At 41.2% G+C, this 72089-nt stretch overlaps 2 protein-coding genes and 2 long non-coding RNA genes across 5 annotated transcripts; 2 read left to right on the forward strand and 2 right to left on the reverse strand.

Moving 5' to 3' along the window:
• Positions 1–5283: 5283 nt before the first annotated feature.
• LOC147799720 (uncharacterized) lies at positions 5284–6781 on the forward strand. The gene is made up of 2 exons (XR_015424772.1): positions 5284–5753; positions 6019–6781. It is a non-coding gene; the product is annotated as an uncharacterized LOC147799720 (long non-coding RNA).
• Positions 6782–7201: 420 nt separating this feature from the next.
• Positions 7202–25523, reverse strand: LOC110973074 (bombyxin C-1-like). 2 transcript variants are annotated; one of them, XM_087134568.1, is made up of 3 exons: positions 25231–25523; positions 10666–10873; positions 7202–8630 (listed from the first exon to the last, which is right to left on the reverse strand). In XM_087134568.1, the coding sequence occupies exons 2-3, from the start codon at positions 10871–10873 to the stop codon at positions 8446–8448; spliced, it is 393 nt and encodes a 130-aa protein (XP_086990694.1). In that variant the 5' UTR covers positions 25231–25523; the 3' UTR covers positions 7202–8445. The 2 variants fall into 2 exon arrangements, with proteins under 2 accessions (XP_086990694.1, XP_022079235.1); XM_022223543.2 differs by having other exon boundaries at positions 7202–8633; positions 25231–25507.
• LOC147799721 (uncharacterized) lies at positions 17972–23386 on the forward strand. Its single transcript, XR_015424773.1, has 2 exons — positions 17972–18977; positions 19843–23386. It is a non-coding gene; the product is annotated as an uncharacterized LOC147799721 (long non-coding RNA).
• Positions 25524–34143: 8620 nt separating the features above from the next.
• Positions 34144–53472, reverse strand: LOC110973078 (uncharacterized). The gene is made up of 11 exons (XM_022223550.2): positions 52800–53472; positions 50745–50885; positions 47582–47801; positions 46656–46747; positions 46336–46428; positions 45484–45642; positions 41474–44611; positions 40904–41054; positions 39660–39768; positions 39117–39301; positions 34144–36318 (listed from the first exon to the last, which is right to left on the reverse strand). Exons 1-10 carry the CDS (start codon positions 52861–52863, stop codon positions 39119–39121), a joined length of 4350 nt encoding a protein of 1449 aa, XP_022079242.2. The 5' UTR covers positions 52864–53472; the 3' UTR covers positions 34144–36318; positions 39117–39118.
• Between the last annotated feature and the right edge of the window lie 18617 nt (positions 53473–72089).

The following is a 72089-nucleotide window of genomic DNA, read 5'->3' on the forward strand; positions in this document are numbered from 1 at the left end:
TTGATGTCTAAATGATGTCAAGTTGTGACATGGTGAAGAGCTGGAGACGCCGGAAACGTATTCTTCCGACTGTAAAATGTACAGAATATTCTCTTAGCGTAGAGGCCAACGCTTCAGAGACGGTACATTTGAAATTACGCAAAATGGCTCGTTGCACTGAAATAATAAAACATCAATTATTTCTACCCGAACACACGCTCAAACAAGCTCAGCGAGGGAAGAAGGTCTGAAACCGTTGAGACATAAAAGCTGCACTGGCTTTATGGAAAGTTCAATACCCCCCCCGAACTCTTATAAAAATACACGTTGTTGAACAACAAGCATTTAAAGCTGGCATTCTCTAGTGTTCACTAGAGTGTGGTGCCTTGTTATTTTCCTCTCTAGGCATTATATGCATGCAGCCAGAGCTGGTTAGTTTCAACATATGACGCCACACTAAATGTGAAGCATTTCGCACTATCCTCGTCTGTTTTGATTGTTTGCCTGTTATTTTTGTCGTGAACAAGTTTTGTTTTTACCGTCATAAGGATGATATTGACATTTTTCCCGAGCACCATTATAGCCTGTAATGGTTTCTGCGGGAAAAACTTGATCACAATTGAGTATTGGTCAATCTGCAAACGCATCCAGTCAGAAAGAGAAAAAAATCTAGCAATATTTACTGTCAACAAATCCAAAACCTTCGCACCTTTCTCCGTCACAGCTCTATTTTGAAAATTTCAGGGAAACTTCGAATTCTTTGTAAAGGCCTTCAAAAATCGTGCTACTCTTCACGAAAAGAGCTTTGAACAAAATCACTAGTTTTTCGCACTCTGTTAATACTGTTTGTTGATTTTATTTTCCAAAAATACTTGAAGAATGGGCCGTTATCCTGCCATGTAAATATTTTTCTCTGGTATTGTTATTTCCAAAGAGTGAAAAAAGACTTATTATTCAAGAAATGAAATGACTTGCACAAATCTGCACTATAGCCATCATTAAGCATGCAAATTACCCTCAGAATAGTCATGCACAGTTCATAATTTTCCGCTGAAACAAACGTGAACTGCTCGACGCGGACAGTCGGCAAACTTCAACACGGTTCAATTTTGCCGACTGTCATTGTCCATATTTAAGTCAGTTGCGGTAAAAGCGTTGCTGTTTGACTGCGTATCGTCGGAGATAGTTCGTTGGTGGTCTCTGCATCTATTAATAAAATGTATATACGTCGACTTGGAAACAAGGAAACAAGGAAAATAGGTTTCAATAATTAAAAACTTGGTAGGCTATGATACTAACCGCGAGCAGTGTATCCAATCAGCTGATAGTACTTGTTCGGTTGCCCACATAGGAAAGGCATTTCATCTTAAGTCCGGTTTCTATTAGAGGCGAATTTGAAAGTGAAGCGAATTTGACGCCACGAAAGATTTGCAGTACAATTTTGCTGGAGCAGAAATGTGCTCAACTTTTGCGAATTCGCAGCGCAAATATCCGATCTGACGTCACAAATTCGTGCTTGTGTTCGCTTTCGTGCAAAATGAGTTTCTGTTTATTCGTTTATCTTTTCTTATTTTTGATTAACTTTTAACTAACTTTTATAGATGTTTAATTTTGGTTTTCTGTTTTATATTCCTGTATATAATAATTTATTCTTTAAGTTCAGGGCCTCATTAATAGCAGTAAGACTTACTGACGAGGCTACCCTGATTAAAAAAAACCCAGTAAATAATTAAATAATAGGTATGAACCGGCCTTCATCCCGGTAGACCTCTCGAATAGCGAAGTTTTTTAGTAAATGAAGTTCTTGTAACACAGTACTTTATTTATGACATCGCTATTGAGAGGCTTTATCACTGAATATATATGTATTTATATCATGCTGCGTGGGCACAATGAAAGCTAGATGAGGCCGAATAACCCTCAGTTTAAATGCTTCAGCTTTGTAAAGGTAGAATTCGGAATCGAAAAGTGATTTGTGCTATTTTATATGACACTTACTGGATAGAAAAGGGCATTAAATTTGTGTTTGATCATGTAATCTTTGTAATGTTACCTTTTATTAGCACAAAAAATATTATGCACAAGTATTTTAAGATGTATAAGACTCTGAAAGATTTAGTATGGTTTGTGTAAAAAATGTGTGACTCTGAATTTTCACGGTGGTTGTCGCACTACAACTGTGTGATTAAAACTTCCATTGTGTTATACTGTTGGGTGTACACCAACTACTTTCATTTGTCAAATTATTCATTTTTGTTAATAATGTTTTTGTGTATACATTCACTGAATGCAAGTGCGTCCAAATGGCATGTATTGGTAGTTTTCTTTTGCAGTATCGTTTTGGATAATAACGGAAAGCATGTCTAATTGTTGAAAAGTCTGCATTGAATGCACTTTAGTCCATCACTTACGGGCTTTTCGTAGTCTACAGTTGCATAACAGTAAGTTCTACTTCTTTTGCCCCAATTATCGATCATAATATTAATTGTGTAAAGACAGATTACTAATTCTGCAATCGAGTGAAAAAGAGAACCCCATAACAGCAGTCGATGTTCAGATTTCTGATAATGTTTCCTGGCATTAAACTCATTTTTCATTTGAAATAAATAATTCGGTTTATTTTTTCTGTAAGGCACGTTCCTAAAAATCTATAAAAAGAAAGCAAACTGTCCGTCTGACTTCAGTAAACTTAATTTATCGGATGTTAAACTCAAAAGTATCGAATCCGACCCAATAAAAACTCATCCTTTAGATTTTGTACGCAGGTTTTCTTACTGCATGCTGCATTTAAGCAGTATTGGTAGTGTTTGTTTTTCTGTAGAGAAAGACGCCTTTGTGTAAGAATTTCCAAAGAGGTTTAGGAATCATTGAATGAATATTCCCTGAAATATGTCCATCCAATTGCTTTATGATTAGTTACCTCGATTTCACGGGGGATAATCGGCTTACAAGCATGTATGCCTTATTTGCCTTATCATAGATTAACGAGAATGTGTTGAAACCACTCAAAGGAATATGTCTGTGAAACACTGTGGCAGGGTGGGCTTCAGTATGGGTAATCTACAATACAGTGCGCCACCAAGAGGTTGCCACGGAAAGGCTACTTTGCAGTGCTTTGTTGAAAATGGTCGACAATTTCTATCCGTCGGGGAACGTCGGGTATATGTAACGAATTTATGTATGGTCTTTGCCTACACATGCAAGAACCCGCTTGGAAAACTTATTACTACACCTCATAAATATTCATTTGAAAATCGGAGCCCGTCATTGGCCGATTTCACCTCGCGTCTGGGAAGTAGAAATGATACGCGACCAGGTGACGTCATAGCGGTGAGTATCCACCTCGCTGCCGAGCGGTAGTTTTTTCTGGTAGCATCAAAAAATCCCTCTGGAACCCGCCGCGTAAATATGTAGTCTGTGTCATGTAATCTTTACGGAACGTGTGTCAGCACCAGACATTTCGCAGCCCTGTTTCTATGCACATCTGCACTCCACTGTCATTACATGGAAATTTAGCAGCTGAGAAACAACAATGGCGTCTGTGAGAAAAAAGTAACGTGAGATTTCTGTTTGAATATGAAGTGTAGTAAAACAAATACAGCATGGTTTATTTCGGGAAAATAGTAGGAATTACTCAATATTATGCAGACTCCATAAAGACTAATGAAAGCCATGTTTGATTCAATATATATGGAAATACGCCTTTCACGTTTACTCTGCTTGTATCTGTGTGGCCTGTTGAATGTAAGTTTCGTATGAAGAGATTCTTATCAAGGACTTGCATTTAACAAAGTTTAACTAAGAAATTAAAATCCTGGCAAGGGTACACTGTTGTGCCAGGACGGTTACACGCCATTCTATAGTCACTCGGTTTTTTTTTTTAAATATTAACACTTTATTTTTTTAATTGTTACACTCAGGGATTTCAATTCCTCACTCCTGTCTAGATTGGGACAACTCATCTGGGCCTCAAATCCCCTAAACCATTTTTGCGTGTTAAGCCAAGTTGACGGTCGCGTAATAAAAAAGTCCCCCCCCCGTTGTGCCAGGACGGTTACACGCCATTCTATAGTCACTCGGTTTTTTTTTTTAAATATTAACACTTTATTTTTTTAATTGTTACACTCAGGGATTTCAATTCCTCACTCCTGTCTAGATTGGGACAACTCATCTGGGCCTCAAATCCCCTAAACCATTTTTGCGTGTTAAGCCAAGTTGACGGTCGCGTAATAAAAAAGTCCCCCCCCCCGTAAATGGTCGAACCGATATACGGCAGTTGGCAATTAACCCGACGCATGCGTGGTGAAATGCATGCAAACTGAATGCCCGTTGTGCTGGGATCATCGTCTTAAGGAGGATAGGGTGGGGAGAAAAAAGCTCTGATTTGTAAAGGAAATGGTCGGTCACATGGTCAAAACACAAAGTCAAAAGTGTTGGAAAGATTTGATTCGGCTTGGACAGCTTGGAGGGGGGGGCAAGATTTAATTCAATTTAATTTTGATTGCACCCTGATTGATCTGATCCGACTTGGCTGCATTTAAAACTAAATAAGCCCGGTCTGGACCAAGAGAGGGCGTAATTTTCCCAGCGCTTGAGGCTCCTTTGGTGTAACTGCACTTCGCTGGTTCACAAACGACTACAACATGCACGCGTCACTACCAACACAATGTACACTCCACGCCAACATGGCTCATTTCAACCGATGAGGGGGCGCTTTTGCTCAAGGCGGATAGCGTTATGAATTTTTAAGAAGTAGTGAGGCTGGAGGGCACATTTCTGGAAGTAGGCTGCCACCAAGTGCCTCGACCCTCGAAAGTCCACTTACCATGTTAATAAAAACCCTCTGCTGCACAGGGCCGATTTTTTCCTGTTAAGACCAGTACATGTAAAGAGCGCCCTCTCTTGAAAGGCAGAAAGTGATACTTGAATATTCAACACAAATATGCTCGTTTAAGTAGGAACACTTCTAAACCAAAAATGTAACCACTTTTTCCTATTCTTATAGGTTTATTGTAATTAAACAGCTGTGTGAAATTGTCGTCGGAACTGTATTTGTCGGAACTCTCCCATTAAAGCCCTCCGTTATTCGGAGCATTCCACGAGAGAGAAGATGGTGGATGAAGGAACAGTGTTAATCAACATTTACAACCATTGTGCCAAATGTTAAGTATCTTTACTGTCAGAATTCTCCATTAATTAATTCTATATTTTATTCCTATTTTTCTATCAGGTCACAATTAATGTCAGATATTTTCTATTTCAGTGTCAGCTCCTGTGCCCAAATTTATTTGAATTAAACTTTGGCATGTATTATTCACTAGATTTTCTCTTCATGTTTAATTCATCACTTTACTTCTTCAGGTTACACATCAATGAACAGGGCCATGGCTTTCTGTACTTAGGAATTTGGATGTACTACCTTGTCCTTTTGTATTGCAGTGGAGCTTTCTTTTGTAAAGACTTGTCACAGGTTGTGTAGATAAAGAAAATAAGGCTGGAGTTCTGTGGGCGATTTGAATGTGAACAGAGCACAACTGAGTATAAATGTGATGAACAGTGATAGACATGAGAGAACTGAGAGATGCATCATGATGATGAGGTGTGTGGGCTGAGTTGATAGTCCCTATCCCAGTGCCGCGCGAGTTTTGTACTTTGGTTGCGCCATTTGCCACAGCCAGTAGCAGATTTGTCAGGCTGCTTATGAGGCAAAATTGGTTGTCAGGATCATCGTAGCGGCTGATTGACATTCCAAGATTAGAAAACTGAAGAAAACCGTAAGTTTAAATTCAAGTTATTTTGTCATTTATCAGTGCTTTTCGTTGTGACTCTCAAGAAACTGGATGGAGTGGTATTTTGAACTTTAACAGCATTAACTAATTTGTTAAAGAGGTGTTCGAAATCAACTTGACGCTAAATTACTGATCTTAGTTGTTTGAGTTCTGACAAGTTTTCTTTGAAATGACTGTTCGAGATTGAGATACAAATTTTTGTTGTTGTACTATACTATTTGGCATTTTGGTGAATTATTGATTCCATTAGATGGCCTTGAAGATCTGAGCTTGGCTCAAAGACTGGTTGAGTTCCGTTCCTCCTCATGCTCGATGGCTAGTTCTTGAATTCCGATGTAACCGTGGTCACAGCACACTGCAGTGAGGGTTCACATCTAAGTTGCGGAAGTGGTCCCGCAGATGTACCAGAGTCGATGATCAAGCTAGCAAGGGCAGATTCTTATCAAGGAGAGACGAACTGATATTACGTCGAACTGTATGTCAGATATTTTAAATTTGAGAGCAGACGTACACTTGCGAATTTTGACTGAAAGATCTACTATTACATGTATATGCCTTGAACCTTTCAGGTTATTTGACCAACCTTGTTTTTTTTCTGGAGTTTATACTGACATTTGTTTAGAAGTTTTCTTGCGAATACTTATTTTCCTGGGAGGAACTTTGATTGCTAATTCTTTTATTTTGAGGTAGTTTTCAGAGCTAAAGATTTACAGCATTGTATTAAAGAAATTGTAAACTATCAAGTGTATCTCTTTGATGCACTAGTTTGTGAATTGACTGTGAATTCAAAGTTTTAATTCACTCATACCTATACTTAACTGTACATACTTGAATTGCAAATACTGTTTTTCATGCGGGAGTAAATAGACATTCATTTGATTAATGTAATTTAATTCTGAGTTGTAGCTACATTCACTTGGGAGACATCTGATTGTAAATACGGAGGTGTATATTTTGTATTATAGAATCGAGAAATTTTGTAAATAAATTCATATCAAATATTGTAAATAGTACAGATTGGGCTTTTGTTACAATCATTTTTCTGGCCTGCATCCAGTCCTTCTGTTGCAGTGTCCGTAAAGTGACCACACTGTGACATTTACAAATGGATCATAGGGTATTCCGAAATCTGTCTCCATGCACGTTTTGAAGATTATTCTGGCGATTTTAACTTCATGTCGTGACACATGTCTGCTGGTAATTTCAGAGGCATACAAAACTTAAAAATTTGCCCTTACCGATTACGGAAGGCTTTGATAAAAAGAAGCTGACCCTGTACATGAAGGGAGTTCCACTGCCTTATCTATTCAGGTATTACCAACGCGACTATATAGAGTCGCTAATTGAAGAAACAAATTCCACACAATACACCCACTCTCTGATTGGCATACAAGTTTACAAGCTACAATTACAAAGAGACCCCCAAACACCTGTTAAAGCCTGCACATTTTTTTTTATTTCCGACAGAATTCAACAAGTACTCATTATATACACTTCGCAAAGACAAGCAATGACAAGTATGCAAAATGATGGCAAAGCGGCACTTACTTTTGAATGAAAATTTTCACCAGTAGAATTAACACGATTTGAAGGAAACACATTTACAACCACACGCCTAAAAGCAAGCCATTGCCTTGTAGAATTTCATTGGTAGCATTAATCGTCTTCGAAAGTAAATTCCACACATAAAGACAAAACCGAAGTTTTAATAAAAACGGTGCGGCGGTTAGTTTTAAAGCAACCAAATATATCCAGCTTGAGCTTTGTATGAAGTAGTATTTTACATGAATAATTACCTAACTTGTGTCTGTAACTCCGACCAATACAGGATTAATTAGATCGTGCAACAGTCTCACTGATAAAAAAATCACAAAGTTTGAAACGATGAACAAAAATCACTTTTAAGATGAATTGGACGAAGTTCGTCTCAATCTACCCAATATTTAAATTACTGAGAGAAAATGAGCTAAAGACCTTGACACTGTCTGGAAGAAAGGGCCAGTTCACTGTAGGGCCAGTAATACAGTGCGCCATCAACAGAGTGCCAGGGATTACGAGTTCAATGACACAGACACAAACGGCAGCAGATGTTAATATCCAGTTTTGCCAGATGCAGTAGTCAATGAGTGTGTGCACTGGTGCATGTAAGGGTCTGAGCCCGAGAGAACATCAGTAACCACGTTGCAAGTAGCACACAACCTGCATGTTTGCTTGCGACTTTGACATGGTTATGGATAGAAGGCGTCATTAATGAACGTTAGCATGCGAGCAATTGTGGCGTTGTAAATGTGTCGTCATAAGCTCATGTCTTCAGTTTGAAAACATATAAATCCGACGCAAGAAATATAAGGTGTGGAGTTGAATCCCCGACCACACTAACTACGGGTTACATTTTGTGTTCTGTCCCTGTTTGGAGAGCTTCCGGAAACCCCTTTTACAGGCACACTTCCCAACGGTTAAAATGGCTGTCTACGTACCGTTTGGGTTCCAATGTAAATACAGAATTTAAACATCTGTAAAGGCGCGCATATGTCCAACAACGTAACCATAAGAAACACGTCCTCTTGCAGAAGGCAGTCAGTAATTGCATTTCCGTACATTACGTGAAAGAGAAAAATAAAATCAACTATCGTATAGGTCTAGTTCTTTCTTTGTTGTTCTGTCTTAGTTGCTCCTCTTATCTCCGCTTCAGCCAACCGACGAATGTGTAGTATTCCCGTTGTTTCTGTTCACAGCAATATAGCATCATCTCGCTCACGGCGCATTGCCTATGGCAGCATTCGTCGACTATGCCCCGGCGGGTCCCCCTTGCTGTCCCGCGCTTGAAGAAATCCACGGCGTTCTTACGTTCCACAAAGGGCTCTTCTGTTCGTACAGAGGGGGAAAGATAACCATTACCAAGATCACGTGTCAGTTGTTAAGTGTAACCTTTCGTTTACCGTCACGTTAGTTCCTTTATCTATTTTGTTTTGTGTCCCAATTACAGACGGTACATTTCATTTAAATTTGATCCACTTTCGGAGTTCCTTTATTGATTCTGTCCCCATGATGATTATCTTTGTTCTCTGCTAAAACGCAATAAGTATCAGTTAAACGTTGATTGCATGTCCGAAAATACCCAATGCGAAGCATATCGCGTTTAGGAAGACCCGCCTGCACTCATTCATCTCGCCGTACAAATGAGGGTAATCAAAACGCCAATTTATTATTTTATAATCCATACTTATCGGATCTAGGAGATATCCCTTAAGCCGATTTGGCTCTTCTGATAAGCTTTGGGATAAGAACGAACTTTGGTTTAAGCAGTAATTTCTCCCGTGTTTTAATTAAAATAAGTACCCCTCCATCTGAAATTGTTCCCAAAAATCCGCAAAATTGCCAATAAGATTCTTTGTTGGTCGCATTGGACAACCAAAGTAACAGCACTTTTCTTTCCCAACCCTAACTTCTTGCTTCAAGCCCTTATTTTTTTGTTTACAAACACCACTTATGCTTTGCACAAAGTCTAAGAATGATTTCCAATTTGTTCACTGCCGTAGACGACCCTCCCTTAACTGGCAAATGCCAACACGAAGGCTCAAGCAAACGCGAACAAACATTTAATGTTGTCTTTGGCATGGTAAAGCTTTTACCGGCGATGAATTCAGAGACGGTTCATACCACTGAACCATAACTTTGAGCGGTCTGCATATATCCGACTTGCCCTTCTCCCACTTTGAGAGACTACAGTCGTTGGATGTCCACAGTATGATTCATAAGCCCATTCAAATGGTCAGGTTGCCGACGTGAGCTACAAGGAGACTGTTTTTCAGACAGAATACTTATCCAAAGGTGTGACGACCTATCGAAGGAGGGGTACGTACGGTATTGCATTTGGGCAGGTAGGTCTGCTGTCCCAACCATCCAATTCTTCTCTGTTAAATTTGGGTCGATTTCAGAGAACGCTGAAAGTGCACACTTTCCTACGATCCCCGGGCTCACAACCCGTGTGCGCAGATTTGACCACATTACGGCAATGTAATTCATACAGAACGTGCTAATTATAATGCAGATGCGTTACAATGAAAAATTGTCCGTTCTGACTGTCTCGAGTGTTTTTCTTTCTTTACACGTATCGCCACAACTCAAACATATTTAACTGAAAACGTCTGGGTCCAAACTGACCCAGAATCTTCGTGTGAACGTGCCCAAACCTTTTCAATTACGGTGAAGTGTGTGTTTGAAGGTGGTAGACTTATTTCTATAAGCAGTAAATATCTGAAACCTTTAAAGTTTATCATTTAATCCAGGGTGCAGTACACCTAGAACACACATTCCTCCAGTGTGAAGTTACAAATCTGTATTTCGGCACATAATGCTTCGTACCGGTAAAACATGGGCAGTAGACTTCTCGTACGTTCATGTCTTACAAATACATTCAAATTGGTGCAGATTTTTCAATTCTATTCACTGTGGGTTTCTTTTTCTCTTACTTTCACATCCAATTTGCCATTTGGGCTCGTTTTAGTCATTGAATTTAGTTTGTGGGTATTTCTTGACTTTTTTCTTTTTTTATCGAAGCGTGCAGAATCTTTCATCTTCACGTCCTTTTCTTTTTCGTTCAAGGTAAATCTATTTTCGCTCTTTCTGAGGCCTTTCACGAATTTGAATGAACATATTTAGAATGTTCAAAATAACAAAAACGAATGACATCTCTCGATATTTGATGGCTCACATAAAGAAGCATTCATTTTAAAACATATTAACTGGGTCTCGTGTAAAATTAGACGACATTCTGCTGAAATTGGCCGAGAAAACTTATACGTAACATGAAGTACATAATACACTATCCTATGTACATATAAGAAACATTTTAATCAGAGCTCTCAGACGTAGTGTGAATAATCGGAAAACCTACCTATCGGTCTGGTTATACTGTTGGTTCTCTTGTCGAATCCGGCATAACAGCTGTCGCAGAGCGACTGTACGGTGCTGTAGACATCTGAGCAGTACCAGCTATCGGCACTTACGTAGACGAAGCACGCAAGGGCGACCAGGGACATGACGGTGACCTGCCGGGCCTGCGGTAAAGGCAGGCGGAGGGTGCCCCGTAAGGAGTGCGTCATCTGAAGACAGAAAGTGATGGTGAAGATGTCAAAGACGAAAGGTCTAAATATTGAACACTTGACAGTTACCAGAAGACACCACAGGGGTGGTAGGGAGAGAGACAGGTGATATGACAATAGTCTTGGCGTCTATCGGACTCACACTTGTTTGGGTTTCCTTTTAAACGGCTATCCTTTCCGTCAAGTCTTAAAAAGACATAAATTGAGCTGTTCCTTCTGATGCTTACGCCCACGTATAATTCATAAATCATGAAAATGCCTTTGCAATCGATTGAGCATCAATCAATGGGTTCACTGCACTTACTTATAACATCCACCTTATGTGGAAATCTATATTTTGAATCTGCTGCGTAAAGGTTGGGTTAATTATGGTGGAAGGGTAACTTTGGATCAAAGAAATAAGATACAGGTACGGACATGCTTGGCGTACAACAAGGCTTATACAAAAATGACAAAATGGTTTGCATCACTGTCTCATTCAGCTGTAATCTCTTGCCAATTCAACCTCGTCCCCGTTGAGTCCTGCAGTGCGGTTCTCCTGGCTGCTCTCTCGTTAGGGGATTGAATTGTTTGTGAATCAGGAATACGTAATACCATCAAGTCTAGGCCCAATAAAAGCCCACTTCCACATTTAGTGGCGATGTGGTGTGTTAGGAACTAGACTGAAGGGATTCCATGTGACGTCAGAAAAGATAAGAAAATGATTTGAGGGAGATTCGCTGTAATAATTACCCATGCAATTTGCAATGGAAATCGATGATAAGAACGAAAAGGGTGATTTTTCCCAGGAGAATTGGGCGTATAATTATTCGTCTTTAAAAACCCACAAACATAAAAGCGTTTAACATGGAATTCGCAATACAAATCAGTTGCATGTTGTTAGAATGAAAAATTGAAAAATATCGGAGTGCAATAGCCACTTAATCATTAAGCCTCAAATGACACGGCCTGGGAACGGGCCGTCACTACCAGATCTTGATGAAGTCATCCATAGGCTCTGGTCTGCCTCAGGAATAGCACCAATGTTCTACAGCACCGGTTAACTCTGGGTCTTAGCGTGTCGTGCTGATGCTAAGCTGAAGTAAGCTATGAACGAGCGACTTTTGAAGCGCTCCCAAAATCGAACATAGAGAGTGATACCAAAGTATTTTACATTTGTGTGCGTGTATGTCGATGTCTTAATGTGCTTTATGAGACGCCCGCATGTATAATGTTGTATACCCCTTAACTTTTTGTTGATCCACGAATGTTTCGTAGGCCGTTTGGTACAATGCTTACCTTGCCTAACGGACAACACAGCCCTGGCTGCTTCCCAAATAATTGTGAGTTCTCACGCAAAAAGGTTTAGGTTTCAGGCACTGAAGAACCACGCGGCTTACACAACACAGGCGAGACTTCATGGTTCAGTTTCGTGCACAAACGGGCCTAGTAACCAACAATTGACGCGTTGTAGACCATACTAACTACATTACGTTAACTTCATTTGAACAGCAACACTAATTTCTTGGTCTATTTTTGCATCATAGAATAAAACAAGACCCCTGACATTTTTCTGGAGGCAACTTTAACTTGGACTATTCAGGAAACTTCATTATTCAAGCGAGTGGAAGGCTGACTCCAGGATGGGCAACGGTGCGTCTCCCGTGATTGGCATAATTAACTCAATGGCTGAGATGAATCGTTTGTATCGCACGCTTCCTGCATCAGTGTGACAAAGGAGCCGTGGTATTATTGACCACAAACTCGTTATGTTCATGTGCGTCTGATGCATTAGGTCTGTCCGATACATGTCCACAGTAAAACGAATAAGGTGATATCTGGCATAATACAAGTCGTTGCTATCAAGATTCTTCTTTTTATAGTAATACATCGATTAGACTTTCTCCATGAACATCCCCAACTATGATGAATGGTACAAACATACTGGACTGTACAAATAGCTATGACAATTATCACTGTGAACGTGTATACAGAACACCTACACTGACATCTTTTAAAATCTTTTTTACATAGACAGGAATGGCCCGAATTCAATCTGTACCCTTTGCTGGCTGAGTAACCTGTTCAATGGTTATAGTTTTATTCCAAGATGCCTCCGGATATTTTCAGGATAATCTGTAACAAGGCAGAAGTCAAGACAATAATTGTCTGGAGCTTCCCAAAACTTTCAGATTTTAGCCATTCAACTGATTTTCCGGATTTTTTATCAGGCCCCAAATTTTTACCTTTTAAATCCTTTTCGGCCCAAGAACGTGTGTTTCCGTAAGGTTTTCATCCTCAGACGAGGTCTCGAACTTTTTAAGAAAAACAACAAGATTTGTATAGTTATCTTGTTTGCTGTTACGAATCTACCAATAATCTGGTAAGCATGATAAACCCAAACTCGTTATTCTCCAATGACAAGAGCAAATCTTGCATATCATTATGGCCAGAGTTCATGCACCAAATCTGAACAGCACATTATTGGGGCTATGTGACAATAGGCTATCGAAACTTTTTCCGAAAACTGCATGACTCAGTTACCAACATCAGTCGTCTGACGTCACAACATAGACTGAAAAAAATCCGAACACACGTAGGAAAAAAACCTGTGTACAAGGTTGGAATCAGTGAATATCTAGTATTAGTGTCTCCCTGACCGTGTGATTTATGAAACTCTGGCTTTTTCATCATGACTGTTTACAAACGTGATTTTACGAGTTTGTTGAAGACTTCATGAGTGCCGTTTGAGCCTTGACGGAACGCCAGTTATGAGACAACTGCTTTTTGCCAAGGAAACGATGGATGACTTGTAATAAAAACTTGGACTCCTGAACGCATTCAGTTGCGATATGTGGTTTATTTTGCTACTGTCGAGGAGAATATGCACCTCTCATTTTGCCTGTGTATTTTCCATATGGGTGGACCTATAAGTTAAGTACATCACCCATGGTTAGTTACAAAAGGTTTCCTTAAAGTGTTGAAAATGTTCTGTTGCATCATTACGTTTTTAGAAGAGCGCAGTTTCATGTAGTATTTTGAAGCAATATTAATCAATAAATATTTAGCTACATAAGATTTTCTCGAACTAATGATTGATTTTCTGCTTCTGTAATGAGCTAGCCATAGTTTTCCAGCCCAATGGTATAGGCAAACAATACGATTGTGATGTGTATAGGGAGAGAGGGCTCCAACCAACTGACTCTATGGCTCCGCAATGAATTGGAGACGTTTGGCGTACAGTCTGCAGGCTAACTCGACAAAACGGGCTAGCTACAAGTGGCATATAAGTTATGATATTACTTAGGCTCAGGGTGAAGCACTTGGTGCTTTAGCCGATGCGAGTGGAGATCAGTGACAAAAAATATTCTCGAAGCAAGGTTATCATCAACTTCAGAACAGGTTGGAGTATCAATATCTTAATTTCCCCAGGAATACGTCCCGGACTTAATTTCGCTCCTGTTATCTGTATGCAAAATTGAGCCAGTTCAAAGATCCACGATTTCACACCAAGCAGCCCTGGAGGCGTGCCGAGAGCTGTAGCCTTGGGGTGTCGCGTCAGCTAAACTGTGGTATACGGTATCCGGCAGGTGCTTCCGTGGTGTTGTCATTTGGCACTTCACTTTAACCCCCCGCCCACTTCGCTTTCTACTTAGAGGCTATTAGATTTGGAGTGTGCTCCGAGCAAAAAGAATAGGAACAAGGACAATAGTTGGATGTGCATCCAATCTGTCCATGTCTTGGAGTAACAGTCCTTTTAAATTACGAGTTACGCGCTTAATTGCTATGTTAGTTGCGGATCAGAAGTTGTCCTTTTAGGTTTCCATTGTAAAGAATTTTTTGTTTGATAGATTAAAATTTCATTCAGTCATCAACCGAATTTAGCGGTTAAGACTGTCAATAGATGAATTCTGTCAGTATGGAAGTTCTTTTTCTATTAGTCTTGTGCATGGGAGCACGGTTCCAATATATAGACTTGGGTTACTTTCTCCAGACATTTGGTAATCGTACAGTTATATTAGCCGAAGTCCCTTTTGGTCCAAAATACTGTTGACGGATATATTTCACTTTTTTTTTATAATTTGTTGGTTGTGTTAGTATGTTGCAGCTTCACGGTTCATTTCATAGATTTGTTAAATTTCATGGCAAGGGGCAACAGGGTTAATATGGCCTGGAACCTTTGAGTCTTATATGGCCTGGAATGTGAACGCCTACCCAAAACCAGCGAAAACAATGATTCCGCTTCTGCATCCATCGTGGAAGTAATCATTGTGGTTTGTGTTACAACTATTCCCTGCCACTGCGGAAGGGTTTGAACCTACAGTGGCTTGGTGCGTGCTCCGTGCGCGTGCATAAATGGCTACTCATTGCCGCCGCGATGTTGAAAGTGACGCGATAACTCATACAGATGGCGACTTCCTTAGGGATCAGTCCTGCTAGGTGAAATTACACAAACCGCGGCGCGAACACCAATATCAATCAATAGCCGGCGGCTCATCTTTTGCCGCTAATATATCTGTAATTGTCCCCTCGTGTTGCGTTACCACCCACACGATTTATAGATGGACTGGCAGGCGGGTCGATTAAATGCAGCCCGTATTTCTCGTACGGGAGGCTGGGGCGAACGGAGCGCTGGTGCAACCGTGGTCGTCCTCTACGAATGCATATTGTAGTCGATTCAGCGCGGTTGTTTTCGTGTTCCCGTGATGAAATATGGACCCTGGTCTGTTTGTTATTTTGCTTAAGCACTGGTTGCATCATCATCGTCCTGCAATGAAATCAGAGTCGTGTAATTGCGTCTCAGGAGGCAACCACCTTATTTTCACTTCCAAGGGTTTCTTTATTTTCTTTCTGTGCGATAAAATGACTTTAATTGTATCCTTTGAGACATAATTTCAATTGATTAGATCCCCAAAATGGAGTCTCTTTTACAGTACCGTGACAGATGCAATCGCAGTATGGTCGATCGTCGTTGTTATTGTCATTATCGTCGTTCTTTTTTTAATACGCGTATTAGAAAATGCAAATCGTTGTCCCAGACTTGAAGAAGAGGTCCAGTGGAACTTTACTCAAAGGCCAATGAGGGGAAAAGGGGCCGCTAAATGGGTCAGAATTCACTTTGTCTTCTCCACCCGGCCCACAGATCGTGTGTTTTTCCGGCTACGCCCGAGCAACCACCAACGGATAACAAATCCCAAGCGAATGGCGTGTCGATTACGTTATTATGACGTCACCAATCGATTCAACACGTTAATGGTCGTTCACTTTTCATCGATTTTAGTTGGCTTGCCGGCTAGGCCGTATCACTTACCACCGGGCCCTCATGAGGCAAAAATGTAAAGGGATCAAATCTCAGATCCTGGTTCGGATCCAAACGTGGGGGGAATTCATAACCAGCCACTTGATGCTTAGTGTTTGTTTACAGCCTGTCGTAAGTGGATCGTGATATTTGCCGAGAAAATGTCATAGATTTTCATAATGCCATCTGAACTTTGCATCCGATGTACATCCAAACTTGACTCACGGATGGCAGTGCAAGCGAAACCTTTGAAGGCATGCAGTTCCTTTTTGAGGGCGCTAAGTTTCAAAATGTCAGGTTCGTGTTTGCGCTTCAGTCAGATAAATAAACATACAGGGGAAGGAACCTCTCTGTTTCGATTTCTGTGCATTCAGCGTTTTGTTTCAAGTTAGTCATACGCTTTCAATTTGTTTGTACAAATTATTAAATGCCAAAACCTTCGAACAAGAAGAAACTGCAAATCCAAGTTATACGGACTCAAATAGCGTATATGCCATTTGTGCCTTTTCTTCGCAGTATTGGTGCTCTCACAATATTAACAGACGACCGCACAGGAATACAGTATTTATAATGGCGCATCCAGGGCCCCGACAGATTTTTATTTTCACTTTTATTTTAATTTTTTTCATCAAATTTTTTATTTCAATATTTCTTTATTGGATCACCAAATCCCTAAGAAAAAAACACCACGAAATAAAAGCTAGAATTTTGGGACTGTGACTAAAGCTTTTAATATTTTATTCTCCCCAAACATCATGTCAAATAAACCCAAAGCCGTATTGGTTTTTGACTCCCCCCCCACACTCACCCACACCAAAAGCTGGAAACAAGTTAAGTTGCTCAGTATTCTCAGCAGTCACTATATTCTCAATGAAGTCTAAATATATCTTCACAGGCACAGCTTGGTAGCGAACACTGCATACTATTTCCTCATCAATTTTTGCCTTATCTTCTGTAAAACACTAACATGCATTTCATTTCAACAATGGTCCGTGTGACGTGCACTGTCCTTCATACGGAAGCCATCTGTTAATAAGGTCGATAAGGGAAATCACAAAGGGATTAACATCTGCCTTTACACCTTCGAAATTAGACTGATTATATACACTGTCCTTGATATGTCCAAGCCTAAGACGAAGGCGTAATGACTTAAGGACAAATAATGTAAAACACCCCGGGAGAAATTCAGTGAATGAAGATGTTTTAATATCGATAGCAAGCGCAAAAATGTAAAGTTGGAACGTGTGGTTTTGTTCACCACCTAATCACGTCACTGACGCCATTCAAAATGGCCTACTCTTGGATAGGTAAAGCCATCGGCGAATTATGTAGCGAATAATAATGCATAATGCATCGACTAGCTGCATCATTAACATTGAATTCATTTGAATACCAACCTTTGTTAATTCTTTCCAGTTGTTAATATTTTAATGAAAAAAAGAAAAGTCCAGAAGCCTTTTAAATTGATCCCTCAAAAGAAATGATATATATTAAGCTTTATTTACTTTTTAGAATGTGCAATTTTTTGAGGTGCGTGTGATTCATATCTGTCCTAGTTTACGGGGTTGGGGGATCACCAAGAAGGAAACAAAAGGCTTGACATCGAAGCAAGCGTGCTCCGCTGGCAGCTGCAAGTCCATACATTAATCCTTTGTAACCCCAGAAAAATGAAAAACAGATATATGGCAGGTTGAATATCCACTGTAGCTGATGGTGTCATAGATAATCAAAACTTGGCTCTGGGCTCGGGGTTTGTTTTTCAATACACATGGTTTACTAAGTATAAAGGATATCCGTGTTGTTGACATCGGGAAGGGTTTTAATCCGCCCCTCATGGGAGTCGATCGAGTCAAACTCCATGCAGAAAATGCGGAATCGAGCCATGATCTCCTGGAAAAAGCCAAACCAGGCTCGGAGCAACTTACTCCAAAATGTGGGATGCTCTCTTTTCAAGCCCGTGATCTCTGTTTCCCCTGGCAATTTCGGCAAATGGTTTTTGAACTGCACCTTCAAGCCGAAGGGTTGGTGAGCTTTTTGTGTTGTTTTGGGTTTTTTTTTATCCACAACCCAAGAGTGTTTTATTTTTACAACCCTTATTAGCCATAAGAAAGAAAGGGCTTAATGAAAATTCTTCGTTTTCAGCTCAGTGTTTATAGTGACACACAAGTACAGGGTTTTCTTAAAGAAAAATTCACGTTCTTTAATGTTAACAGTGAAGGATGTGAAGCGCCCCAACCATGCTCCAGAGTGAATCAGAGAACCGCCAATTTCTGAGTTTCTCTGCAACTTAAACTCCGCCCCTCTAACCGTGAGTATTGTGTAGTGTAAAAGCACACAAAAAGTGTTCATTCTTTTCAACGCTTTGAGGTGAATTCGACTCACTCTTTCATGTACCTTGCTATGGAAAAGCTTCCACTTCTTCCGCATAATGGACAGTGGAATGTTGCGTTCTTACAACCCACGAAACTGAATGAATATAAGCCCAGTTAAATTCAAAAGAGCGCTGGACGGATGCCCCGAGCCAATTGCTGCAGTAAGTCAGTGTGCGTGGTAGATGTGTTCGTGCGCCTCCCAAAGAGGGTATTGGGAATGACAATTCATAATATTGTGTTTTTGACGAAGGATGATTTTCAGTGCAATTTGACGTCAAGCTTGAGACAGCAGTTAATCAATTGCAAGCCACATATGTCTAAATTAAGCAACTTGTGCGATGACGGACTTATCGCTAGAAGTTGCAGCACTAAGGTCGAAGCCTGATGACTTCCCGGGTCAAAGTAGATGTTACACCGAAAGCAGACCAAGAAATGCTTCAAGATGCCGGAAAAGGTAAATGATCTTCTTCTTTGCGTTTTATCTCCAAATGTTCATTGTAAACACTAAACCATTGAAAGTTCTGATACCATTTGGCAACGAGAAATGATGAGAAATCTAAGGAGCCAGTCGAAATATCTTACAGAGTCTTAGGCCGTTTTCCAATACTCAACTTCGGCTCCGTCTCAGGCTTCACCTGTTTTTTAACAGCTGACTTTGAAGTTGCAAGCAGTAATTAGTCTAATAGTAATTATATATAACAGGTTTTGCCCTTACCCAACGTATATTAATAAGCACTGTATGCTCAGTGCTTGTCCGAGAGCTCGTGAAAAAACTAGTCTAATTGTGCCACAAAACATCACATAAGATGCAAGAGAGCTAGAAATTACAGTAATCCAATTTATTTTAAACGCTTCAGGCCCACAATCGGGGATTGGTTTTGGGAACGAAGCCTGAGACGGAGCCAAGTCGAGTATTGGAAAAGGACCTTAACATTAGCCCCTATAGAATGTCCAGAACGGTTGCGTTGATATAATAATGCAGTGCTTCGTTGTACATGTGTTTGTATGGTCACAGTTTCCTTCTTTTGTCGACTAATAACTTCTCAAGTGTACGTTCTTGAAAAGGGGTATATTCTCACGAAATTTCACATTGCGCTGCTCCAGACACTAATTTTCAAGAATGTAAAAACTGGTGAACTGTAAATAATTCATAAGAAGAATACAATCTTTGCTGAATAGACAGGCGTCACAAGAACAGCTTAATCATAAGCCCATTACAACATGCAGAGTAACAGCGCAGAGTATGAACATTTAACAAAAGAAGTACGGTTCAGTAATAATGAACGCTCATTGTGAAAGCACTGTGTTTCTTTTGTTAGATGTTTGTGGCGACATACAGTAAATGGACCTTCATCCAAAATAGGACCTAATAGCCCAAGAATTTGCCACAGGCTGTCAATGTCTTCAACAGCTTTATAAATTGAAACGGCTGTTTAGGGCCTACGTGCAAAACTTCACAGTAAGTTCTTTAAAAAGCTGGAGCCAATTTCACAGTGCTGCTTAAGCAAACCAAAAAGTTTAAGAGGGAAAAACCTTGCTTGACAAATCAGATTACCAGCCAAAACTTCATGTGATGTATGTTGTTTTGGAATGGTATTTACCTGCCTTTTGGTTAGCGTGACAACCACATAGAACTTTAGCTGGTAACCTTTGTTTGTTAAAAGGGGTTTTGTGCTTAAGCAAATTCTGTGCTTAAGCAGCTCAATGAAATTGGCCCCAGCTGTTGTTATTTTTAAGCGATCGTCATGCTCAAGGTATTTACAGATTTTATCAGCGAGCAAATTGGGGGTATTTAGGTTACATTTGGCAAAAAAACTGTTTCCTATAACCTTTTGTATGGACAGACATTAACGTAATGTCAGTCACAAAGATTGGCGTGTGTTTTCCGGTTGGTGGTTTAATAATTTTGTTAATAATAGGCCTACAGTTGAACCATATCAAGACTGCATGTGTGAGCTAGTTCTAGGCTCAAGCCCTTTGCATAGACATGCAAGATAAGAACACGATAATCCGAATAGACTGCAATCCTTCGAAATAGCTCTAAGGTTGATGGCAAAGACAAGGAGTAAGATAATCCTATATGAAAGAAGTGAACGGAAAAACAGAAACATTTACTTTCTTTGGTTTAAAAGAATGTAAGAGAGTTTATGATTTATGAGAATCTGTGCCTGGGCCCATTTACGTTTATCAAAAGCTTGAAATGCTGATGGTCATTCACATGGAACAATACTGTTGAGGACGAATTTTAATATCTGATTTTATGATAGGTCAAATGCAATAAACAAGAAACAAAAATAAAGGAATCCACATTCTGCCAAGGAATTCTGAACTTGAGTTTGACCGAATCTGAGAGAAATGGCTGCATTATGTCGTAGTCGTTGTGTCGATGTCGTGGTCCGTAGTTGTTTTGTGGAAATGCGACCTTCAGAAGGAATTCTACAATGAATGATGTCATTATTGTCCTCGAATGACTTACGTAAAAGAGGCCAATAACCCTACTGTCTCAATTCTTGCAACAAAGTTGAAAGTGCAAGCTGTTGGAAGGATGAGACATGCTCACCATACAGTACTTTAAACATTAATTCAACGACAGAACCACTTAAACTGGACTCGACGCTAAAGACATTATGCGATACATGCATAATAATGCCTGCTCCAATCGTCACCTCAGTTTGTCGAAATTACTTTCCGAGCAAGTCCTCTTCGCCGGACTCGGGCTACGCTACTGATGAAACTCATTTTAGGGAAATCATGGACATGACCTGTTAACATGTTGGCCCCTGAACTGACCTTTAACAAGTCCACTGAGATGATACAAAACAAACAAACCAACCGACAAGGTTTGGCGGGCTCCAGGCAGACGGACTCCGACAGAACAATATACAGTTCTGAAAATTGATACTGGCTTTATATAGGCCTAGCCTACCTGGTTAAGTAATCACTCCAATATGCTGGCGTGGACACACCGATGTAGAGTACCACAGTGTAGATTAATCCAACCCAGGCTAAATCCTCTGATTTTAATATGATTTTATGCACAACCTAGGGAGTATAAGAAATTTTTATTTTTTGTTCTTGAATTCGAGGGTATTTGTTCCCAGTGTGCCCGTGTAACAAAGCAAATACCGCACACGAAATAATGGCCATTCTTTTGTTTGAAAAGTTACAGCACTCGGGCTGAATGTGCTCGAGCATTCCTCCCCACTTAAATATTCTGCATCTGCGTTTAGGTCAGATCTATGAGGATAAACGAGTGAAAAATTAATTGAAACCGCCCCAATGAAACATGCTTGTTCTTGAGCGTGACTTTTACCTTAGGCCTTATATAGGACTTATAGGAATATGAGTCCTTTGTCGTTTGGTCTGTAGGTTTTCTTTTCATTACAAAGGGAAAACAAAGTGGTTTATTGTCTTATTTTATATCTTTATTGATTTCTCCGATTTTCGACTTGAGTGATAGGTATTTCGCAAGGTCACATCGCCTTAACTAGAACAGCATGGTCCCCCGTCTCTCTGTGTGTTCTGCATTCAATTCGAGTTTTACTTCACAGACCACGCTCTCGAGCCGAAAGTGGTTCTTAATGTCAAAGTGTCGAGGATGTACGATCGAGGGCTACGTTTACCGAATGCACATAGTGTCAGTGAGAGCGACATAAGTACTGTTGGAGGCTAGATTCAGCAAGTGCACCCATTTAAATGTCTGCAGACAAAAAGTCTGCAGATAATATAAATATACAGCAGGTGACTGCACACCACCACAATTCAATTATAACTGACCATTTGTATTATAACCGTAAGTTGTGACATTCAAAGCTTCCACCTACGTGACACTGGTTAGTCGACTTCGTCCACAGACAGTCCTTTGTGATATACAAACATAGGAATTCAAAATATGTCATGTTCCTTCATTTTCACAATTACCTCGCCTTTTTGTTTACAAGTTGAAGGTAATTTAAAATGGTTTCATAAAGAATTTCATGAAAGTGGACACAACTATTGAATTGAGAAAAGTGACAGGTGACAGGATTCAAGAAAAATGACGTGCATTCCGATAAAAAATTAGCAGTGTATACTATTTATAATTTTAATAAAATTTCAATAAGAAAACAATAATCCCAAAAAGTACACACCAAAATGGGATGCGCAAAGACCATCGCAAAAGCAAGAATCGTCTGCAAATATCCATAGAAAGGGTGTCAAAATTTATATGACTGATCGTTGCAAACGATGAAAAAAAACCACGTTCTGCCACAAAGGCCTAGGCTACTCACTGTCACTGCATATAATTGCAGTTCGATGTCAGAATTTCTTTTTCTTTTCTCAAAAAATAATAATCACTTTTAACACACATTAAGGCAAAAGGAAATTGAAAAGGAAGTTTAAAAGTAAAGATTCAACCATGTGTGATCCGTGAACCCACACAAAACATCAAACAAAATTAGGCCATTCGTGTTGTGCTCCATTTAAGTCGTTCATCATACACATTAACAATTCCTTTAGAGTAACGCGTTACAAGTGTGTACTTTGTTTGTCTTTTGATCACAAGGATGTACTTCCTTTTTCGATTTATCACCACAAAGAAACCTTATGGAGAGTTCACGAGGAAATTTGACCAAAGTACAAACACCCAGGTAGATTTCCCGTAAAACAAAATGTAAAGCTTGTCTCAAGTAACCATGCATTGATTTCCTTACTGACAACAGTCAAGTGATAAATGCCAATTTACATTGCATTCATACATGAGCTTTTGGGGGGAGATGCACTTTTATGCTTGAATATTTTATGATTAACTGTCTGTAAGCGTGGTTGACAAAACTCATCCACCTTACTGGCGCTGGTTTTTTTTCTGTTTTTTTCTTCAAAGTTATTAGATGTGGTTTTGTTATTAAACATCATGAGTAGTTCTGTGGTTAACTTTTTTCCGTGCAAGTACACTAAGAAACGTTCCACTCAGTCGGTAAAGCCTTTTCAATAAATGATTATTAGAAGCACGCTCGTAGAGCTGAAACTAAAAAAAGAAGTCCGCTTCCGGGTTTTTTTTCGTAAAAGTAGTACCGTAATAATCTGATACATGACAAGAAAATATTTCATGTACTTATTCATGTGTTTCTGGCAGTCAACCGGACAACCAGTGTGTCTGGTTGTCAAGCAGTTATTAAATTTTTCAAGTGGTGCATAGCCTACTCTTGCAAAGTGACCGGCTGTGTAATCCTTCAGAGAGGGGAATTATGCAGTTCACTGGCAAGTTATAACGGAACAAAGAATACTCGCCGTTGTCTCCTAAGAGCCACCCATCTAACATTCGTTGCGTATCATTACTATATTCCCCAAAACATTTTACTGGTAGGATTATTAAATTGACACCGTCTGATATTGAAACGGACGGAAATTAAGCCTCATTTGTCAATTTTATGCGTCCACCTGTTCGGATAATGGCTGGAAGATGCGTCATTTTCTGCTCTGGTCTTGAACAAACTTCACGAACAAAATGTACACATCGCGGTGTAAATCCAAGTGCAATTTAAGCTGGCCGTTCGTGAAAAAAGCGAAAGCCCCTCGCTTGAGAACCGTCCCCCCCTCCTCAGAAAATAAGAGAAGGAACAAAATCTGGAGATAGGCGCCTTGGTAAGTGTTTTATCTTTCTGCGTTTCAGTCCTAAAGAACAAAATAGTTCCGATCCTAACGTACCCCATCCATGAAAGGGCCCCCAGTGCCCCCTAAAAATTCATCCATTTACACCACTGGTCGTGACAGAATCAGAGAAAAAAAAACATTCGGCATTTCGGAGATGACGATGACGCAAACAGAACCGAAAAGATATAAAAGATATACCGAAAAGATATATCCTATTGGGAAAAAATGCAATATAAACATAGAGCCTCGCAGTGCGTTCAAATCACCCGTAAGTGGCGTAAGCTTTAGGAAAGTCCCGTTACCAAAGTCATGATCGTTATTATTGCAATTCTCCTTCCTGGAGTGAGAAGAGATCAGATCTGGCTGGATTATGACAGGCGTTTCCTTCTCCGGGCTGCTAACAACATCTGGAATAGGCTACCCCGATGTCATTGGGCGGGCAGCCTTCCTAGAAGGGACTAAGCGCTTCCAGGAGCCTGAGCACCATTTCTTTAATAGATCTTTGGCTTGGGGTATGTACGTTCAAACCAGCGAAAGCAGTTTTCAAGCTCTTTCTTTAAAGTCCTCTAAAGTCTTTGCATGGTAGCCGTGTTGCAGGGCAGGTGTTTTGCTCCACAGGGAAACCGCCTTGGTGCATACCCTATGGAACAAAAGCACTGGCCTACAAGGTGCCAGCCGTGCAAACCCCTTTTAATACTGCTGTGCATGCCCCGTGTGTTGTTTGCCATAATTGGACAGTAGCTGGCGGGGATGGGTTGAGTATAAATCAGAATACGAAACAAACCCGTCGATGCAACAGTATCAACGCTACACGTATGGCATAACTATTTTGACATGGATTTCTTGCTTGTAAACGTCATAGAATACTTCTTCATAGCCTCATTTTCATGCTAACAGCATTAATGCCTGTTCAGAGGAGTACAGGATAAAATCAGCGTAACAGGGATAGAAATGAGGTATCAACAAATACACGTACATCCACGTTGCTCTGTGGTTTACATGAACTCAGCCTATTGAATACAAATTATAAATGAGACAAGATACCATAAATCTAAATTAGTAACTTAACTCACCTTTTCAGAAAGAAAGACTTGTTATCAAAGGAGACTTCGGTAGACCTGAAGCACTATCAAATCATAAACTAGTTTGCGAGACACACAAACACAAGCGCCTGCCTCTAGTCTCTAACTTTAGTGGTGCTGACAAAACGAAGCTCCCCCCCAATTTATACTAATGACTTCCAGCAAAAACAAAGAACCTGTGCCAAGTCCAATCAATGATCCTCAAGTTCCCTTGGATGAATATGCGTCACTGCTTTGGCGATCCCGACGGATTTTGACTTTTTCCCCCCCGCCCCAGCCAGCAGACCGCCGCAGGACAGGGAAGGACGGGCTTCGGCAGTGCTCACTTTTTTCCCCTGGCCACACAGCCAGTAAGTTCGGTGGGAGAAATCACTGCCTCGTAGATGACACGTCACTCTATCGTCTGCGCGTCGTATACGTGCGTAGGTCTCAACGTGACGCAAATCACATTTTGGCGCCTTGCATTATCGTTTCCCCTGTCTTCTTCTCTGCTCCTTTTTTTTTCTTGATTAATTTCTCTTGGCAACCGATGGCTGGAAGTATTATTAGCTAGCTGCCCTTCCAGATCAGTCTGTGTGGTTTTCTGACTGGTAATCGGTATCCGTGTTTGATCAGATCCGTTCGGGCGACATTTTTGCGCGAATAAAAACCCGTCGCTTCGTTTCAACATTTCTTTTTGCAAATGATGGAAAGAGGACAATGTATGATTTTTGATAACTTTGGCTAACTGGAGAGACAGCAAAACTTACCTTATAGATTTTCATCTGCTCCAAAGTGTATTTTCACCATTTGGTAATTCCTTACAAACGGGAATTTTTGCTAATTATTTCTCAAGAATCAAATAAACTGTAGTTTGCATATTTGCCATTTGGCTTGTTATTTTTTCTTTGATACTATTGACTTGTTGGCTGGGTGTGATTTTATTTTTACGCTGGCCTCTGCACTATCCTTCGCCAAAGTGCCTTCCTAAATAGCACCCCAGTTGTACAAAAAAGGAGCAAATACAACGAGAATGGACAGAGCCTTTGACATAAATGATTTTTCGGGCGTCACATTTTGGGAAAAGGAAACGAGATCATTTTACCATAACCAAGGGCTTGCGAAGAATCACTTATTTGGGGATATTACGAGAAATGAGATCTCAATTGAAGAATTTTTGAGATAATCTCTTCAGATTTACTGATTTGGTAGGCCTACTCTATACTTTTGTCTACTGTTTGAGGATTCCGTTCATGTGCATCTGCTATTGTGAATTTAGGAGTTCGGTCGCTCAAATCGACGGAGGTTATACAAAGAGTATCTACGTTGAATGAATGAGAGCTGGTTGCACTACGGTGATGTGACTTACACGCTTTTGTGGAACAGATTGGATCTGAGCACAGAGTTTCCTCAGAGGTGAAAATCCAAAAAGATAATCCTGGCTGGGGCACTTGCAACAGGCACGGTCCGGGGGGGGCAGTGACTTTAGGACCCCCCATTGTCTATCCCCCAAAAATGAAAAAAAGTTTGTTTTTACTCCTAAAGTGAAAGAGCAGTACCGACAGTAAACAGATGACTAGCCCCCCCCGCCCCAACAAAATGGCTCTAGAACCGCGCCTGACTTGCACACTTACACTTCCATTTTCTATACCGAGCCGTAATCAATGTTGCCCACTGCCCTCCGTTCGTACGCGGGATTTGACCGAAGGGCTCAAACCCCTGCTGTTCTTTGCATTGTTCCCCTCGCCGGTTTCTTCAGACGCCAACCTAACGTTCTACACAGCTCCAGTGAGCTTACAATTCTATAGTCAGTTTATCTAGTTCTTCATTCCAAAACTGTCCCTACAACTCCAACAAATCCACATATACCGACATAAACACACTAAGGATCATCTATATCCGTAATGTTTTTCAAAGCATTAGAAATCATATGCAAATGAGGAAATGTTCTAGTCTTTGCCAAAAAATATGTAAGATGCACAGGTGGCCAAGGGAACAAGGTTTACATTTTATGTCTTCCTTAAGCCATCTAAAATTTGCAAAAACGTAGCGTACAAGCTTTCCCTTGAATACTGTACAAATCTTGTCATTCACATGGGCCTTCATGTACATGCTAGTTATTTTTTGCGGTTTCTAAAACAACGGGCTATTTTTTTCCAAATCGTCTTCCAAAAACAAAGGAAAAAAAAGTCCAAACTTGATTATTGAATTATTGCTGAGTGGGAAAAATGAGATTCAAATGTTTCACTTTAAGAAAAAATTAATTGGCTAAGCCCTGATGTCTTGTTGTCATTAATCCAAAAAGTACTCAACTTGTTACACGAAGCTGGATTTCAATATACATTATTTTACACTTCCTTTTCATTTACAAAATGTCAAACTATCCGCAAATGTCGTGAAGAGTTGGAAAATCACTGATAAAAGAAAGCCCCCCCCCAAAAAAAAGAAGAGAAATTGAAGCTAGAAGGTCAAATGCCGATGGTTATATCAATACTTCTTTTCTCAAGAAGCAGTGGTAATGCCAGCCAGAATATAAAAAAATCTGGAAACCTTTTGACGATAATACTGGAAACCTGATCCTCCGGCGATTAAGGTGTGATTTAATAGGTTATTCACTTTTGCTCGATGCGTATCTCGTCTCACATACCTCTTCCTTTCGACTCCAGTAATTCATTTCCTCACGCACTACTCTCTTTAGGTTACAACATGACTCGGAAACATAAGACTGAAGACCCTTTTGGCATTTTCGGCCCACAAACCAGGACAAATTGTCCCCAGTGCATGGATGATTATTTTCTTTCCTCGTCCTCTTTCATTACCTGAAAGGGTTGCGCATTATTTTCCAAATTAGGAAAACTATTATGAGACGATTTCGTGAAAATGTAATATTCTGCAGTTTCATAGGTCATCACAAGTATACACAATTTTATTTCCTATATAATATACAGTCGCTTGGTTCTAAAAAATAATTACCACTTAGTTTAATTTAGGTTTATTTGACATACCCTGCCAAGAGATAACAAAATTTAGAACATATATCCGTATTTGTTGAGAAAAGATTTCCGATTCCTTTTATCTGTAAAATAGACTGTCTTCGAAAATAATTTTTTCAATTTGAAAAAAGGTAGTCTCCATTTAATGTTTAGTTTTTGGTGAGTTTCAAAAGCATTACGATAATTGACAAATGCTAACTACGATAAGGTTTTCATTGCTGCTTTAATTCCATCATATATACTGCTGCACAAAATAGTAGGGAGGTTCAAGATTCACCCTGAAAACATGCGATCATTAAACCTCATTACTGAAATTTCTCAGCCACATTTTTGACTTGTCTGAAAGTAGTGATTTTCCCGTCGGTTCTTTTGATTCCTTGGTGTAAATGCCAGCATTAACTTGTAAATGAGAACGCTATAAAATCTCACTCACAGCCAGTTCGTCAACTGTCAGGAGTGACCGTTAGTAAAAAAAATTTCTGTGACAAACTTAGGGCGGGTTTTTTTCCTTTCCTTCGTTCTTTATTTTCAGGTAGTGGGTGGTGACTCGCTCAAATAAACTGTTCGTGTATCCAAACGTTTTGAGAGTTGAGTGTTGTGCTGAAATCAAAAACAGAACTTGTGTCGACATAAGGGGCGATTAACAAAAGGAAGAGGGAACTGACCACGCTGTAGGCTTTGATTAATTAATGACAGGCTTTTACTTGGTAGTTTAGGTCAACTCGTTAGTTGTACAGATGTACAGGCTTGGTTAGATAGGTTTAAACGATTTTAACACGAAAATTCAAAGGTTCTCACTACCAAATTCGTCAAACTACTTCAGTTTTTCCACAGCTGTTTTTAAATGTTAGCCATTCGGATATAGTTAGACTGTTTTGTGTTTTTAAAGTCTCTTTTCACGGGTTTCTTTTTTTGTGGGCAAAATTGCGATGGACGTTTTCACCATCATGCCTTCAGTTACATGTCATGCTTCATGTTGTGCATGCATCCGTTTACGTTGATAGTTATACTATGCTAATAACACAAGTCAAACAAAACTAAATGTAACATAAATGGTACACTGCATCTGTCATTAACTCTGTGTATTAGAAATTGGCTGTTTCTAAACCTGTTGGACCCCACACGGCCACTTAAAACCAGATGAGAAGGCATTAGCTGGGTGGAGGTGGACAGGAAATAGCCAGCTTGTTCAACAGTGATGCTGTGACAGAATGACGCCCATATGTTCACTTTCCTGCTTGGTCCAAGCTTTCGTCTCATTAGTGCATCAATCCAATATCGGATTTGCTAAAAACTCTTGCTTCTGATTAGTTTCAAACAGCGACGGGGGGGGGAGCAAATTTAAAAGCGAATGCAGCTTTGGTCTAATTATTTATGGGGAGAAAAAAAATCAAAAGCCTTAGGTGCGGTCCCCCTCCCCGGATACGCCATTGGTTTCAAACCATGAATAGTTTATAGTGCCTTTCTCAGAGTCTCAGCTTAAAGGAGAAAACAATTTTTGTGAATGTGTACACGCAATGAACCTGATGCATTTCTCAATAGCATTGTGCGACCGTTGATCTACATCAGGAACCATACGGACTACAACAGTAAAATTAAACCATCGAAATCATGTCTTGTGACGAAATCGCACGCCAAAAAAGCTTACCTGACCATTCGAGTTAACTTACCCCATGGAGTGCTAATGCGAACGTGAAAGTGTTTTACACTTTCAAAATTAGAACTTAAGGTTCTGCATTCTCTCTATTGAATCTGGAAGGTTTTTTAGGAAATTCAAAAGCATATATTTTGAGCTTCATCTAATATTATGTAAGAGTATTCGTTTCTGTGTCAAATTTTGCTATTCAGCTGACAAACTTGGCTGGGAAAACATATAAACATAATACCCTTATTTTTTTTAATGGCAGCGTGTACTGACTGGCATTCGCACGTTGAACCCACGTCTTTTAATCGTATTTTTAACTGGTACACCTCTTCCAGGAAATAGTAACTCATTTTTATCTGATCCTTTACAGACGTCAAGGACGAAAACCCTGTAGATACACCGTCGCCCCACGGTCAGCGTGATAAAGTCTTCTTTGAATTTGTGTGTGCTTTTGTCTTGCCTGGCGCGTTAAATCCATTTGGACTCTACTCTGAGAAGATAATGTAGGCCTATTTGCCCAAACAGAGCTCATAGCTTGTCTTGGGAAAATTAATGGTTCTGTTCGTAGGTTTATGTAGGCAACAAATTTCACATAAGCGAGTATTTTTTCATTCAAATAAAAAATAAAACAAAACTAAGATAAACTAACACGTCTTGAATAAGAGGCTGCGCCTCTTCTACAATTTTCTTTGGTATTCAGTAGATCAAGTCCCTGAAACTTACTTTTATTCAGCCCTTTCATGATCATGTGTGTGATCAATCAAAGAATCTACAGCCCGGGTTTTCTTTATCCATTGTTTTGGATATCTTGCCGGGTGAAATTCCTGATTAAGTGCCTCCAAGTATTAACGGGTTCAAATTTTGCTTTGACTGTCAACCAAATGATTGGTACAGATTTCCGTTCAAGCTTTGTTTTCAATGTTTAAGGTGAACATGTTTTTGTCCTTTTTTTCCTCGACGCCATGCATTTGCTCTTTCTAGAACAGCATTGATGACTACGATTCACTTAAGGTTCGAAGCAGAGAAAAACAAATATGAAAAGCAAGCAGTAAATACTCGACGTCGAGTACATCGTCATCAGAAAAAGCGCTTGCCCTTTCGAGGTGCACCACTGGCCGCAATATCGTGCGCCCTGCCGAGATACGGGGTCTCCATCGCTGTCATTCATGGATATTCAAGCGGGTTGTCTAACGTTAATCAATAGTTCAGCCGGGTTTTAAGTCTATTACGGGCGGTCGAATTCACCTCCACTCGTCCCCCACTCTCGTACCACCAGGCTTAAGAGACAAGACCGGGCGCGGATCGTATCGGTACAGCGTCTGGACGAGTCCTGCTGGCGGTTTTTTGTGTGTGTGAAACCAGATCCGTCCTCGCAACCAATTCCAATTAGTCGTTCCAAATCGGACCCGCACTCGTGGTCGGCTCTCACCATTGGACAAGAATTTTCAATGCGAAAAACCGGCTAGGCCACAGACCTTCCACTAATTTTTTCCCCTATTTTAAATGATTTTCAGCGATCATTCCGACTTGAGCACTCATTTCATGATTCTTGGTTGATGTCTTACAAATACAAGTTGAATGATCAGGAATGAAATCTTGTCTTCCTCTTTGTTGGGCCAGTTTCACTCTGATTGTGAAATCATGTTGTTGTTTCATGTTGTTGTGTTTGTTTTTGTTCGTAGAGTTAGTGATATTTCAACGAATCAAACAATTGCTTTCATCTTTATGGTATATTCAATGCCTGTGAAATTATTCTACCCTTGCACCCTCTACACCATTTTTTAAAAATACCTTAAACTGAACTGCTCCCTTCATAATATTATTCCTGTAAACTAAGTTTCCATCACTATAATGAATTGCACTTAATAACCACACACTGTGACAAAAACCTGACCATATTTGTACTTCCCCGTACAGATATCGTGTTTGTCCCCACGATCATAGCTTGAGGTCTTGACATTTCGTTGACCGAGGAAAGCATCGAATGGAAAAACCAAGATAAAGAGCGCAGTAGAATGGCTCTTCTGATTGACAAGCCTGGTGAAAAGGAAATGGAATCGACCTGCACTAATCAATTGATGGGTAATTTCGATACCAAACTTCAGCAGAGAATTGAACATAAAGTAGATTTCCTGTCGCTTTTTTTTTTCTGCGAAGTTGGGGAGACATCCTTTTCCGCTGCACTGTTGCCTTTGTCCTTGCCGGGACTGTGATTTTACTTGCGTCAGTCTGGGTGCGGTTCCGACGGCGTCTTTGATAAGAAGGTTACCTGTTGTGTTCTTTTGTGCTCTAGGCCGAAGAAGGTTGATGGAAAGACATAGTGAGCCTGTTTTAGTTTTGAAAAACCGCCAGCGTTCGACCGCCCACGCAAAAAGAGCCCGTCGCCGGCCAGACTGGCACTGCCCACCCCTGCACCCCTGACGAGCACACAAACCCCGCGTCCACAGTGATCCATTCCCCCCGAGAATACCGGCACCACAATGTCTTAATTCGGCCACTGGAATTGATAGAAATATACATTTTCGCTCTGTCGAGCCATGGGTTTGACAAATATATGTTTGCTGAGGGAATATGGCGCGGTAGCAGGAACTATACTGGACAGTACACACAGTGTGCGCAGCTTAAGGTAGGGCACGCTGCCTGCTTTGCCAGACATGGATTCCGTGTGAAACGTGAATCCCTTGAGTCTTCCATGTAAGTTTCTTCACACTCGAAAACCACCTACCCTTTTTAGTGCTGAACTATGGCAAGTTGCTGTCCACGGCAATCTGCGAAGCCAAACTCCTGTAGCCTATCAGATCATTTGAATTCAAATATAATGACAAGTGAAAGTTTTTCTTTTATTGCAGCTGTGGTAAAAATGACGATTTCTAACTCTTGTGGGGTTTTAATCAAACGGCAACACTAGTCGGGCCGCTTCTCAGTAGCGGGTCCTTTCATACCTACCCTAACAGTCCCAAACCCTCCGATTTCAATATAACTTTACATACACCCTTGGGAGTTAGGGTTTCATGAGTGGAAAGCACCCACACGCAACAGCCGACACTAGATACCCAAACACGCTTTCAGTAATTCATTTTAGGAACGAAAAACTACGGCAACTTTGTGGCAAAATGTGCTGGTTTGCGCCCAACACCGTCGAGAAACATAAACGAGCCACTTTTCTTCCTCTGTCTTTGCAGCTCAACTGCCCTTCTTAACGTATAGTTGTTCTTGTCATTGTGTATCAATACGGCTGTTAAAAAGACTACAGTCACAATTTTCTAGGCCCCCTCCGTCGTTTTAGGCACCTCTGCATTGATGCTATCGGACAGAATCCTATGTGAAGTAGAACTTTTGATACATAACTTTAAATACATTTTTTGCTCGAAATGATCAGTAAATTGACAAAATTATTAACTATTAAATTCCACTATGACTGCAATTAGCTTTGTGGTGTAGTGGTGATTTGATTGACATCTCTGCATGCATCATCTGAATACATTGTAAAGTGCCTTTAACGTTAGCTTAAAGGAATGGATGAAGTGGTAAATGTTATTCAGACTGATAAACGAATTCTTAGGGATTGTTCCTCATAATGATGAAGGCAAATTCAAACTCCATTAAAACATCTATCCCTTTAATAAACGAGTTAGGAAGACTTAAAAAGTCATGATAAGGGTTATTCCGCAATACTGTGGTAATACTTTCCTTCAAATATTTCGTACTCTCCATACCAAGACCGTTTTAAAATTCCTGAACTTAAATCTTGCCATTTAAAGCGATCACTAATCAAAACAGCACGCAATGCATCTCAGTTTATTTGTCACAGATAAAAGTGATAGCAGTATATAATGAAAAGTCATACAAAAAGCCAAAGGATACACTTTAAGTCTAAAGAAAATACCAACATGTTAACGAAACTAATCATTGGTTGACAAGGCAAGCAAAATGGTGTGTTTTCTATAAAACACCTCCCAAAATGTCAGCGCTTGAAATCAACAGAACTGGCTGACAAAATAAACCCACTGGGGTTGTTAAGGTCAGCTTGTCCGGGCTTTCGTAATTAATGAAGGATGTGATTAAAATTCCCCACTGACCGCATTCGCTTGTGATGGGGTGTTTTTTGATGTATTGTCTTCCCATGTGGTAAAATTAACAAGTTTGAGTAGGTAGAATACATCGATAAAACATCTTATAAATTATTTGAGGAACGATGAGCATGCACTTTAAGAGATTTTTGCTTTAGGCCTAATACTGCACAACACATGCCGTCTTTGTCGACAAAATCAGCATACACATTTTACAGTATCGCGCTGTTGTTTAAAAACAGGTGTGCCACCTACCAAATATAAGCTGATTATTATGATGACTTTGTACTTGTTCTCACTATATTTGCGCTGTTCGCTCATTTATCTACGAAAGCCCATTAGTGCCATGGCAAGTATGTGCTCATAATTCGTTATTACAGATTATTTATTCGTTATTACGGATTATTTATTTCAGTATTACGGATTATTAATTAGTCATTACGGATTATTAATTAGTCATTACGGATTATTAATTCGTTATTACGGATTATTTTATTTGATCTGGTGTACTTCCAGTGAATGTTATCAATGTGACATTTACTCAATCGACAGGTTTTGAAAAAAGACCACTCAGTCACATGTGGAAATGTGTTGGAGGTGCCCGCAACATACGAAAGTTTTGTTGATTTGCGACGTGAATTTAACAAAATCTTACAAAGTGAGGCTTGGGTGATGGACGGTTAAATAGATTATCAAAATCTATCAAAGGAAAAGAATGGAAACTACTTGTTGCAGTTTTTTGTTCTGAAATCTTTAAGTAGTGGTTTCTTGTTGCAAAAATACATTTATAGATATTGCTAATATAGAGTGGCTGTTGATAAAAGCAATACTCTGTTCACCACTGTTTATTAAGTTATTATATGCCTTTTATCGTTAGCTTGGTCCTTTGGTTTTAACCCCAAAAGGTATAAAAGACTGAATTTTATCGTACTTTTGAAAGATACATGTATTTTTCTTTTGTTGCATCCAAAAATTATTGATGATCTGAGAATCATACAAGTATCATACAGGAACAGTTTTACTGTAAATGGTTTCTCAAATAAAATGAGGATATGTTTCAAAGATTCCGAATCTGTGAAACATAGATTGAAGTTAATTTTGAGAACATAAATTATATATTACAAATTATATGTTATAAAATTGTCAAAAATATAGACATTGTCCAGTTCAGCCATACATCTTCATTGTGACTGTTTTCCTTAAAAACAGCAGCAAGTTTTCTGCAACATATCTGTTTTTTTACATGTACATTTAAGTGCCTTGTTAAATTTAGCTAATTCAAAGTATACAGGCATCACCTAATGTCTTTGCTGCAACTATTTATTCATTGGGTCTGTCCTTCCCATGGAGGACGACAGTGAAGATGAAAGAAATAAATTGACAAAATGATAAAACACAGGACCATTAATTTATGTTGACCGTAGGTACATCTATTTAATTCTACAAACAAAATCAAGAAAATTATTACTGCAAAAAAAAAATTAAAGGAAAAAAGAAAATTTAAAACTGGGTTAACTAGAGTGACTGACTCTGGCGCCAAGAGGCGCTACACTAGGATTTCCACAACCAGTCTACTCGCTGGAACTGAGTGTCCCTGGCCAGATGTAATTCTGAAGAGATGTTCCCTGCTGTTGGTCATCAGAAATAAACATCCAAAATCGAGTGAAGTGTTTTCTAAGCATGTTCCACCAACACTCAATCCTTTGGTGGTTTTGACTGGTTCCCTACATGAAACTCTTGTCTTAAGCAAACGAATCTTCATGATCCCCTCTAAGAAACTGCTGCATTTGTCGGATGTGATTGTTTGCAGTTCCAAGATCAGCTCTTATGATAAGAGACCAAGATTTCGCAATTTTCGACAGAGTGTTTGTTTCCTTCTAGAACAAGAAGGAAGTAGCATCGAATAAACCGCTCACACTCTCGTTGTACCACTTGCAGGAATGCCTGAGAAATACGTAACAACGAAATGAATAATCCGTAAAAACGAATTAATAATCCGTAATTACGAATTAACAATCCGTAATATCGAATTAATAATTCGTAATATCGAATTAATAATCCGTAATGACGAAATACAAACACATACTTGCCATGGCACTAATGGGCTTTTGTATTTATCGGTGATGCCATCGCTTTGGTGTGATTTACACATAACACAACTGATTTATCAAAGGCAGCTGATATACCAGTGGTGATCCAATGATGTCACAATATACATGACGCTAAACTGTATCTCTAGACCGTTATAATAATCAACAGTAACACTCATCACTCTTAAAAATAACAAAAAACCCGGGGAAAAAACCCGTTATCTGTTCCATTCTGCCTCAGAATGATCCCCTCCTTTGAATATACCTCGCCAGATTACTGTCTCAGCCTCAGCGATAACTGTCTGTGGGGATATAAAAATAAGAAGCAAATTCGATGATATATGTCAAGATAAATTAATCATCTGAAATAAACATTAGATCCAGAGTCTATGTCTCGCATGCAGCCCATACGTATTTCAAAATGCTGAAGGGTTCACTCGTATTGAATAAGAACAGATGTCTGTTCGTTTCATTAAATGGAATTAAAGGCAATTCATTGGCTTTTAGTCCCCTCAAGACGAATCAATAGTTATAGTCTTGCGTTTGGTGTCGAAATTAAATGCTTTGTATGAGAAGCTTAGAAACAGTTTTTTTTAATTAATAAACAATAATATTTGAACATCAATAATAAACAATAATAATAATAAGTCTTAATCGATTAGACCCCACGAAAAGCACGATAGCTTTTAATAACAGAAGACGTAAATAAAAAAGTCGAGCAAAAAACATTTCCACTTAGTCCGAAAAAGTTGTGTCTGTTTTATTTATATATATACACCTTAATTGTTAGCCTTGAAGGACACAGAAACTATGATGGGACGTCAGTTTCAGAGGGAAGAAGGGTCGATCCTCCGTTCCGATACGGACCACGTAATGAGCGAACCGGAGTCCCCACGCAATTCCCAAGCGGCGAACGAGTTTCCCGCGCAGTTCCGTCAGTAACGAAATCTCCGCGATACGAGGAAGGCCAGGGGGCCGCCTTGGTACAATGAACCGCTCCCTGGGACCTGATTAGGATCTCTTGGAGTCAGCAATTAAATTCAACGGCAACTCCCCTGGAGAATGGCCCGTGACGTGGGGGGGTGGGTCTGTCCACAGACTGGGTCATGATTCCGGTTGTATAAGTTTGGTTTGTTTTACTTTTGTGCCCCTGTCAAGTGGATTCGGTGGCCTTTCTTTACTTAATAGACTCTTGCATTTCTTTGAGTATATTTAAACCAATTTGTAAAATTCCAATCGAAAAATCGAGAAGGAAACGTAACCAACCCCCTCTTAAAATTCAAACAAATAATCTACATATGCATGTGGAAAAGTTAATAGTTTCCAACTTGGCCAAACATGCCGAGTGGATCGGGTCAAGAAAGTTACAATTTTGCCTCAAATGTTAAGCTAGCAAAATGAATAAATTTGGGGCAACTATAGAGGAAGGACACAGCGTAATGCAAGCAACTGCGCAAGCATTAAATTTGATGCTGTCATAAGGTCATACCAAGCACCAGCATAGGCATGAATATTCAATTTCCTATACCGCAGTACACGAAGTTTTAAGGATGCAGATTACCATCGACAAATTGCGGCGGCACAATCATAGGGTACACAGGGGTTTCGTGCTTGTGAAACAGATGGCGCGTATCAAGCGTTTGCTGCACTCTGGCTATGGACATGCCAGGCATGCCAGAAAGCGGTAATTGGCCAGATGTTACAGCCCGGGCAGTTCAAACTCCTTCTGTGTCCTTCCCCCATGGAACAACAAAGCATGTGCGTGCAAACTACGATTTCGGTTGCTAATGTTAAATTATGTTAAATTAATATGTCACACCTGCTACCGTGCATTCGCCTGCAAGAAGATATCATTGTACTCTTAATTGGTTTCTGAAATCAATATCGCCAGGCAGTGGTTTGAGAACAATTTCCATCTCCACACTTTGACTACTATAAATGATACAAATGCAGCCTCTCCTTAATAAAACCCTTGTTGAAGGTGTTCTGTGCTCTGCCTTTTTTCCTCTGTAAGCATATTCGGAACTGTCCAGAAATTCTAGGCGCGGACTCTGATTTACTGAAAAAAGAAATTTCGGCTCGATCCACCGATGTACAAACTTGCACAATCGAGAACAAACTCTTTGCCCCAAATCCGATAAGAGCCCTTTTAGTGGACTTAAAACATCAGCACATGATTTTCCCTAACAAAAATAAATCAACGTAATTAATTCTAAAAGTGTGCGCTGACATCAACTGTTTGGAACTTTCAATGAGTTTTATTTCTGTTCCAGAGTGTTACCATTCTGTATAAATGACCTGTACCAATGCTTTAGTGTGCAACATTGAAACTTCTCAAATCATTCGACAAGCAAATCGTGAATAATCTATGTCGTAGCCAAAGCGGTACGTGCCCCCCACCACAAATTCCCGGTGCCCCCCAGGTGCCCCCCCCACTGAAAAAAACGGAGGAATGGATATTGAGCAAGGCTAACAAAAACATGCCCCCCCCAAAAAAAAAAAACACCACTGAAAGCTGGTGTCCCCCGAGATGCTGGTGCCCACCCCCCCCACCAGTAAAATCCTAGCTACGTCACTGGCAACAGGGAAGTCTATGGTCTCTCAATGTTAAAATCACAAAACTTTACTTTTTTGTTCACCAGCGTATAGACTTCTCTCGCATTATGCGTTGCTGGCGTCTCTATGGTGTCTCAGACTCAGAGACTGGTTTTGTTGTTTTTGACTGAGTTAGGGGCCTACAGCAAATGCACACAAGGTTTACTCAACCTAACCCAGTGATACAAAACTTTTTCCCTCTGAGGACGCGTTAGCACATACCTCTACGGGCCGCTTAGGTTTGCGGAAATACTACCCTCGATTGATTTAAGATTTTTACCACTAAATGCACATTAATTTTGCCTCATGTACTTTTGAAGAGGGTTGTGTATTCGTTTCGAATAGTTGTGTTCACTACTTGGTGTATTGATACAGCCAAACTGGATTTGTAATATGTTTTGCTGTTTACTGACGACTGGTGGCCAGCCATTAGTTTGCATGGACTTAACAGTCATGTACGGGCAAAATATGACTGTGACACAGGAAGAAAAGACCCTATATTTACCTTTAACCGCGTGGTGAGTCCCCCCTCCGATCATCGGTCGAGCCAAACACTACCGCGCTACGAAACTCGACAGGATCCACGATGTCGTGGCGAGGCTCTTTCTCGTCGGCAGAGGGCGCTGCTTGTGCTAGCCATAAGTCACCACTGCGCTCCTCGAAGTCTGATCTCGGGCGGGAGGATTGTTTCTGTTTTCACACACGACAAATTAAATTGAAACGTTTATGATCACATGTTTCTGGGTTACCAACTACGGGAATATGGAAAAGAAACATTCTGGAACATTACTGTGACAGAACATGGCCCGTTCAATGGCGCTCTATTTAAATCGTGAAAGAAAGTGATTGCACTGTTTCGATAATGAAGGAGTAGCCTGTTTTTTCGTTGAAGTGAATAAACTTTGCATTGGCAGGATTGTCTTCAATTGTCACCATAGGGTCGACGTAATGCATCTTTGCCAGCCGCGAATTATTGGTTCAGCATGCAGGAAATCAAACATACGCTCCTCGCATTTCAGTGGTGCACGTTGCTGCTAGCAAGACGTACCTTATGAAACGTTGTACGCGGTCGCTCCCCATTCACGCAGCTGTATCTGTCCTCGTCCGTGACGTCACAACAGGACGCCGGGAATGGAAGATGGCGCCTCTGTGGGCCACTGTTGTAACCAAACGCGAAAGTATTTCATGATGGTTACATTAGACTGTGTATCTCTAATAAAGCACAGTGTATCTGTCCAGAAGCATTCGAACACGTGTACAGCGAGACTACGCCATACAGCACTACACACATTGTCTACAATTACCTGGAATTATGTGTAGGAGAATGGACGAGGAACTGTAGATTTGTGCTAAGAACAGGCAAGGCGAAGCCGGGCCCAGTCTTGCACGAATCTACAGTTCCGAGTCTATTCTCGGACTATTTCCCATTGTTACACGAACATGGAGTCCCGAGTCTATGACGCTCTTGCTGTTACCCTACGCCCGAGTGCATGCCTTTGCTCCATTCATTAAGGTGCATGGGTTTGGGCTACGTGAAACATCGACAGTAGTCAACACCGTCAGTGCTGGATACACACTCGCTTCTCTTCCTCTTGCGCCTTGGAGTCATTGTTACACGTGTGTCATAGCAGCGAAACCTATCAGACTAAAACCACCACAGGACTCTATGAAATTGAGGAATGCTATATCAACCTCGTGATAGTATGGTTAGCACTTTTCGAACCACTTTACAAACCACTCAAAATGAGCTCCACTGATACTTACATGTTCTTATATATGAATCATTCCGATATGCCCGTCACTACATATCGCCAATTTACTGGGAGAATGGGCAACTTTGGATTCAAATTACGATGCCACTTTTGAAGTTAAATAATAATATTTAAGAATTTCTATGAAGTGCACATTTCCACTTAAAATTGTTTATAGCGCTACAAATATTAGCAATACAAGAAAAAATTCGGGCTAACTCTTCAAGCAAGATCATATACATGTGCTTGGAGAGAAGCGATTCTGACAGATTTGTCACCTCTGGACCGATGTAATCTTGGAACAACTAAAAGATGTACCCGAGTTTGTGTCAATTCAATTAAGCTAGAATCCAACGTTCTAAAAAAGAGCGGGCAAAACCTAGACAAAGAAAAGCAGCCAAAACACATCAAATTAAGTCCTTATTGAAAGGTGAAGAGAGAATTCAAATCCTTGTTAAAAATTTTGTTTTACAAAGTATTGATCTGGAAAACACGAGGGATAACAATCTATGCCATTTCTATGGAGAAATTGAAGTATTACCTTCCTGACTTTCCGATTCCTGTACACTTTTGGTCAGCAAGGCGGCTCCTGATCCGTTTAACACAGCCTATCCGCTCCACCTCGTTTACCATGACACAACAGTCACGGAGTGACTCCCCCACGTCCTGTATGGTGACGTGCTGTCCCTGTTCTGTAAATAATTAATGATTGGGGTTGAATTCAGAACTCACGCATTTGTATCCGAAATGGCTGTGCCGATTGCACTCCAAAGATATATAAGCGCTGGAAATAATGAAGTATACAAGTACATTTAGCTTGAAAAAATGCGGCCACGATGCCTGTCATTAGAGTTCGGGCGATCAAGGAACCCAAAAAGTTTAAAAGTCATAGTTTTGTGTGGCCCAGCTGGACTCCCTGGCCAAACTACGTCAGTCGTATAATAAAGACTGGCGTCCAATCTGGCTGTTCTGTGGTGCATTTTGTCAAAAATGGTTACAGTTGGTATTCTGTTGATGACTGTAATTCTAATGGAGTGTTTTCTGTGTATGTGTCAATGAAATGTTGTTCACGCAGTCTTTATGAAATTTGGCCAATGAGAGCGATGCTTACCTTCTGAGTTCACGTTACTGTTATCTGTATCCAGAAAGTCACCGAATGCCCCGAGAGCTGCGCTGCCCACAACATTAACGCACACTGCCCCTATACGTCGATCGCTCCACAGGCCATGGTGCCTTGCCCTCTTACCGCGCCGGTGCTTTCTACGTCTGGTCTTGTCATTTGGAAGACGAGGAATCCTGTCCCACTCACCACTGGTCACTCCCGGTACCCTCCAACTTGCACTTCTCCTGGCACGTTTAGCACCCTCAACACCCTTTCCCTTTAGTATATTTTGGTGACCTGATCGATCGTCATCTTCTGCAAATTTGTGCGTTTCACCATCTGCTCCGAACCGAATCTCTTCTTGCCACGTACCAACGTCAGGCGGGCCCGGTTGTTCTTCTTCCCAGTCGTCGTAATGTTTCTCTTTGAAGAAACATTTGGATCGGTGCTTATCCTGCAGCAGGCAACAGTGGTCGATCTTTCTAGCTGTGTGGCTAAAGTTCCCCATTTCAATGTAGATTTCAGGGTCGCACAGTCGATCAAGTAAGGTGTGTTGCAAGGTCTTCAGGCAGCTACTGAACTTACGCCCATCAAGCTGGCAACAAGAGGCTAGACCCCCGAAAACAGCGGATGAATCATTGAAAAGTGCACTTCCGGTGGTGTTCTTTCTCTCATACCAACGGAAATATCTGCGACGACCCCCGTGCCTTCTAGGCCCCTTCCTGTCGACTTCTTCAGGTTCTCCCAATGTATCATAGTAGGATTCATCTGATCCATATCTTTCAGAGGTCCTGTTTTGACGTCTAGCAGGCCTTCCACTTTCCCTTTCCCTGTCATAGTGACTTTTCAGACGATCCAAGCCTTTTTGTCTTGTCCCCTCCTCTTCATGATCTATGTCCCTACCTTCCCAAGACTCTTTTACCCAGCGTCTTCCTTCCCCTCTTGTATGACCTGTATCAAGCCATTTTATGCCTCTTCTGCTTTCTTTACTTCTGTCACCTTTCTTCCCTTTGTGGCCCTGACGTTCCCTGACCCTGTCCTCTGAAAACTCTTGCACTCTGTCTCCCATCTCTGTTCTGTCCAGGTCTCTACCAAGGATGTCCTTGTTGTTCAGTCGCCTGTTTTCATCTGTCGATTCCTCTTCACTGTTCATGTCTCTGCTGTGATGGTCTCCACCGTTTCGCGTTTTCTTTTTACTTGGAGTCTTTGGTTTCCACTTTCTAGGTTTTGTTCGTTCTTTCTGGCCGTCTTGGCTGTCCTCTCCAATGTCTTGGTCTTTTGCTTCCTCTCCCAATGCTTCCTTGACTTCATGGTGAGGTGGAAGTGCACTTTGCAAAACGTTGAGGACCTGTAGAAGATCCTCGCTGTAGAATTCGTCCACGCGTTTGCATATCTCCCCCTTTGCACTACTCAGCCAACTGCCGACTCTCTTCCGGTGACGTTTATGTTTAAGGGTCTTTGGAGTGCGCTCTCGGCTTTGGACGTTGATGTCATTAGGCTCTCCGTGATTTTTGTCTGCTGAAAGAACACAGCGGTATCTCTCCCGCCCTTCAAGTTGGCAGCATGCATGTTCTAAATTGAGATCCCGGATCTCTCCCAAATATCCAATCTGGTATGCAGTGTCTATGTCTTGCCCGGAACAGACCTTGTCTACGTAAGCCCGGAAAAACTGCGTCAAACAGCGGTACCTTCTTTTGCCCTCGTTCCTGCAACATTGGAAGACTGTGTCATTGAAATCTTTCTTTGGAAGTCCTTCCATTGCTGTACACAATCTGTCCATTCTTGTCGGTTCTACCTGTCGGCGGGAATCACTCGTGAGGCTTTCAATGTCAGCAAGCATTGGTGCTCGACGATCAAGTAGCTTCTCCCTTGTCCTCAGGAGCTCCTTAAAACAACATGATCGTTCCTCGCGCTCCTCTTCTCTACAGCATGGATTGTCGTCTCCAACAGCACCACCAAGCCGGACAGCTAGTGGGGTGAGTTCCCCCCGGCAGGTGGCGGCGTATTTTTCATCCCTTGCAGAACGCAAACACTTCATTCTTTTGGCCCGACCACTGAATGCACAACACTTGACTAGATGATTTCTTGTGTCAAGCTCTTCGTCATTGCTGGTGTTTGTGCTGCGGTTTCCACAGAGACGATTCAAGATGCGTAACTCATGACGGGTTCTTCGTATGTCTCTTCCTCCTTCTTGGCAGTGCCTCTTGTTTTGACTCTTTGCATCTTTCACTTCAGCTGAAAACAGAGAGAATTTGAACTGCTTGTCCTCATTAGTGCCATCTTGAGGTTCAGCAAAGGCGTCGCCCGACACATCAGACTCTTTGGTTCCAGACGGAGATTCGGATGCATATGATTCCTTCTTTGATGACACTTCATGACTTGCAGCATTTTTCTCCCCAAATGTTACTCTCAGGATCACACTGATCTCACTTTGAACCTGGGATGTCGTCAGCTTATCACCAGATGTTACGAAACATTGAAACCGCGCCTCGCCTGTGGCTTCACAACACTCTGTGATTCGCTTTCCTATAACACCCTGTCCTAAGGCCGACTTTTTCCGGGCCCAAAATTGCCTCCTCTGGCATTTATCATCGAAACCTGCTCGAACAACCCTCCCAAGGCACATCACCTTGTTGTGTATATCTTCAACTTTACAGCAACTCCTAAGACCAGGAAACTTTGCCTCCTTTCTCTTTGCGAGGGCACAGAGACGTTCGCCAGGGCTGGCGGTGAGTATCAGAGGGTTTTTTTGGCTGGCGGCACCTTCTTCGTGTTCCCGTGAAAAGCAGTCGTAGCGGTACTTCCCTTCATCTGCACAGCAAGGGTGGATATACTGCGTCTTCGACAAACCAGGCTGTTGGAACTGTTTCCTAACTGACTTTGGCAGGAAAAACGGGGCTGGAATCAGACCATCACAGAACTTATCTATTGATTGCATTTTGACTTTTTGAAAACACCGGAATTGTCGATTTGGCCTTTTTATTCTGCAGCAACTACCTGCGCTGAAAACCGTTGTCATCACTGACATCTCTGAAGGCGATGATGTCATTGCTTTTCTTTTGAATGCTTGGCAAACGCTACATACTCGCAGCTTCGTTCTTGCGTATGCTGGTATGGTCCTGGCAATACATCTCTTGAGCTTACCTCCTAGAAAACATTGAGAAATTTAACAAGCACTTAGATATTATGAATGGTTACCGATTCACAGGTATTCTGGATATCGCAAACCCAAACTTCTGAACAGACGCCCGTAGTCGCAGGGGTTTATTTATACACGTCTGTTTACTAAATCAGGAGTTTTTGATGTTCGTCCTCAGAATATACGGCAATTTTTTTTAATCTTAAGATTAATACCAGTACACTTCTGTGTTTCTTAATGTTCCATCAGGTGTATTTTTCGTCACAGATGGACTCGGGAATTGTTTCTCTGATCCTAACACTGACAGTGTTCAATACAACAGAATACAGTATGCAATCAAAACTGCACCAGAAATGTCAGGATTAAGTTATCACTAAAAGCAATATATCTTGCGCCATTAAAAGGTGGAAACTACTGCCAAAATCTGTAACTTCTTTCTAATAACAGTACTGTGCGTGCAACCAAAAGTGACCAGTGATACACTGAGTTAGCAAACAAGAAGTGCGCTGTAAGTTTTTTGTTTGTTTGTTCGGTTTTTTTTTTTCATTCTTTCTTCTTTGGACTGAGTAAGGCAATTCAGGCAATGATGCATCCGACAGCAGGAAAATTACTCGCTGTTTAACGCATGTAAGGTGGCGCTTGACGACCGGGACTGGAGTGTTTGACATGGACTTCATGGTGCTTTGACATACCTGAAATACAGCGCCCTCACTCAATCTGCAACTGTGCCAGTGCAAGATTAGGTCGTGTCTGAGTAACTTGACTACGACTGCACACAGCATGTGAACCTATGAAAGCCAATCGTTAGCAACCATATCCATTCAAGTGCATCTCATGTGTTATTTCCACCATCCATAGCCAGACCGGGCCTCATACGCACCTGCTCGTTTACAACAGCGCCACCATCGACGACGAAGGAGAGGGCTCATGCCTGCGCCTCGAAGATCTTGGAATTCTTGACACAATATCTTTGGATCGACAACAACGGGATGCTTTTCCGAGTAGTTGGCGTCTGTTATTCCTTCGTCGACATCTTCGTCTGGCTCAGAATTTATAGGAATAAAGGACCCATGATTTTATTCCAAATATCAAAGGTTGAAAATCACAAAATGGGGCTATCTACGAGATACATTTTTACTGACAAATTCCTTAGTAGATAAACTACTCGTGTTGCATTTGTGCCATGACATGACAAAGTGAAATTTTGTAAAAACTATTTCAAATTCAGGTCGAGAGATACTCGATGTTTTGGATTTTCTCAGACTATAATGTGCTTAACAGCTAGTATCCCTGCTCATCAGTCGCACAACGCGAGAGTCACCGGGGGGGCATATCTTTGGGGAAGCATTCAACAGCAACAAACTGATACACCATCAACAGTGGGAGGGCGCCATTTCACACTAGATGAGAGCTAGCATTTATCCTCCCAGTCCCTGTTTCTCTTGCTTTTCACTCTTTTTTTTCTCTTTGATCCTCATTTTTTATTTCAGGGGACAAAGTGACAATACTTCAATGAATGTTTTGCTTCTTTAGAATATGACCTCTTACTGTTAACATGACAATCATGTTCAACAAGTCTTGGAACTGATGGAAATTCCGAGTTTCACTGCCAGTTTTCCCCATTTCATTTTTAAAGCAAATCAGACGGGGGATGGCTTACAGTCTGTCGAAACTTATTTACTAGAAAATGGTTCATTTAAATCGACTACACAACTCCCTTGTTTTGACATACCTTCAAATAAGCCGTCATCGTACTCGTTCTCAAAATTGCTGTCTCGCTCATTCGTGAAGTTGTAACCTTCCGGGTCGATTTCGTGCAGCAGAGCTTAACGTGGGGGGAAATTTTGAAGAGAGGTTTTTAAGCGTAAAACGAGGGTGCGTGTAATGTTGACAAAATAGAGATGATAGAAAATGGACATTAGCCTGAACCAACCGGATGCAACCTAGCAACGAGTCATTGGGGATGGTTGAACTGCAGCTATTACAATGTAGGACATAGACTAAGAAAACAGACGAACAGGAAAAGCAGACGAAAGTTATGAAGAAACTCACTATTTAGATAGTTGTCTAAATCCGGCGAGTAAGGGCAGACAGTGAGCTGAGGATTTGTAGACTGAGATGTTGTATCATCAAAGACTATCGCTCTTTGTAGAAAAAAAATGAATTATTTCTTTCAGTTGATAAACATCTCCCTTCCACGATTAATAGTCACTGACAATATCAGTTTCACGGTTCTTAGTTCCTTTCTATTTGGATCAAGTTTAAGAAAGATCAGCCGGGTCAAATCTTTGATTCCATTCTCCAGGATATAGTAAGAAAGTTTCTCTAAATCAGGAGCAATGACAATTTGAGCAGTCTGACACAAATGACTTTTAAATTATGTTAGCTATTAAATTTAACACCTCAATACAGACTCTTACATAATCACAAGGCAACTCAAGACTCAGTAATTCTTAATATTTACACAAAAAATACATGAGTGGAAAACTAGGTATTATTGGCTGGCACCTTTTGGTTTCCTGTCGATGGAAATTTTCAAATATCTCGATGTGCATGTATTTGACCTTGAACTCGAATTCCACTGGCATTTTTTGCTAATATCGTTGCCGCCATCTTGGATCTCAAAACGGCCTCCTTTTCAGACCTAATTTGTAGCATAAATTTTGACATATTAATGTCTAGTCCGTTTTTGGCGGCAGATCCAATGATCTGGATAGCAAGGTGTCTGTATCGTTCATTACTGGCTGAAGTACCTTCACTGGAAAGCGGCCAGCTTGGATATTTTAAACTGGTCACGTTATTAATTTACATTATTAATGTTGAGAAGCCTATCATACAAAGTCCATTTCTGGTTTGGATCTACCCTTGCCGACAGGAACATCATTTTGAGATCCAGGATAGTCGAAACTTGGTGGATGGAAAAACGTCACCCAAAAACGAGCAAGTGCCCAATCGTTCTATATAAAAGAAATTAATACCTGAATTTGACACAGCCGCAAGACGGTGATTCCCAGTGAAAGGAAGCATTGCTTGCTTGCTGAGGCCGGTCGGACACCAAGACTCCCGGACAGTCCTCAAGGTATCTGACGTTTCCAGAGCTGGGAACCAGGGTTACATCCTCACAGGTTTTGTCAGAATTATCGGACTTTAAGATAAATCTGGAGAACGGGCGGGCTTGGTTGCTTGCTTCGATCCTCACTGCAAGTATGACGATCGCATTGTAAAGTAAAGTTTGCTTCAACGGAGATTCGAAAATGGTGGCATAGGTTGCGCGGGTACCAGTGTGTGAAGCGCTCACCGTGCTCTCATCACTTGTGTTCTGCGTTCAATATCTCCTGCCTAGGCCATAATAAGCGGGGTTGTTCGCTGGTTTGCTCCGTGCCACGAGGGGTTTACTATGGGCCCTCTGGTTTAACCCCATCCGCTTAAATCAACACAATTTTTAGCTCTGCTTAGTGAGCATATTGTGTCGTTTGGCGGCTGACTCTTCAGCCTTTTAAAGTCTTCTGTCCGCACGACCACATTCTAGCTTTAGTGTCCTTATCAAAAAGGGCGTTTTAACACAATTGGTTCCTTTTCCCTTATATAGGTTGAACGTTCACAATCTTCACTCGCGTTTGCGCAGTGCTACTGATTTTGATTACTACACCAAATGTTGATTTGGCAATGACAGTGCCAAATTTACACTGCATTGCCCCATGACGTTATGCGCCAGCGCCACCCACACAGCATGGGCCTTCATATAAGGATATGGATAGGAGCTGCAGTACTCGCAAGAGACACAAACTATAACATAGCTGGAGGGTTTTTTTTTAATGAAGTAGTTGGAAATACTTATGTAATTTTAAAGGTTGTTTACACTTTCTGACTCAAAAAGTATTTCTGAATGGGAATAAATCGTCACTGTTTTCACGACGAGCCGCACGTCTCGATAAGCGCATTTTGTGTTTCACGAAGAGACACAAATCTGAATGCTCTTCGTACACGCACAAAACGTAAAATATGGAAAGACCGAAAAGTAGGCCAAGTCAGATTTTCATTTTCACAAAGAGCCACACACCTTTGTTACATTAACAGTGGCGCGGGCGTGATTGCGTGTGCTCTTCCCTATGAAAATTACATTGTACGAAAGGGCCAAAAAGTAGGAAAATATGGATTCTTGGGTGACACGGACGAACGCTCATCTTTACTAGTTGATTTCGGCTATTCAACCACTATGTTCATTTTAATTACTTGAACCAAGCAAAAGTTTAACTCTCACAGAATCATTTGAGGGTTTTTACTGCATAAACTTGTTGGTATAACATAAACATATTAGTGTTTCTGCAGTTTTATATAGGAGAAGCTTTTCGGCCATTTCTTTGAAATCTACATTATTGTGTGGCTCTTCGTGTAAACGGTGACTTGGTCGGTCGGTCGGTCTTGACCGGCCGTTTACGAAGCCTGCGCCAGCAGCTCAGAATATGATCGGTGTTCATTCTCCTGATTAGGTCTTAAACATTTTGGACAGGTTCCCTTTTTAATCGAGTTTTTTTTTTACTGATAAGGTACGTACACGTGCACCAGGTGTGCCATGCGACAGTAAAATATCAGAAGGACATGTTTGTTGAACTTGCAACTTTCTTTCTCACAAATAACTGTTGTTGGCACGGTTCTCAGTTACGTTCATCAGAGCATCATGAACGCTGAGAGTCATTTATAATTTATAAAACACTGACGTTGTCTGAAGTCTCCTATCACCACTGAAGTCACAACGATGTGTCAGCCAGGTGTCACCGATGGACCACGCCAGAGTCTTTTATTTACACGAGGAAACCGTGTTTTGAATTTACATGACATGAAGCGGCCTATCTTGTTTAGAGTCCTGTCTGTGGCATTACATTTGGAATTGAATTCTATGATCATAGAGAGTTGGGGCCACTTGAATTTCTGAACTTGTACTTTTAGAGATAAAAGGCCTAGAGACATTGAATAAAAGCTTTTCCTGAGCCCATCCATAACTGTAACTTGTATTTAACGTTATTATTCAAAACAGGGTGTTCTGTCATTTCCAAGCTAAGTATAATGTAATGAGCTAAGTTTTACTGTAATGAAAGATCCATATAACTCTGACAGAGGACACAAAGATTGATTTATAAACCTAATACTATTTTAGCTATGCAGCCATATACGTTTAGTTCGATATCTTACAGACTACCGCTAAACCCTCAATAAATGGTCTTCTGGAAGAAGAATTAACTAGTTCTACCAAAAAGGAACTCATCACCAACTCGTTATGACACTGAAGATTCAACTGCAGGCGTCAGGTTTTTTCTGAGTATAGCAATGTGGATTTTACGTTTGCCTCATCTAAAATTTCTTGTTCATGAATAAGAAATTTGAGGGAGATCCCCTGGTTAACGCATCCGAATGTTTTCGTTTATATTTGATCGATCCAGACCAAAGAATGAAAAGTTATAACCCGACCTTATTAATCATGTATTTTATTCTGAAAAAAAAGTAGGGGGGTTGTCTCCATTACCCGGGAGCACAACACCGGAACCCTGTGGTCATTACGTGGAGATGAGTATGTAAAATGAGCTCAAAACATGGGTAATGGAATTACACTTGATTTACGTTTTACTTTATTCAAGCATACGTCTGCCTTTCAGTTCAAAATCTAACAAATTTAAGTATATATTAATTACTAATTAAGCAGTCATTTAAAAACTACAAACTCTAATCGATGTTCAATTTTTGTTATACAGTACATGTACGTTTATATACAGTACGTTTTATTTTCTTGGAAAAAAGTGGGCCAAGTTCGCAAAACAAAAAATGGTCTGAGAGTAGAGAAGAGTGTTTTACGCAGCTTTCATGGGGTGGAGAGTTTGCGTTACCTTAATGACACTCCTGTGATTTATTTACAGAGAATTCTCTAACTTCATATTGACTGCCCAAACATTACAACGACGGCACTTCATGACAGTATGAAATTCCTGTAGTGCCATTATATACTCGATGGCACTATAGGGGTTTCGTATGAGAGATCAAGGAAAACCAAAAGACAGAAGTGGGTTTGAGTTTCCACCCATTGAAAGCTGCGTGAAAATTGTGTCAAATAATACTGAAATTACACTTTAGTTTGGCAATCGAACTTACATTCATACTGCTGGTTCGGTAGGTAACCAAACTGAACTTGACTGGCCACCAGATCATAGGCGGGCGTCCCAGTGACGTCACCTAAGTCATTGGAATCAGTGTTACGCTGTGTGAACACTGGGCACTCGTCCAAAAATAAGCCTATCGTTGACAAAAAGAAACGCAACTCGATAGCTTTCATTTAAACGGTCAGAAGGCTACCAACTCTCACGCATTAAGCGTGACACTCACACATAATTATTTTGTTAATATCACAGTCTCACACTGATAATATACATGTATTATCAAAATACTAAAAGGGTACAACGTATTTTAAAACTGAATTCAACCCATCTATTTTCTGTCCTGATTATGGAAGAAAAAGTTCTATACGTTAGCTCAGATAGAAAACAAACGCACGCTTTGATTTGCATTTTTATGGCTTTGTGTGATGTCATAGTGTTTTGTACACGGACTAGGGGCGTAAATCCAACAACCTCGTCCATAGTTTACTTTATTCCAACGTTCTTCCAATAGTAACACCTGGATAGGAAACTTTCTTCAGGTAATCTGATTTAGCACAACAGCAAGGAACAGTGGTATCTCATAATTGTACGATGTTTGTAATTTCAACGTGTATTTCGTGCTGCAAATTGTTTCACCTTCCGTCCCTTTGATTTGATTTGTGTATTTTTATATGAACTGTGGCATTGCTTAATGGGTTGAATGACGGTTTAACTTTTTAGTCAGGTCCACATGTGGATTGAGTTTTCAGTCCCTACCTGATTCCGTGGGAGTTACCCAGAATAGTCCTCTGGGGTTTTCTTCCCGCCTCTAAAACCGTAATTGCTTCTCGTGGTCTCCTCCTTACAGCTTGCCCTCTTTTGTGCCCAGATTTTTCACATTCTTTGAAATAATTATCTCGCCTGTTACGCAGTGATTAATGAAAAACAGGTGGCCGCAACAAAACAAATCGCATGCTTTACAGATTACAAGCTATTTTAATCTGTAGCCTATCAAAAAGCTCTGTAATATGTTACGTGATTGTGTACGGCGAATTCAGATCTCGGTGAGATAAAGATAATCCATATATTTGTATTTTCGGATTCTTGCGAGTAATTCGGTAATACCATTGATCAGGCCATCACAGCTTTAACCACCAACCCCACACCACCACCAATCATGACCACCACCACCCCACGATCAGGCGCCGAATCGACTACCACATTATGAATCCACACAAGAGCATTTTCAACGACACATGGTATTTTTGCCCACAAATGGTCGGTAAGACTATGGAAAGCCGTCAGTACAAAAATGATAATAATGCAAGAAATCTGAAAAAAGATCTTGCGCAGCTATTAAAAGACCAAAATAAAGACTACTCCTGAACTCATATGAAAATAAGTAATGGGAAAAATCATATTTTTTAGATAAATCTGACACCAGGCAGCCCAAATACGAATTGTGGGCAATCTCAAAGCGGTCTAAAGGTGAATTATATTTTATACACCACAACCCATATCTCATATACCTACGACTTAATCTCAAACGTACGAGTTTAATATAAGTTTTCACTCATCCGTACGAGATATAATTCGTATATATGAGATACAAATTGTCCGTACATTGTATATACTTCGCAGGTATGAATTAGTGGTAGGTACGAGATGCAAGTTTATATACGACGTATGAGTCGTACCTACGAGTTAACTCAAGAATGAGACAATTTTTCACCCTGTCCCTGGTACACTTTGTTATTTAATAATTTAATAATGAAATAAGAATGTTGAAAATTTTCAATGCCGTGGATTCCGTTGATGGGACGTGTGACTGTGGGCTATTGCTCCCTCAAGACCGTTCAGGGGAAGCCGACGAAGGGCAAGGATATGAATCGTTTATGTATGCATGACAGCCTGACGGAAAACCGTTATTGCGTATTATGTGTATGCACCTGGGGTACAAGGTTATACGGAACGATCAGGACTATCATTATTTCGTAGTTCTGGCTAAAAAAAAATCGTAAATAAAATTTAGTAAAGACTGTGAGAAACTGACAAGGCTGAATGTACTTACCGCTCGAAGCTTGTACAGTTTGTATGGCTGAGAGACAAAGCAAAATGCTTTTGACTAGCATCATCCCACGCACGCTGAGAGGCGATGGAACAAAAACCTGTACTGAGACAAATACAGAGTGCCTCGAACTCCGTCCCTTTGGAAAAACTGGTGACTATCTGCTTTTTGGGGTCATTGGGTTGGACTTATATATCGAAGATTGCTTACTCGGGCTTTACAAGTATAGTCTGTAATCTACGGTTTGCATCAATTCTTTAATTGTTGACACATCCGGATGAAGTCACCACCATGCTTTTCGTCACAGTTGCGAGGACAAGTCGAGGAGGCTTTTCTGTGCCACCCGACTGTAATGAACCTCTGCAGTGGTGCGCATTTTGCTGGGTTACCGATGGACATAAACGAGATTCAAAATCGTAGATCGATTGATTTTACTAGTTGTAAAAGTCTTCATACAATCTATTCTCTCATCGCTGGCCAGGCTTTTATTTCGAAGAGGAATTCAAATTGTACGTTGCTCTTAAGTACATGTACGTCAGTGTAGGGTCACGGATCCCCCACTGGATTTGCACACGTTTTTCCAATCGTGACTCTCTCATCCTTCCAGGCCCAATTGTGCAGTATCGCCCACTGATTTGATAGAGTACAAAGGTCAGCTAATGACATGAATAACCGTCTCTGCAATTCCCCGAAATGAACTTAAGGCATTTAAAGGAGCTTTGCCAAACCTGAATGTACCTTCTTTACACCGATGGTGGCTAGAAGTACTTATCTTTCAAGACGTTTTTAAAAAGTAACAGGATGATAAAACAAACCTTTCAGAAAACAAGTGTCTGCAGCACTAGCTATTCCACATTGTTCACACCTTGGCCCCGGACAAAATGATCTTGTACCCAAAGTCCAATAAACTTTCGCAAGTGAAAGCACATTCCATCGACTGACACACCACATAGCCTTGAACCAACTGAAAAGAATAATCACTTCCGAGGAAAACAACAATAATCACTTTCCAGGAAAACCTCTCTCTAAGTTTTCGTATGACAAAAAACGTCGAGATAGCGAAATGCGAAAGCACGACAGCCGGTCGTTGAACTTGACTGCGAGTAATTCGAGCTGTGGTTGGTCTCAATCCCGCTTCGCTGACCAATTCATCCAATTAGAGGAGGTGTCGGGTGCTTTTCCTCGGCCTCACGCCGATTGCCACCCGCCCATAAACGACTGTTTCACGTTTCTGTGTAGCAGCCAGTAGGCCTACCAGAACAAACATGTATGGTGCAGTACGTCATCATAACACCGGCTCGACTCAGTATTCAATGATTGACACAATCCCTCATGCTCTTCTGAAGCAGGCACTAAATACTGCGATAATTTTTCGTACTTCGCATTCTTGGTTGCAATTGTTTTCGGTCTAATATGTGCCAGATTTTCAATGCCCCACTCAAAGAAAAACCCGCCTTCAACTTTGTGTCACGGAATGTACGTCACTCTGCCACGCCACGCCTCTCAAGAGTTTGTTCCTTAATTTAATTCGACTGTAGCATTGTAATTGTCTCAACTGTACGTACGTGCTGGAGACAGCATCAATTTAAATCCCAGGGTTTAAAGTCCTCTTGCCTTGGGTGTGACAGCCCACAGCTCGTCAGGTGACCAGCCAGCCTAATTGGTCCGTGGTCCCGAGTCAGTTTGCGAGATTCACTGAATTACGGCTCGCAGTCCACAGTATAGCTCCTCCAAGGTGCATTGTTCATGCCCATTGGTCAAAACCAACCAGGCCTGAAGACTATCGATTAAACTGGGGCATTTGAATGCCAGATTGTTTGCCTGGAGAACATATGAAGTGTCACCACCGACATGAAATATGAGGAATGCATTTTTTTTATTCCAGATAGCGTGTGTTCTTGGTAAATAGATCACAACCATCCTCACTGCATGCGGTGAGCTGATTGGCAAATTACTCTCTACCTCAAATTAATGGGAGACTTTGAGACGCATGGTGGCGGCAGACACACCAGTCCTTTTCTATGGTTGTGCGCGTGTTCAGAACTAACACGCATGCCTAGAACTGCGCGCGCATGCCCACATCAAACAAAAAGGACCGTTGTGTCAAATGTCCCCATTGTGACAAAACGACGTCCTCATTTCTCTACCAACTAGTATAATACAAACGTAAAGGCCGCACCTGCCAGTAGTCACGGTGACAAACTGTAGGTTCTAATGTCACCTTCAGGAGTTAAGAGGCCATTCACATCTAAGGGCGATTATTACTGGAAAAATATATACATGGTACTTTTCGGCGAATGAAGATATAACTTCATATTCAGCAGTTCCATAATATTAACCTTAACTCCCTAGGGTGTGTGCAAAATTGTATTAAAATTGGAGGATTCAGGACTGTTGGGATTAAACATTATGACGTATCTAAGGGAGTCTTGTTTAATCCCCCGTCCAAGCTTAGGCCCTGTTTGCTAAATACAAGTTGTAGCATGACTAATTAATCATGAAGATAACAGCTGATTGGTCGAATTTGGTTTCTTAGTATCTGCAAATCTTTCGATTCCACAGTTGCCCAAAATAAGTGCTATGTTATGTTTCATCCAAAGACAAGACCCACACTTTTCCCTAAATTCACAAAATACCGGGCAGATCATCGAAATTGCACGCCTATGAGTATGTACCCGTACTTACACCTGTAATTTCTCAATTTGGCACAGAATTTCTGAATCCAGTACGGCCTTTGGCCCACCGGAGGCCAGTTGGTCTGAGTCGAGCTTTTGTCCGGTGAATTTGCGAGAAATCCGCTTTCAAAAGTTTCCGAAGTTCAGCTTTCCGAGTACCTAAGTCAGAATATGGGGATAACTTGTGGCAAAGAAATTCTTCTATCGCGGGATTTCCGTAGCTATATGAGTCAATGTATTCATAGTTTAAGAGGGAACAGATTCAAAGCGGTTAATTCGAAGTTTTTGGATCAGGTGGGAACATTAAACTATATTAAGGATGATTATTGACTATTGACCCCACTTTTTAAAGCTAAGAATCGAAGAAGTTAATTTCTTCAATTCTTTCGGGTATTATTCTCTCGATTGCATACACTTGCACAATCAATCCACTAAGATGGAAAGCTTGCGGTAAGCACCATGCAATATCTCTTTTTGAGTCTGTGTGGTTCTGATAAGAACCGGAGAGGCTCAACGTTTCGGACAGTGTGCTCTGTCCGTCGTCAGGACTTGCTCAGTCTCCTGACGACGGACAGAGCACACTGTCCGAAACGTTGAGCCTCTCCGGTTCTTATCAGAACCACACAGACTCAAAAAGAGATATTGCATGGTGCTTACCGCAAGCTTTCCATCTTAGTCGTCTGTCACCATGAATAGCTTGAAATCCCAACAATCAATCCAGTTGTACAACTGGTATGAAAACTCACGGGGAGGGGACTTAGGATGGTCACATTTTTATGGGAGCATTGAAATCAGACGTGCGAATGTTGGTTTGTAAAATCTCGTCTTCAACTAAACGTGTCTGCGTTACGAGTTGAAGCGGAATATCGACTATATTATGCGGGTGACTCAGCTGAAAAGGGCACAGTGTTCTGTCCGGTCTTAGAGCTAGCACTGTCTGGCAAAGTTGTTGTATTTCTTTGTAGGATGTTCTCACCTTTTTCCTGCGTCTGGAGAGGCGCTCATCTGTCCATAAATGTCCACATCGTTATTGCATTCAGGCCATACCATTGGAAAAAGACAATGACCACTGGATGTACAGAATGGAATGGTCATTTTGGACAGGTGATTTACTTCGCCAAATTTTAAATGTTAATCTCCTCGGCAGTAAATCACAACGACAATCTGAATGCAAGTACATGTAGTCACCTCTTCGGAATTTGACATTAATGAAACAATGGATTTATATAGTTCCATTACAGCACTAGCAATACCTTTTATGCATGCAAGCTAAACCCAGTTAGCGTTTGACTGAAAAAAAATCTGTTAAACTGCATATTTAAACAGCTTGCATGCAAAAGCATTCCCCGCAGGGCCAATGACCGGAGCAAAGGCAGTTCGATGTGTGCGTACATCCATTATACATTCGATAAGCCTCACCTTATCTGTTGAGGTGCAATGTTGACATTCCGTTGAAAAAGTGACCGTCGAAACTCAAACTCTACCTGTCTGTTTTGTTGTATGATCAAATGAGTTCTTCTTCAAAACGTTGTGTCATGTTGAGGATATCTACTTAAAGACATATGAAGATACACGTGCTGTGTATTTACTTTCGAATGAAACCACACCTTGCATGAATGCATTTTTTTCTCTTTGCATCAAAGCTCATGAAACGACTCGCAGACCTCCCAGACTCTCACTTCGTTACACAGTCCACTCGCTACCAAGAAACGATTACCGCGTTTCAATGCGTCTTTAGATTTTTTAAGTATAACCGCATCATCGGGAGCGATCATTAAACAAGCCATTACGCACTCGTTTCACGAACGGTGGCGACTCGCCTTCTGCCCTTGGCCACCCAGCTGATCAGGTGTTGGAGAGCTAGCTCAGGGTGCCGATGTGGAAAGCCGGTTGTGTGTGCCTGGCCCCTTTGATCGATTAGCCAACTTGGTGAAACGCAATAACTTGTACGCCATTTGCGGTTGGCACTTCCCGGTGTTTTGCGCGATATATGGTCGAGGCAGGTCGCGTGGTCTGTGAGTAATTCGGATTATATCCAATATCCCCAAGCAATAGCTGCTATCAAATTGTATTTTTGCGCCTTGCATTTTTATGCCGTCTCTTTGCCGCAAATGGATTTTTCTTGAAATTGACCAATTTTCGAATAGTTGAAACAAGATGTTAGAGCGGTCATAATTCATTGCTCTTTGACATTTTGTATATGTTTTACTTTATAAAGTTTCGGTCATGTATTGAATTTAATGATCAATGATTTTTTTTCAACAAAATGAATTTTTATTATTTCCACTTATGAATAACTTATTCAGAAACTAAAGTATCTTGAGGAAGAAAAGTATTAGCGAGCAATGGATCAATTGCATGAACGAAAACTTTAGTAAGCCATTGGATATTTACAATACATGGTTTTTAACAGGTGTGCTTCGTGGCATTTTTTTGACAAATCTCACCAAAGACGAAATTAAATTGTTTTATCACTGCCAATGCTACTTGAAAGCATTGGAGCAGTTGAAGGAAAAGCTGCTGAAGATCCAGTAGTCCGCCAAGTTAAACGAAGTATTTGATAACGAAATGGATCTCCAGTTCTTTAGGAACTGACAGGGTTTATCCCTTTTTAGAAGCAAGGTAATGATACTGAGCAGTTAGGTGATTGAGAGTCTACCAGAATCGTACCCAAAATTGAGGGATCGTAAGAGAAACCATGATAAATCATAGAAAAAAAGGAATAATTCAAATGTAAATCCACCAGGACCTGGAGACTTGCTGTTTTCAGTATTCCTCAAAACTTTCAATATTTCCTCACGAGTCAGTGGGCCGCTTTTTTCCCTATATAGTCAAATTTGAAAAAAACTAGGGGTTTAAACTGTCGAAAACAGACCAAAGATAAATGGCTGGCATGTGTTCTGAATACGGGTATTATTTCTTGTAAAAAACCGGGCCTCCTGAATAATTTCTCCAGAAGTCTTTAAATCGGTACCGTCTCCCTTAGTAATTCTGCTAATAATCCTATTATTACAGTTATGCTTCCCCTGATTCAAAAAGCCTTCGATGGTTTCTCTCCATGCTCCATCCACCTTGTACGGGTTCTAACCATAACGCCATCCATTTTTCCAGTATTTTCTACGGATGGCGTCATGGAGCCTTACAAACAGTAATTCTTCGATAAGGTAAAGTGACATACCTTAATCCGTTTAAGGTTGAAATCTGCAATCATTGGCGAGACGCCTACGGATTCCACGGTTGCACCTCCGGCATTGCCTCCTAACCATTGCGTTATTGGGATCAAGTGTTTCAATACGAGAAGCGAATAAGGAGAAAGAGGAGAGAGGAGTTGTCATTCAATTAAATTTGCAATTGATAAATCCTCCATGACAGGCATGGCGAAAGAAACAAGTCGCCGTAGCGAATGAATATTTGCTATTAAGCAACGTGATTGGAAACATTTGGATTTATTGGCAATCGGCAACTTGTGTTATTCAGCAATAACAAACTGAGTTTGGAGGAAAATTGTCTCTTTTCGGTTCTACAAATCTCAGCTTTCGTCCTAAACATACAATAATCAAATATTTGTCCCAAAATGAATTGCGCTTTTTTTGAAAATGGCTACATGATTTTCGTTTGTATTTAAAAGCACTTTTATATATGTCATATACTATTTACAGCCAATTTGGAAGACTTCAATATTTATGAAATATTTTTGCATTCAAAACTCACATCGTCGGGAAAAAGAAACAAATTTTCGACAGTGAAAACAACTTAATTTCACAAAATAACTTTTATTACCAGTTCATTGTGCTTCTTTTCAATTAAAACCTAAAACTCCCTACAGTTTACCAAAAAGAAAAGATTTTGTAAATATGTTGCTTCAAAAAAACAAACTGCCTACCAGTTACAACAACTTTCAGTTTTCATACAAAACACACATAAGCACTCAAAGAGACTAGGCTTCAATGCATACAGAGTTATAGTTTCAACTGTAATACTCCTTTGTCATGACTCCTATATTTAATAAGAGAAAAGTGAAGTTGCTTTGCTGTGTGTTCATCGATGTACCAGACTACATCATTACTGTGAAGACTTCAACACCCATTTTATACATGCAAATAGATTAGACAGAGTAGTTCATATTGTACGAGGGTCGCCAATTGGCACCCTTCATGAGCTTCCAGTACATGCAGTGATTACTTCATTATTGTGAAGACTTCAACACCCAATTTATACATTTCAATACATTAAAGAGAGTTAAATCTCTTGGGAGCAATGGAAGCCGAGGTCACCTTCGATGCTGTTATAAGTAGCATTAAATATTGATGCCGAATTCCTATAAATTGCGAGGCAAACATACACAGTTGAAACTTAAAGAACTCTTTAATAGTGACTACCTCGCCTTTAGGATTCTCGCAACATTTTTGGCACGTTGCTCCGCCATCGTTAATCTTTGCTGTGAAACTTTCGTTGAGCAGTGCGGGTTGAGGTTCGGTTTATAATGACTTTTTGAGGAACGTAAAAGCAAAGATGAATTTAAATCAAATGATTTTATAAACTGCCTCCGTTGAACAACCTCTTAGAAATGCATGCTCCTCTTGCAAATGCTAAAAAAAACTTTGTGGAATTAGAAAATATTAAACCCGCAGCCGTTATTAACTAACAACAATCTCATGTCCGGCCAAAGAAAAACGACTTGACATATCTCAAAGAATAACATGAAATAAGGAGGTTTACAATTCACAGCAGTTTTGTGAATAATTTTGATCTTGCATATTTACCTACTCTGCTATACGAGCACATCGCCATCACTTATCCTCTCAAGGACAGGATGCAAGTCTCCCAGGTTACCATTATTTTTCAAAAAGCGTCATAAATATACCGTTTTGATATAAGACGCTGCATGAATATGATATATAATAAATATTACCCATGTAGGCTACTATACATTACGGATCTGTATCATGAGCATTTCACCTGTATAGTTTCATATGTGTCAGCCCCCCCCCCCGCCTTCAAACTTCCCATAGCCGGGCAAGTCACCCCTCCCCCCCGCCAAAAATCCCCATCCGCCACCCCCATTCCCCTACTTTCTGGCACGCCACTGTCACATACCCCAGTATCAAGTTTGTTCTCGGTACGATTTTCTGAGGTATGTGTACAGGGTTTATTAGGTGTTTGAGGAGATCCTGGTCAGTAATAGGCCCCCAAATTCTCTGGTTTTTGGTCAGGGGATGGCTGCAACAGTGGTGCGGTGAGGCGACTTTTTTTCTCTCTCTCTCTCTCCTCACTTTTTTCCCAGAAATGATGTTCATGTACTCGTACATGTGTTTGTACGTACGTGCCGCCGCTACCAACACTGAAGTAGATTGCCTTCTCACGATTTACTGTTTAAAAACGTTTTCAGCTTGTAGATCACGGACGTGTATAATAAAATCTGGACCCGTAATGTCCTTATTTAATCAGCTTATAGAGATCATTGAATCCACTCGCGGCCATTTACCGAGCCGAATACAAAGCTTTCCTGGCAATGCCCGCCTTTGTACACAGGACATAAAGCTCACCTCATTTGTGTGGTTCCCTGATGTACATGTGTAATACAGAAATGACGTTATCTGAAAACGAGTCCCCGACTAAATATATGGGGCCTAGAAGGACTACTTTACTGTACTCAACCGCACCCATCTAAAGCACGTTGCAATTACGCAGTAGAAGGATACAAGACGATCAAGCAAATTGACGGCTTTTAGACTACGGGTATCAAATAAAAAACTTTTTATTTTGCCGATGCACAGGTCTACAGCGACGCGCGTGCTGACCCAAAACCAGAGACTTGGGGGAGTGGGGCCTTGGAAACGTATCCTGTTGGATTCGTTTTCGGCTTACCTGGATTATTTTAGTTACACTTGTCTACCAATGCGGAAGAGATTCACTTTCGACACTGTCTTGAACCTGTTTGAACCGGACGTGAATATATCCGTCATACAAGTGCACACTCCGATGATTACTAATGCAAATATGGGAGAATCGCAACAGCAGGCAATTCACAATGGCCAATCACAAAGCGCAAAATCTGTCGACCCTTTCCAAACACGCATTGGTGATTGGCCAACGCATTGCAAACTCTTGGAGGCGCGCTATTGTGAATCGCCCGCCGTATTGGTCAGTAAGTCAACTTTGCATTTCTTCCAGTTCCAGAGGTTTTTAGTGTTCTTTTGTTTTGGACCGTTCAAAGCACGAGTGGATACGTACGACGAATGCTATCCAAACCAAAGATCGTATAGCGCCACACAGCGACGCAAGATGGCGAACTTCACCGAGAATACACGTAAAACGTTGTAATCGCATGGACGCCATTTGACCAAGCGATACGCGTGCACAATGCATATTAATGCACAGGCGCAGGCGCCGCGGCAGGCACGTGTACCTGGTGAGCCTGCGCCCAAGCATTACCGTAAACTGCGCAGACGTATCGCTTGCTCAAATGGCGCCCTTGGTAATTACATCTTTTGGGCAGAGTTATCCATCTTGCGCCTTCGGCGCTATACGATCTTTGATCCAAACGTAGGCAAACGAAAACAACAGAATTAGTCAGTAGTGTACCAGTCCAAGCAATTGTTGGCGCTTGACTCGCTTAGACATGTATACAAATTCAGTTCACGTGAGACTCAAATCCCATGATCATGCATAATGTAGGCAGCAGAAAAGCGTTCGACAGCTCCGTATGAATTGCAGCTATGAGGCATGTTGGCATTCAATCTGTTCTTACGTATTCTTCATCGAGTGAATGCCAAGTCTTAAGCACGTGTTCACGAAACTAAATACACCGTATGTGTTCAGGCGGTGTTTGAGGCTATTCTTTGTTATTTTAATCTAGTTACAGCGAATGAAGAAAAGGTTTACTCTAGCTTATCTTGGGGGAAGAAAAAATATCCTCTAATGTGACACAATACGCATAAGGTCTATAGGGTTGTTGTTTGGAGCAGTGCAAATGTATGACCAATGATCTTTGTTGCATCTTTTAGTGCCGCAAACGTCCAGCTATGTTATAAGGCAAAGTTGGAGACATTTTGAAAGCTGCCTTAACGTCGTGTTTACGATTTTCACATATGCAGTTCGCTACCACACGAATGTTATGGTACACTTGCGTCAAGCGTACAGAGAGCGTATACGTGACAGTATCGTGGATTCAGGCTTTGGGTCCAACGGCAATTTCCCCCAGAAACTACATTCTGATAATTATTGTCCGTAGATAAAGGTACCTTCTCTCCTCCACCCCATCACATAGTGGTACTGTTTGGAAGTATTAGTGTCTTCGATGTTTCCAAGTACTTCCTTCAGTAAATATCAATGTATCTTATCTCGTATATGCTAAAAGGAAAAATTCCTCTTCGAATCCAGATAGCATAAAAATAATTCAGTCTGTAAAATTGACAAGTAAAAATTAAGACTCCAAAACAACTTGATACTAATTTGTGGCTGCATTTTTGGCATCTTGCTTTCTTTTCTTAAATGCAAATACACATACTTGAGTATAAGTAATTTATTTACTTAACATTTAAACAAATGTAGTGAAACCCGAGCCTGTGGTATTAGCACAGCAGGAGGTGGGGCTATCAGCTAATAAACATATTAAATAACACAGGGAGATTGAGTGAAAGTGAAAATAATTAGACTCCTTATACTTACAGGCATTTGTGACAATTAACAAGGTCACTACGTGTGATTGTCAACACCGAACTTATTTGATAAATAGCGTAGGCATTTCAAGGCAAAGTGCCCTACGCGCGGGAGAGACCAACTGCATAAGGTTCATATGTAAATGAGGTCAACCCTAAAATAGATCTAAGGCCATGAGAAAACATCGCGCGTGCATGAAAATGAAATACACATCCCCACAAGTTCCCTGCTTAGCGACCACGCGACCCGAGTGGTCCCAGATACATCTATTATTCAATTATAATCTCAGATGTACATGTAACATTCGTTAAGGTAAACAGATATCATGTGAATTAGGAAAGATTGGGAGCATTCATCCATATATCATTATACTCAAAAGGAGTTATTCAGATGCAAAACATTTTAACTCTCTAAAAAATACATAAGGTAGTGTATCACTTCAAGCCCTACGCTTACATGTAAAAGGACTTGCCCTCCAAGACATAAAATACAGAGCATGATACCCATTAAGTAACGTTAACATAATGACTGGAGAAACTTTACTTCCAGCATCAGTACAACGTAACATACATCCAGTTAAGATGAGTTACAAACAACGCAAGTTGTTTCCGGGCTGTGTTACGCAACATAAATAGAATACAAGTTTACAGCATCGTATATGTAGGGCAATAATCACACAATGCAATGAACATATCCAAGTTATATGTAACTAGTTCTCGAGTGAACTAGAAGATGTATCGATAGATAACTTCTTTGAGTCCCTGGCAATACTTAGTAATGCCTTCACCTGTCAGGTGGCATCCATCGTCGTGTATATACTTCGGATAATTCACCCTCTTTTGTGCATACTGAGAAACTTTAGGGTATGCCCTTAACTCCCTCGCTAACATAACATTAAATTGTTTAGCCCGATGGTTGAATGTGGCTACATCAACCTGACCAGGCCGCGAGATGTTGGTCCGCAGAATAAAGAGAGAATGGCAATGTGTTCAGGGGCAATCCCCTGAGCTTCAAGTAAACCAAAAAACCGGATCGTATTCTGCATCAGGACTTCAGGGGTAACATCGACATCGCAGCGGTCATTAGTACCTAAGTCGATCACCAGAAGGTCAATTGGCTTCTTTTTCATCTCTCTCAAATAATGTTCATCACTTCCAAATAGTCCAGCGTAGGTGAGACCTGGATGACCCTCGGCAAATAAAGTGCAGGCATCATGCACGCCAATGAATTCGCGAGCAGTTTGGTCATTTCTCCGAGCCTCCCTAAATGGTCGAGCAACAAACGAATGCCCGAATACGTGCGGTTGCTTTGACATAGTAATACACATAAATAACTAGAGGGCTTGTATCTCCAGGACCTATGACATGGGCACATCAACAGTTAACATATCAAAAATATCATTGAGCCAAGTATTGCTCATTAAAGTAATGCCTACAACTACACTCTTGGAAAAGACTTATTTTCCAGTACACAAAAAAATGATGCGATTTTAAGTAAGTGATCCAGGGGAATGGATGGTTTTCTGCCGAACATGAGCGTGAAGAGAGTAGGCCTATAGCCGGTTATGCTATGACGGGTGCTGTTGTAAATGAAAATTAGATGTGGGAGTAGCTTGGGCCAGTTTCTACGATTCTTGAGTTCAACAGCTTTGATGAGGCCACAGAGCGTTCGGTTAAAACGCTCTGCTTAACCATTCCCTTGTCGATGGTAAGGGGTGGTCCTTGTTTTGGGTACTCCGTACAGACTGCACAACTCTAGCACAAGGCGACTCTCAAAGTTCCTGCCCTGATCCGAGTGGATCCGGGAAGGTGCAAGACCTGAGCCACTACTTCTGCTGTCTGATTCTGAGAGGGGACCGCTAACGTAAACTTCGTGAAAATGTCCGTCATGATTAAGACATCTTCGATGTTACCATGCCCTTGATCTAATTTCAAAAAATCAATTGCCAAACACTCGAGAGGGTGAAACGCCAAGAGGTGCCACATTGGAGGCCTGACTACAGGTGTGGGGGCTTTCGCTACAGTGCAAGGGAAACACTTTTGAATGTGGTCTTTTACATGGAGATTCATTCCGGGCCAAAAACAACGGTCTTTGATCAAACTAAGAGTTCTCCCTACGCCCTGATGGCCCCCACTGGTCATGGGCGGCCTTAATGATTTCACCTTGCAGTTGCTTTGGTACAAGCAACTGGAGAACTTGCCCAGTGCCAGGGTCACTCATCACTGCCCTGTACAACACACCATGCCTCTCAACTATTTAAGGCCACTGCTTTAACCAACTCTTGACTTCTTTTGCATTTTGATTTAGATTCAAGCCACCTTCCCCTGGGTCCCACTTGCGTTCCCATAGCCTCCACACCTCGCCAAGTGCCTCATCGCCTTTTTGGATTAGGGCTAGATCTGAGTGAGAATAGGATGGCAACACTGACGACGCTATCGTGGGAGGGTCCTCCACAGGACCTTCCTCATTCACCTGGGCAAGCTTAAGCACTGTGGTACAGCATAGGTCATGGGGCAAAGTAGTACACTGCGTAACAGATTGCACGCATTCAGTAGCCTCGGGCTCTGTTTAGTCCGATGGGTTGCGGCTCAGCGCATATGCGCACTTGTTTGAACGTCCGGAGCGATACCGTATTTCGAGGTCAAAAGCTGCCAACTGGGCGACCCATTGCTGTTCCGTGGCTCCCAGTTTAGCGGTCTGAAGATGGGCGAGAGGATTGTTATCTGTCCACAGTGTAGTGTGCCTACCCAGCAGATACTCCCTAAATTTCTCTGACACCCCCAATTTTAGGGCGAGCAATTCCAGCTTGAAACTAGACAAATCGAAATATCCTCTCTCAGCCCCCCTCAAGCTGCGACTGGCATAAGCCACGGGGTGCAGCTCGCCATTGTCATTGTACTGAGACAGACACGCGTCAAGGCCTCTAAGTGAGGCATCAACCTCAACGACAAAATCACGATCAAACCGCGGCTACGCTAGAACTGGTGCCCCACAGAGAGCTTGCTTAAGTCCAATCGAAAGGCACACGGGACTTCCCTGCTTTTAACGCAGCCCTGCCTGTCAGCAGATGCAAAGGTGCAGCTACTTTAGCGAAATCTTTGACATAGCGCCGGTAGTAGGACACAAGTCCAAGGAAGGACCTTAATCGTTCCACACTAGTAGGAACTGGCCAATCTCTCACTTGCGCTACCTTGCTGGGATCAACGGACACTCCGTTGACGCTCACTATATGGCCTAAGTGAGTCATTGAGCTTTTGAACAACTGGCACTTTGAGCCAATCAGTTTTAGCCCATCACGAGTCAGCATGCCAAACACCTTGTCTAATCGGTAAAGATGCTCATCAACGTCTGAGGAGAACACAAGTAAATCATCTAAATATAGAACAAAATCTGACAGATTCATATCAGCAAAGATCAGGTCCAAACCTCAAAAACTCCTTCCTGAGTAACTTCAGAACAAATCTTTTCTACTTCATCTACTCCTACATTAGCCCCTTCTATGGACTTAAACCACTGTAAGGCTAGATCCCATTCATGATTCCTAAGAGTCTGTGCCGAATTTTTCAGCTTAAAGGACAAAGTGCGCAACACATTGCAGCCAAGCAAGACAGGGTATATATCTTTACTAGCGGCCTCATCACTTAACACTAGAAAACTTTGTGGCCGAAAATCTCTACAGGGGCCTCTAAATAGCCGTCAACTGGGACAGCTAAGCCGTTGACACCAATCAGCTTCACAAATGTGCCCACTTCATGTAAACTGCCTACCTGCTTTGCCAAATGGTTGCGATAAAATTGTGCAGACACTAGGGACGTGAGAGCCCAGTGTCCAACACACAATCTGCCTGTGCACCACCCACTAATATACTTGCTACAGCCCTTTTCCCAATAAGCTTTCTCCTCTCTGCTGAGGAGATAACCCTATCTAACTCTACAGTCTCAGTATGATCTGTTTGATAGGTGGGCTTGGGACTGCCCCCGACCATATTGCCCTCTATGGTGGAGGCACCACTTTTTCCGCCTGTCCTTCTGGACAGGCTTTGGTTCTGTGCTAGCCTCGTTTTCTCTCTCTAATAAATTCCTCTTCTTGTAGCACTTTTCGGCTACATGGCCAGGTCTCTTGCAAAACGAACACCTAATGACAGGTCTATTTCAGTTGCCCTGTCCTTTCTCTATGAGAACAGCTAACCTGTCAAGTCGGTCATTGGTGACTGCCTGCTGCTGCAGCATGACAGTCTGCTGTTGGATCAATTTGTCAATGGCTGAGGTTAGGCTTTTCTGACTATTCACGAGATCCCCCAATACTTGACTACTGGCTAGGTTCCCACATGTCGCCGCATCAACCCTGTGGTCAGTCTGTTCAACCGAGCACACCTGATCACCAACATCTTTCCCGGTAACTAGGTTGCATGCATCGTCATCCTGAAATAGTCTGAAAGCCAAATTCCGGATCTCAACAAAAATCAGTTTTGGGTAGTCAACCACAAGTCTGCATAGCTCCCTACGGACAGTAGAATCAGTCACACCCCTTACAAACTGCTCTTTGAGTGCACCCTGTCTTAATTGACACAATGCTGCCTTCTCTTTAAGGTCACTAGCAAAAGACTCATCCTATCATACAAGCGTATGATAGAGCGGCTATAATCAGTAAGGCTCTCTCCTTCCAGCTGGTGTCTGGAATAGAAAGCATGGTTTAGGGATTGAACTGTTTCCACCGACCCAAATCTCGAAAGTAGCAGCCCTTTAAATTTCTCAAAGTCAGCCCTGTCGCAGGGTGGGCAGCACAACATTTACTCCCGGGCACTACCTGTGAGGTGATTCATTGCAACAGCGACCCTTTCCTCGTCATCGAGACCAAGCTGTCTTGCATAAGTATCTAAATCACTTAGCCATTCCTTAAGGGATGGGTCAGCTGGACCTCCGTGGGCTACCACCAAACTTAGAAAGGTTGACGCTAGGAGCGCGCTGGTACCTAAAATTCGAAAACGCGTCAGCAAGGGTTTCCGCTAAGGCCGGATTAGACTTGGAGATACTACCGCTACTGCCTCCGGCATGGTCATGATTGCGTTTTGTTTTGGCCACACCCAACCACCAGGTGGAAAGTATAAGCTACAAGTAGGCTAACTACCCAGCCCAAAATGAGCAGAAAGCTCTATCACACTCAGCCAATTAAAATTGAGGCTATCACTTCCAAATATCAATCACTTCAACATATGAATAAGCATGACAATTAAGTCATTAAACACACATGTAAATTCCAAAACTCTTGGAATATGTCATAAAATGCTAAGCGTAGGCTTATACACCAAATCTGTCAATTCAGTGAAGACTCCTAATCAACAAAAAGAATACACAATGATGCAAGATACAATAGTACACAATGACGGCAAGAACAATACTAATTAATCTAAGACTCAGCTGTCCAGCTGCAATTCTGTCTTGATGCAAGGATGTTAACTCGAAGGCACATTTCCACCGGTAGCAGCACCCGCCGTCACGTAATCCAGGAGAAAGATCCGTAGTAGCAGCTCCGCGTGCCTTCAGTGTTGCACCGTCGCATCAAAAGTTGCACAGCTGCATCCGAAGCTGCCTGCTGCACCAAAGGTTTTGCCAAAAGTTGAGCAGCTACACCCAGGGACTGTACATGTTGATGGTGGATGATGAGGAGAACCAGTTCCAGGGCGTACAGGTTCACATGAACTTGAAGTTGATTGCGACCAGAATGCACCCGATCCCGTCCTTGTGGCCATTTTTCTGTAGTGAAACCCTAGCCTGTGGTATTAGCACAGCAGGAGGTGGGGTCTATCAGCTAATAAACATATTAAATAACACAGGGAGATTGAGTGAAAGTGAAAATAATTAGATTCCTTATACTTGCAGGCATTTGTGACAATTAACAAGGTCCCTACGTGTGATTGTCAACACCGAACTTATTTAATGAATAGCGTAGGCATTTCAAGGCAAAGTGCCCTACGCGCGGGAGAGAACAACTGCATAGGGTTCATATGTAAATGAGGTCAACCCTAAAAATAGATCTAAGGCCATGAGAAAACATCGCGCGTGCATGAAAATGAAATACACATCCCCAAAAGTTCCCTGCTTAGCGACCACGCGACCCGAGTGGTCCCAGATACATCTATTATTCAATTATTATCTCAGATGTACATGCAACATTCTTTAAGGTAAACAGATATCATGTGAATTAGGAAAGATTGGGAGCATTCATCCATATATCATGACACTCAAAAGGAGTTATTCAGACGCAAAACATTTTAACTCTCTAAACAATACATAAGGTAGTGTATCACTTCAAGCCTGCATGAAAATGAAATACACATCCCCACACAAAGAATTACAAATTGCCGTTTTCTCGTACGGGCCGTGCTGTCTCTGCCGGCAGATACATAATCGGTAAATAACCGCATGGTTTGCAAAAGTTCGTTTGTAGGCATAACTTGAGGCATTGTGTCCGTAACATAATTATAAAAGACCTCATGGCCCTGACGGATGACCTCATGCAAAGGGAGCCTCCCAGGCCCCTGCCGTGGCAAAGGGATATACATGTATATCCAAACGGGGGGGGGGGAGTCGGGGCTGGCGGATTTGATGGAGGAGGAGGTGGTGTTGGCTGGTTGATTGTTGAGGAGGTGGGGCTAGCTAGTTGGGTTGTTGAGGAGGTGGGGCTCGTTGATTGGGCAAAGGAGGAGCGGTACGTGCTGGCTGGTTTGGAATGGGTGGAGGAGGTGGAGCTAGTTGGTTGGAGGGGTCTGTGCTGGTTGGTTAGGTTGTTGAGGAGGTGGGGCTAGCTAGTTGGGTTGTTGAGGAGGTGGGGCTCGTTGATTGGGCAGAGGAGGAGCGGTACGTGCTGGCTGGTTTGGAATGGGCGGAGGAGGTGGAGCTAGTTGGTTGGAGGGGTCTGTGCTGGTTGGTTAGGTTGTTGAGGAGGTGGGGCTCGTTGGTTGAAGGGGCGGTGGATAGGCATGAGTGAAGGATACGTGATTGGTCCACTTAGTGTCTTCTTTCGGCAGGATTTCCACCAGCGGCGTATCGCATATCTCTGGCTCGTTGAACTTTAGGCTGAAGTTTGATTAAATTATAGTTATAAAGCGGGGTTTTCAGCCTCCCCCACTCAAAAAGAGATACCATTATAAAGTCACTGAAATATAAGTGATACTATTTTTTCCTCTTTCAGCACAAATATAATCAAATATAATGTCCTGCGTGCATCATTGCTAAATTGTCAATATGAATATAGGACAATTTTTCTTACTTCACTGTATGTCTCTGAGACTAACATCTATTACTCGCCGTCTCTGCTGCTTTGGTGTCCGAGTCATATGCTGTTGATAAAGTGGATAGTTGTCAGCATGTTGCATTACATACTAAACAAGAAAACCCCCTTTATTTCCGTGTGACAGATAGCTGCCAAGATGAGGTGCTGCTCTTCTGCAGCACTGTACCAACCCCATCTTGCGCCACTTTGGAGAGGATATCAAGCACACGTAAATCAAATAAGCACGAACTGATGGTTTAACCATTAAAAGCCAAAAGCCACGTGACAAAAAAGGGCGTTCAATGTCAGTAAACATCGATAAGTATTTTGCATTTGAAAAGATTGGATCAGTAGAACCGTCTTATCGAAAAATCAGTGAGCATCGACGTTTCACTAACAAAACAATGACGAGGAGAACCGTCGCATCTAAATATCAACGTGCATCGACGGTCCAAACCTGTTGCATTTGAAACTCACAAGCTAATCAGATGTGGTGTCCCACAAGGATCCATCCTAGGCCCTATTCTTTTCTCATTTATATCAACGACATATTTAATTCTTCTTGTATTGTGTCCTTTGTTTTATTCGCAGATGATACTAATATTTTATATAGTCATAATATTTTAAAAGAAGTCTACAGTCAATACTAAATTAATTTTGGATTTTTTGCCCCGCCCGATGTGTATTTAACACTGTATTCTCAGTGTATGAAAAAAAATCCAAAATTAATTTACATCTCCCCGGCGCAAATCCAACCTTGAACTAGTAGTCGATACTATAAACAAGGAATTACGTCATATCAATGTAGAATAGACAGTTATTTGCTCTTCTCTGATAGTAATATCAAGGTATACGTTAATAATTCAATAATAAGTCACGTAAGTTTCTTCAAATTTCTGGGTGTTATTATTGATAAAGGTGTCACCTGGAAATTGCGCTACGGGCAGGTTCATATGTCAGTTTCACGTATACTAGTGATTTTAGCAACAAACGTACTACATTCTATTTAAAAAACCCTAGCTTTGCCCCATCTTCAGTGTGGATTAGTGTGGGGAAACTCAAAATTGACCTCTATGAAAAACTACGAATATTACGAAAAACATCACTACGGTTATTACAACAGACCATACTGAACCTCTATTCCAGTAACTGCACATCCTATCCATTTTTAACTTATAAAAATATTATCTGGGAATCCTATAATGTTCAAATTTGAAAGAATTCTGGGTTCAAAATTTGTACAGAAATACCTAGGCACCGAACCATGTCTTCCTTAGATGACTTCACAGCAACAGCGCCCTCAGTTGTCCGGGAAAACATTGATAATTTTGATTGTTTAAAAGTGTGCACTTTTCAATGCGTTTAACCAAATAGGAGTGTGTAAGAGTTTTCATACATTGTAGAAAAGTACAAAGATGCAGAAAAATTGGGTATAAGAAGAATTCACTGCAGCTACACTTTAAATATCCTGCTCGGTGTGAGTCACTGTTCAGACGAACGATGACGTCTTGGACGATGCTTAACTTAGCTCCTTCTTCACTTGCATACTTCATGTCTTGAAGCCACGTCTTGATCACTTATCCTTTAAACACGATACACTAGACTCGACACATTCAAGATTTTTGTAACGTTGCTTGACGCTACAGATCACTAAACCAGCATGTACATTTATTTAACAAAGCCA

Source organism: Acanthaster planci, linkage group LG03, assembly GCF_054643075.1.
Source record: "Acanthaster planci isolate LZ-2023a linkage group LG03, COTS_SCS, whole genome shotgun sequence".
NCBI lineage: Eukaryota > Metazoa > Echinodermata > Asteroidea > Valvatida > Acanthasteridae > Acanthaster > Acanthaster planci.

Bases quoted from the DNA above. Each gene is read 5' to 3' on its own strand.
- LOC110973078 (XM_022223550.2), bottom strand. From the start codon at position 52,863: ATGATGCTAGTCAAAAGCATTTTGCTTTGTCTCTCAGCCATACAAACT. The intron at 50,886-52,799 runs GTAAGTACATTC...TGTCAACGATAG, and splicing joins AACTGTACAAGCTTCGAGCG to GCTTATTTTTGGACGAGTGC. The intron at 44,612-45,483 runs GTGCGTATGAGG...AATGTTTTCTAG, and splicing joins GCGCTGTTGTAAACGAGCAG to GAGGTAAGCTCAAGAGATGT.
- LOC110973074 (XM_022223543.2), bottom strand. From the start codon at position 10,873: ATGACGCACTCCTTACGGGGCACCCTCCGCCTGCCTTTACCGCAGGCC. The intron at 8,634-10,665 runs GTAGGTTTTCCG...CTGTACGAACAG, and splicing joins CAGTATAACCAGACCGATAG to AAGAGCCCTTTGTGGAACGT.